Source organism: Oxyura jamaicensis, assembly GCF_011077185.1.
Source record: "Oxyura jamaicensis isolate SHBP4307 breed ruddy duck chromosome 9 unlocalized genomic scaffold, BPBGC_Ojam_1.0 oxy9_random_OJ106417, whole genome shotgun sequence".
Taxonomy (NCBI): Eukaryota; Metazoa; Chordata; class Aves; order Anseriformes; family Anatidae; genus Oxyura; species Oxyura jamaicensis.
Genome location: NW_023304180.1, coordinates 2,042 through 69,890, shown reverse-complemented (window position 1 = coordinate 69,890; position 67,849 = coordinate 2,042). Strand labels below are relative to the sequence as shown.

General features: G+C 55.2%; 5 protein-coding genes across 7 annotated transcripts in view; 1 reads left to right on the top strand and 4 right to left on the bottom strand.

The window, feature by feature from the left end:
- The window catches only part of LOC118157665 (transient receptor potential cation channel subfamily M member 2-like), a 20,551-nt gene extending 12,912 nt beyond the window's left edge, over positions 1 to 7,639 (top strand). For all 3 annotated transcript variants that reach the window (XM_035312080.1, XM_035312078.1, XM_035312081.1), the window contains 13 exons: positions 975 to 1,158; positions 1,446 to 1,627; positions 1,750 to 1,882; positions 2,116 to 2,203; positions 3,150 to 3,237; positions 3,558 to 3,709; positions 4,470 to 4,546; positions 4,647 to 4,748; positions 5,101 to 5,187; positions 5,379 to 5,484; positions 5,742 to 5,843; positions 5,959 to 6,075; positions 6,381 to 7,639. In XM_035312080.1, the coding sequence (XP_035167971.1) occupies positions 975 to 1,158; positions 1,446 to 1,627; positions 1,750 to 1,882; positions 2,116 to 2,203; positions 3,150 to 3,237; positions 3,558 to 3,709; positions 4,470 to 4,546; positions 4,647 to 4,748; positions 5,101 to 5,187; positions 5,379 to 5,484; positions 5,742 to 5,843; positions 5,959 to 6,075; positions 6,381 to 6,506 (1,544 nt within the window). In that variant the 3' untranslated portion in view covers positions 6,507 to 7,639. The remainder of the gene's footprint in view (positions 1 to 974; positions 1,159 to 1,445; positions 1,628 to 1,749; positions 1,883 to 2,115; positions 2,204 to 3,149; positions 3,238 to 3,557; positions 3,710 to 4,469; positions 4,547 to 4,646; positions 4,749 to 5,100; positions 5,188 to 5,378; positions 5,485 to 5,741; positions 5,844 to 5,958; positions 6,076 to 6,380) is intronic.
- Positions 7,640 to 8,877: 1,238 nt separating this feature from the next.
- Positions 8,878 to 19,336, bottom strand: LOC118157666 (thrombospondin-type laminin G domain and EAR repeat-containing protein-like). Its single transcript, XM_035312082.1, is given in 13 exon segments — positions 8,878 to 9,817; positions 10,191 to 10,292; positions 10,985 to 11,172; positions 11,464 to 11,693; positions 12,981 to 13,167; positions 14,339 to 14,571; positions 15,544 to 15,598; positions 15,600 to 15,676; positions 16,163 to 16,319; positions 16,806 to 16,896; positions 17,015 to 17,253; positions 17,348 to 17,568; positions 18,952 to 19,336. Coding segments are annotated over 13 exon segments (2,028 nt in total). The 5' UTR covers positions 19,046 to 19,336; the 3' UTR covers positions 8,878 to 9,663.
- A 7,722-nt stretch (positions 19,337 to 27,058) lies between these two features.
- Positions 27,059 to 44,506, bottom strand: LOC118157663 (ubiquitin-conjugating enzyme E2 G2). Its single transcript, XM_035312076.1, has 6 exons — positions 44,388 to 44,506; positions 39,667 to 39,702; positions 39,532 to 39,577; positions 34,153 to 34,271; positions 30,937 to 31,077; positions 27,059 to 29,087 (listed from the first exon to the last, which is right to left on the bottom strand). The coding sequence occupies exons 1-6, from the start codon at positions 44,428 to 44,430 to the stop codon at positions 28,975 to 28,977; spliced, it is 498 nt and encodes a 165-aa protein (XP_035167967.1). The 5' UTR covers positions 44,431 to 44,506; the 3' UTR covers positions 27,059 to 28,974.
- On the bottom strand, positions 31,087 to 53,921 carry LOC118157661 (pituitary tumor-transforming gene 1 protein-interacting protein-like). Its single transcript, XM_035312075.1, has 8 exons — positions 53,733 to 53,921; positions 52,616 to 52,668; positions 51,525 to 51,633; positions 49,820 to 49,922; positions 49,653 to 49,718; positions 49,308 to 49,354; positions 49,030 to 49,075; positions 31,087 to 32,791 (listed from the first exon to the last, which is right to left on the bottom strand). The coding sequence occupies exons 1-7, from the start codon at positions 53,821 to 53,823 to the stop codon at positions 49,032 to 49,034; spliced, it is 513 nt and encodes a 170-aa protein (XP_035167966.1). The 5' UTR covers positions 53,824 to 53,921; the 3' UTR covers positions 31,087 to 32,791; positions 49,030 to 49,031.
- LOC118157664 (small ubiquitin-related modifier 3-like) lies at positions 45,119 to 48,433 on the bottom strand (the record flags this gene model as incomplete). The annotated part of the gene is made up of 4 exons (XM_035312077.1): positions 45,119 to 45,830; positions 46,572 to 46,643; positions 47,933 to 48,061; positions 48,248 to 48,433. Coding segments are annotated over 4 exons (450 nt in total), but the record flags the coding sequence as incomplete, so codon positions are not given.
- Positions 53,922 to 67,849: the final 13,928 nt, after the last annotated feature.

The window sequence follows — 67,849 nt, the reverse complement described above, 5'->3', positions numbered from 1 at the left end:
CAGGATGGCTTTGCTACAAGGCTGAGGTGTGCCAAGCTCATGCAACAGTCTGCTAGCCCATGGAAGCCTTGCACAGGACTCCTCTTCAAGCCACAGTGTAAGGCCAGGAGGCAGCAATGACAGTGTGTGGGGATGGAGCCCTGCTCTGGCATGTTCAAAGTGTTGCTACCATGACAAACCCAGGGATTGACCAAGATAACACTAGCAAATGGCAGGGTCCCAGCTGCCAGGAGTAGATCCAGCCCTGTGTCACAGCTGCAAAGTTGGTGGCAATAAGCAGTGCAATGGGGACAGAGAGGATGATCAAACGGGTCCAGAGGGTGGCTATGAAGTTGATCGGAGGTCTGGAGCACCTCTTCTATGAAGAAAGGATGAGAGAGCTGGGGCTGTTGAGACTGAAGAAGAGAAGGCCCCAGGGTAACCTCATTGCAGCTTTTCAATACTTGATGTAGAACAACTTTTTGCTCAGTCAGGTAATAACAGGACAAGGCGGAATGGTTTTAAACTAAAAAAGGTGAGATTTAGATTAGAGACTATGAGGAAATTCTATGAAATAATAATCTGTGAAATTAAATAATTAAATAATCTCTGAAATTCTTCATTCAGAGGGTGGTGAACTCAGGAGGTGGCACTGGAACAGGTTGCCCAAAGAAGCTGTGGATGCCCCATCCCTGGAGGTGTCCAAGATCAGGTTGGACAAGGTCCTGGGCAACCTGATCTAGTGGGTGACATCCCTGCCCATGGTAGGGGGGGTTGGAACTAGATAATCTTTAAGGTCCTCTGCAACCCAAGCCATTCTGTGATATGATTCTATGATGCAGAATGAGCTTGGAAACACTCAGTATGCACCAGTTGCTCAAATCTCTGCTATATTCTAAGCCACCTTGATGCTGGCAGCTGTCAGGGAGCACAACATGCTCCTTGAGACAGTGCGAGGTTTGGCTGCGGTAGAGTATTGTTGTGCTCTCTTGCAGGGGTGAACTTCAACATTGATCAGTGCAGCCCCAATGGGACTGACCCCTACAAGCCCAAGTGCCCAGAGACCAATGAGGACAACAAGAAACCCATCTTCCCAGAGTGGCTGACCGTCATCTTACTGTGCCTGTACCTGCTCTTCACCAACATCCTCCTCCTTAACCTTCTCATCGCCATGTTCAAGTGAGTCTGACCTGGATCCGTGGTCCTGACAGTGAATTAAGCTGGCTTTATTGCAGGCTTGGCCAGGGCCAGGGCACCACATGCTAAGAAAGTGTGAGGAGAAGCCTTGTGTGAACATGGACCAGACCTCAGAGGTGGTTTTGTGGGGAAGGGGAGGGCTATAGACATGGTGGAAGCAGAGGTTGCAGACCAGGTCTGTTCAGGGAGATGGGTAGAAGCCAGGGCACCACACAGCTGAGGCGTGCCTCCTTGCCCTCATTTCACAGCCAAATGTGTTCTGTCCCCAGCTACACGTTCCAGCAGGTCCAGGCACACACAGACCAGATCTGGAAGTTCCAGAGGCACGACCTGATCGAGGAATACCATGGCCGCCCACCCGCACCTCCGCCGTTCATCCTCCTCAACCACTTGCAGCTCCTGCTCCAGCGAGGCCTGCTGTGCAGGCCAGCCACGCGCCACAAACAGCTCAGTGAGGAACAGCTCCTTTCCCTTCCTTTGCTCCCTTACCGGGGCACGAGGTTTGGCGTCTGTGTTGTGGCATCGGAGCTTGGATGCCTTGGGATATGAGACCATTGCCATTTTCCCTAGCAGAAGAGAAGCTGGAGAAGAATGAAGAAGCTGCCCTTCTCTCCTGGGAGATGTACCTGAAGGAGAACTACCTGCAGCACCAGCAGTGCCAGGAGATGCAGAACACAGAGCAGAAAATCAGAGATATTGCACAGAGGTACTGACACTCCTGAGACAGGGACACCCCATCCTCGACTGTCCTGGGCAGGAAGGAATTGGGATTGGTGCTCTGGGACCTCAAGGAGCTGTTGCTACACTCCTTGCCATGTATACAGGCAATGGGAGAGTGCTCATAGGAATCTGTCCCGTGGAGGTGGCTGCACCAACATGGAGTGGGCTGCTGAGCCTGCACTACTCCTAAGGGTGTTCTTCTTTGCACTGTCCCTCCAGAGTTGATGTACTGGCAGAGCTGCTGGACTTGGATCAGGTGAAGAGGACAGGTCTGGTGGAGCAGAGATTGATCACTCTAGAAGACCAGGTGAGGCAAAAACTGAAAAACTGCCTTGCAAAGGTGGGATTTTCCAAGGGGGTGAGTCAACTGAACCACAGCATAAGAGAAAGTTCCTCTGAATCAATCCCCCTTTGAAACAACTTGAGTTTTCTTGCCAAAACAATAGCTTCAAAGAGGAACAGGCATATAGGAAACATATGCCTTTCTGTTCTGTTTGTCTCCAGAATGAAAAGGATGAAAACGGGCTGATGGGAGGTTGTGGGATGAGCCCCTGCACTGGTCATCCAGCCTCCTCCTTGGCTTGAGAGGGCCCTCCAGGCAATGGGGGGGTCTCAGCCTCCTCCCTGTGAAGCTGTTCCACACCATGCATGTGCACTGCCAGCCCAGGGGCTGGGCTGCAGACCAGCGCCCCTCCAACACAGCTCATGCAAGGACTGAAGCCCAGGGCTGAGCTTAAGTGGGCTCTTTAGCCCAGGGGTTTGGGTGCAGAGCTCCAGAGGAGGCTAGTCAGGGCCTCTGAGGCCTCTTAGGGCCCTGGCAGAAGCATCTTCTTTTTCCACTGACCCAAAATCAGGAATAATTTTGCAACTCTTTTTTTTTTTTTTTTTTTTTTTTTTTATATCTCCATTTAGTTTGCAGAGAGGGAAACAATATGGTGTATTGGGGACTGGGGGACTCTGCTTAGGTGCTGCGTGTCCATCCCCAGGCACATCGGTCCTGGGCAACCTGAGGAAGTTGTGCCAAGAGTATGGGGACCGTTGTGCCAAGAGTATGGGGACCATGTGCCATGAGACTACAACTAGACAACACAGAGACTCCTATGTCATTTGGGGGAGAAATAATATAAGTGCAGCACAGTCCCACCACTCTCCTGGATGGTTTCTAAAAGAAAGTGGAGTGGGTGGCACTGGGAGGGCAATGCCCACACACTGCGGCCATGCCGAAGGGGCTGACCCTCTCCTGTCCCATGCAGGTTCATCAGAGTGCCAAAGCCTTGAGGTGGATTATGCAGGCCCTGCAGGGTAATGGCTTCACTTCAGAGGAGGACATGCCGCCCTTGGGTAAATACAGCTGGCTGCACCGCAGTGGCTCTGGGGGAAGTCCAGGGCCTGCCCTGGGGCCAGTCCCAGCCTCCAGGCTGGAGCCCTCCCTGGAGCCCATGGCTGAGGCTTTTCACTGCAGCATGGCACAGAGGAGGCTCCTGTCCTTCCTCCTCTTGCCTGAAGGGATGCCAGGGGGGCAGACCCACTGGGGGCATCAGCAGATCTTGTCCTGTACAGACTCAGCAAGCCTCCCGGCTGAGCCACAGTCCTCAGCACCAGTCCTGCTGAGGCTCAGCACCCTGCTCTGCAGGGTCTCACTGTCTCTGTCTACCTTGCAGTCTCCAGCAGAACCTCAGAGATGAAGGAGTTGGACCTGGAGGAGAAACCTGAAGAGAAGCAACCCCCATACCATGTGCTTAGTCGAAACCTCATCTACCCAGGGTCTCACACCATCCGCTTCCCTGTACCAGATGAGAAGGTGCCCTGGGAGGTAAGTGCTCTGGCCCAGGCAGCAGTGCTGCAGGAGGGGACCGTGGGCTGCTCCCATGGGTGGAGGAGGACAGGAGGTGGGAAGGGGAACAGAGCTATCGTTTCAACCCAGAGAGAGAAGAATTAAGCTTGGGAGCTGCTATTCTCTGTCGGGCTCAGCACCCCAGTGCTGGGTGTCTACTTGGCATAGGGTCTAACCATGGCTGGAGATGCCCCCCTGGGAAAATGCTGTGACTGTGCTCAGTTAAACAAGACCAGGTCTCACTTGGGGATGTCTGGAGGTTTTCGAGATGGAAAGGCCCATCTGGACTTCCCCCTCTCCAGGGTCCCACAGGGCAGCCATACTGGGCATAACAGCTCCAGTGAGATTCTGTGTCTGAGTGAACAGCTCCTCTAAGGCCCTCTGAGGGACAAGAAGAGGGAAGCAAACATTGTTCCTGCTGGGATCTGCAGTGGTAGGGTTTCCTGGGGTACTTGGATGGAAGACAGAAGGAGCAGACACCTGCCTCCTCACTTTCTGAATCAGGCATGTAGGTTGGGGACAGGATCTAGTGCTGGCTTCCATGAGGGTACAAGTGAGGTCCCAAGCCTCCAACCAAGACACAAAGCTCAGCCCCAGAACCCTTCCTGCCTCGGGGTGTGATACCATGAGCTGGGTGGAGGAAAGAACTGTGAGAGAAAATGTTCTCAGGGCTCCCAGTCCTTGCCGGCCACCAGAGCAGGGATGCAAGTGGGGTCTGACATGGCTACATGCTCTGCAGGTGGACTTCCAGCTGTATGACCCTCCTGCCTACTCAGCCGACCACAAGGACACAGCTGTGCAAGACCCGTTCAACCTGTGAGTGTCCCCCAGGGGCTCCCTTCCCATCCAGCCCTTCGTCTCTGCCCTGTCTCCCCCACGTGGCAGCCCTCACTGTCGAACTGCTTCCTGCCCCCAGCTCCTTAGAGTCTCTCCTGAAGATAAACTACAATGCCATGGATGGGCTGACTGACCGGCAGAGCTTCCATGGCCTCTACGCTGTGCAGGATGGACTGCCGCTGTGAGTGCACCCACCGTGGAGTCGATGGGTGAGGTGGGAGCAGTGGGGCTAGGCACCTCTGAAAAGCACCACCCACACCAGAAGCTGCTGTCACAGCTGTGTGAGCCAGGAGGGCTGCAATCCTTTTGGCAGCTAAGAGTGGGGCATGGAAATGGCACGCATAGCCCTTGGGTTGTGTCTTCCTCAGGGCTATGCTCCCTCCCCCCCCCAAAACAAAACAAAACAAAACAAACAAAAAAAATAGCACCCCAGAACACACAAAATGCAATGGTGGGGAATTTGGGAATATGGTCTAGGGCTTTGGCCAGCTTCGTGGTGTAAGCCTCCATGCCTGCTTGCTCTTTCCTGCCAGGAATCCCATGGGCAGGACAGGTCTGCGAGGCCGCGGGAGGCTGCACTGCTTTGGGCCCAACCATGCCCTGCACCCAGTTGTGACCCGGTGAGTGTGGGGTGGCAGCAGTGCCTGCTGACAGTGGTGCCAGGGACACAAATGGGGAAGGGGGCACAAAACCATTTCAGAGAGGCCAGGATGTCTGGCAAAACCCATTCAGAGCAGGAACCTTCTCCTGCCTGCTGGGAAGGGGGGAGCTGGGTATGGCTTACAGAGTAACATGGACCTGTCTCTCACAGCTGGAGGAGGAACTTGGATGGGTCCATTATCAGGAAGAGCCTGAAGAAGATGCTGGAAGTGCTGGTGGCCCAGTACCCCCTGTCAGATGTCTGGGCTCTGCCTGGGGTAAGTGGAGGTGGCCTAGGAGGCTCTGAGGCAACCTGGTCCAGCCAAGACCCAGGAGCTCTGCAGGCCCTGAAATGCCCTGTGCAAAAGAGAGAAACACAGATGGGTTTAGGAGGAAGAGGAGGGAGGCACTGCCGCTGGTTGCCCCACTCCAGCAGAGCTTGTGGCAACTTCTGCGGTGGTGGCAACCATGAGATGTGCTGAGCTGGTGGTGGCAAGGGAGGCTGGGCTGGGCTATGAAATCTGTTTTGGTGCAGGGGTCGTTGGAGCCCGGCGAGACACTGCCGCTGAAACTCAAGTGGATCCTGCGCCGGGAGTTCTGGCCCCAGTTCCAGAACTTGCTGAAGCATGGCAGCGAGGTATGAAGCACACGGAGGAGATATGTTGCAATGCCCCACAGCCTTTGGGGCCTCTCAGCGCCCTGTGAGCAATGCTTATGGCTCTGCTAATACAGAAATCCTTCACTGTGCACAGATACACAAAGGGTACCTTGATGACCCTCGCAACACAGACAATGCCTGGGTTGAGACTGTTGCTGTCAGCATACACTTTGACAGTCAGAACGATGTGCAGATGAAGCGGCTGAATTCGGTAAGAGCCTCTTGCCTCCGTGGCTCCCTGACCTGGCTCTCAGAAGGCATGGGGCAGGTGAGACCCCAGGCAAGACAGACATCCCTCTGAATCCCTTTGGCTCCAGACCCAGATCTCACCATCATCAGGAGCAGGTTTCTCCAGCTGCAGGCAGTGGAGGAGGATCATGGGGCTGCAGATGGGATGGCAGCACAACAGGGGCCCCAAAAACAGGGGGTGGGAGTCTGGGGGTGTGTTGCTGCTGAGCACAGCTGATGCTGCTCCTTACCCCCAGCTTGCACGTGATGTCTCTGCTCCCCTTCCAGTTCCTCCAGGGCTGTGACCCAGAGCTGTGCATCCGCTGGCAAGTGCTGGACAGGAGGATGCCCCTGCACGCCAACCACAAGTTGCTCCTGTACAAGGTCTCAAACCTCCTTGGTGCCTACTACTGAATCCTCAAGCATAGGCCAACTCCTGCAGCCCAAGGCTGGGCCCTGCTGCTATGCCCCAGCTCATCTGTGAGGCCGTGGGAAGCTGCTGGAGATGGGGCAGCTGCTGCAGCATCCACAGTCACCACTGTGGTTGAAGTCCCACAGCTGCCAGCTCATCCTTCCCTGTCCTTCAAAGAGGCTGAGTTTAGCCCCAGCTTGTCACTCAGCGCTTCCACATCAGCCTCAGAGCTAGCCCAGGGCTTGGACCAGGCAGAACCACGGGGCCATCCCTGCAGGGTCTTCCTTCTCTCAGCCCCTACCTGCTGTCTGCTTTGCTGTGGGTGCTGGGGACTTGCCTGCCTCCCTTCCTCTCCACATCCATCGGGCAGTCCTGCTCCCTGCTCACCCTCTGAGCTCCAGCAGCCCCATCAGCACTGCTCCTGGAGAACTGCTGCAGGGAAGGGTTGGGGTCTTTTGCATCTGACTGTCCTGCAAGCTGCTACCATGATACACGTCCCCCTGTCTCCAGTTAGACATCGTCTTGAGCTGTGATCCAGCACTTCAGGAGGTGTCAGCAGCTCTTCGCTTATATACCCGTGGCTTTATACTCCTGCACAGGTCCACCCCTCCAACTCTTATGTGATCCTGTGTGTGTATGCTGAGCAACACATTGCAGCTGATCTTCTTCCCTCTGCGGGAGCCAAGGCAGCAGCTAAATGACACCTGCCTCCCCTCATGCACATGGGCAGACAGGGCAGCTCGCTGCTCCGTGCTCTGTGGCCACGTGGGCAGGTAGGGAAGTGAGTGAGGACACTGGTATCCATCACACACAGCTCTGTTCTTGAGAAGTCCTTCAGTCACTTCTGCTGTTGCCTGCCATAGGAAGGACGAGCCACAGCAGAGATGTTTCCCAGGGTCTCTTGATAGTCTGTAACAGCCCACGGAGGGTGGGGTACAGCAGGCACTGCTTATGGAAGGATTCCAGCTGCCCTCCCCTCTCCCAGTGGATCAGACACTGGCCAGCCAGAGCTGTCCTTCCCCACTGGTGGCCATCACAGCACAAGGGCAGTCTCACCAGTAGATGCACCAGGGCTTGGACAGGGGGTTGGAGTGGCAATTTAGTCAACCCTCAATAAACCATGTATTAAAGGCTGGTGGTTTGTCATGGCTGTTTAAACACGGGCTCTTCCTGGGGACCATGCTCAGGAACACATTTCCAGGATGAGCCCGGTTTGAGCGTTCCCACCCCAAGTCTTACTGCACAAATCCAATTCACGCACAGGCTCACCCACAATGCTGGCCACACGGATGTCTCGTCACATTTGGAATAAAAAAGAGGAGCTGTTGGGAAGCAAGCTGTGTGCCGAGGCTGCAACACAGCCTGCTCAGTATCCGCTCGTGGTCTCCCCCAGCCACCAAGAGCGGGATAAGAGAGCCTGAGAGGGAGAGGAGATCATGCATTCCCCGCTCTACCCAGCCCAGCCAAGGCAGCAGGAGAAGTTTGAGTAGCACCAAATAGTGGAGGGAAGAAGGTCCACCTGCCTCACCCCCAGCAGGACTGGGGGCACCTTTGGGCTTCCTGGATCCCCCCGCTGCTTCTGCCCCTTACGGGGATATTCAGTGGCTCCTCCCTAAGCTCCAGCTCCCACAGCCAGGCTGTTAAAGCAAACTCTTTGCTTCCCTTAAAACACAAAGTCATCTCTAAATCCCTGCTTTGGCAAAACCCTTGGAAATGTGACTTGTGCCAGCTCATGGACCAGATGGTAAAAGAACTCCAGGTCTTGTTATTTAAAAGCCTGGTGATGATTAAGCCAGCCTGATGATCTAGGGAGTCTTGACTCACCACTTTTCTAACGCCTGGCGTTGCCGAGATGGGAACTCACAGCAGCAAAGCACCGCATCCCACGTTGAAGCTGGAAGCGGGCTGTGGCAGAGGTTCCCAGGCTGCGCCCGTCTCGACACCCCCGTCCTGAAGCACCCTTTGTGTGTGTCTGGGTGGGGTGTGCAGGGCTGTGGGTGGGAGGGAGGCATTTTGTAATCACTGCAGCTCTATGTCTGTCTGCAATTAACCTTAAATCAAAATGAGGCTGTCCTGGAAGAAATGGTAGTCAGTATCATTATGCCCTTGTTGGGAAGGCCAACAAGGAGACCCAAACAAGGAGGCCAAGCAGGAGACCTGGGGCTGGGGAGGACGGGGGATGCTCAGGCGGAAGCAGGAGAAGGCATGAGCTGGGTCCCATCCTCACATCTTCCCTGCAGCTGGCATGAGGCCCTGTGAGTCCCTAGGGGTCCTGCAGAGCCCAGGAGAGACCGAGGATACCTGGAGGGGTTGTGTGGACCAAAGGAGGAGCCCCCGTTGTGGGCAGAGCAGCTCGACTTCCTGCAGCTTTCATGGGTGGGTGCACGCAGTTTATTGGAGCACTGGTTAAGCAATAGATCACCCCAAATAAAGGCAAGGAAAAGCATCCCTAACCCCGCACACAGGGGTGTAAGGACCAGACAAGGCAGTGGAGGCCAGCAACAAGCTGACACACATCCACAAAACCCTTGGGATGAGTGCCCAGGAGCGTGCCTGCCCTGCCACCTAGGCAATGCCGGCCGTGACAAATGCCTCTCTGCCAGCTGCAGCTGTACAACAGGTCCATGGGTTTGTACAATACACACACGTCTCTCAGCGAGGACAACAGAAAGCAGCCACGGTGGAGGGGAGGGTCAGCAGGTGCCATGCAGCAGTGCGGTGGTGTGGAGACAGACCCCCGGAGACAGCCCAGGCACGGTGTGCCGTGTGGGGCCAGGGGGGTCCTCGCCAGCTTTGGGGCCCCTGGTGTCGGGCAGCCAGAGCCAAGCTGAAGCCAGATTTTCCCCACCTTCTCTCACGTCGTTTCCTCCCCGCTGCCACATGTCCAACTCAAGAGCACACACTCTGCTCAGGCTTTTTCTTCCCTGGCTTTGCACGAGCTCTGGCCGTGACAGCAGGGCTCTGGGACCCTCCTGGCTGGAGGCTGCTGAGCCCGGCAGCTCCTGTCCTCCTCTCTGCCCTGTGGCACGCACAGCAAGCCGTCCCCGGGTGGATGCTGCAGTTGTCCCTGGGCTTCATCTGTCCCAGGCTGGGGTCTTCCCACTTCCACGCTTTTGCTCATTCCAGTCCCGGCAAGGAGCTGAGTACGCCTCGGCCACCTCATGTGGTTTTCAGCTTCAGCACCTTGGAAAGTGGCTCCTTGGCACTGGAGTAGATGAGGTAGGAGCCCTCGGTGGTGTTAAACGCCTCCCAGTCTCTACAGCCAACGGTGGGAAGGTGGTGAACTGCTACGAAGCCTTCATAGCCTTGCCACCTGCACGGGGAGGGCAGTTAGCTCCAGGGGCACTAAAAGCGGGCAGGAAAGCCGAACCTGGAGCCTGGCACCTTCCACCTCCATGCAGTGCTTCAGGGTGAGGGCTTCCCTTCCTGCCTGGAAGCCTGTGCAGAGACAGGAGCAGGCCTATCCGTCTCCCCTTGCACCCTCCCTGTGCTCCCTCCAGGAGAGCAAAGAGCCACCCGCCCGTCCCCATGGCTGTGCCTTCCCCGTGGGGTGTCCTCCACCCAGCCGGCCAGTGCAGGCACGAGGCTGGGATCCAGCCCCTCAGGCAGGGACAGGAGTGCCTGTGTCCTCCTGCTGCCCCCAGGTCTGGCAGAGAGCTCGCCTTGCCCCAGCCATGCAGCAGTACCTGTAGATAATACTGTTAACAGAGAAGGTGAGGCCATCGAAGGAGTTTGCTACCACCAGAAAGGAGTCGTCCCCCATCGAGAAGAACTCCCAGTCCAGGGCGCTGGGGAATGAAGCAGGCAGAGGTGGGTGAGATGCACCGACTCCACACCGAGCCCTGCCACCCTGCTCTGACCCCACTCCCAGGCACCTGGCCAGCCCCAGCCCCAGCCTCGCTGCTTCTCCCCAGGCATCCAGATCCAGCAGGTCCCCCGGGAGGGCTGGACGGGAAGGTCTGGCCCCAGCCAGGGGCAGAGGGCTCCCCCTGCACTGCCCTTAGCCAAGGCACCCAAGTTGGGTGCTCTCCTTTGTCGCGCCTGATGCGGGCAGGTTGGTACCAGCCTCTGTGCAAGGCCACCACTGCCCTGGCCATGTCACCCACCACCACGACCCCTCTGCCACAGCCCAGGGGCTGAGGACGCTCAGGCAATGACCCAGCACCATGTCCCTGTAAGCAGGATGGGTCCTTCCCACAGGGTGCTGTCAGACTGCTGCTGATGCACAGAAAACCCCAGTCTTCCCAGGCTGCTCCTGAAAGGAAATCCACACTTGTTCTCAAATGCAGGGTCTTCCCTGAATTCCCACTGGGATTCAGTGCCCAGGCCTCGTCACCCATTGCCCTCCGCATCAGTTTCATGCTCTAGCAGCATGCAAGCCCCTGTGAACTCTCTGGGCCCTCCAGGAGACCCCTATGCAGTTTGAGGTGCTCATAATAATACCACGGGCTGAGGAGCACCCTGGCTCTTTCACAGGTACCTGTAGGTGAGGAGATCCTGGAATTTGACAAACATCTGGGCCGTGACGTTCAGCTCATAGATGGAGGAGTTGATGGCATAGAAATTAGAGGGCACCGGCATCCCACTGTCGTAGCTGTGGCTGTTGGCGACAGCCAGGAAGACTCTGTCCCCGATATGAAAGACCTCCCAGTCGGCAGCACCAAAGGTCTGAGGGAAAGAAGCCGCCCAAGAAGCATCACATGGACAAGCCTTTTGCAAGCCAAGCACATTAGGAAGTGTGGGGAACATGATAGGGGTGCAGTGGGGATGTTACCCGGTCTTAAGACCTTCCAAGGGAAAAGACAACCTTCCCTTGGTCAATTCCTAGGGGAGAACCAGTGGGAAACTCTTGCTACCTTTTCAGAGGACTAAAGAGCACCAGCCATCAAAATTATTCCCTGGCTTGTCTCAACCCAGAGGGGAACTGAGAAGCAGTGTGTGACCAGTGGGTAACCTTACCAGAATAGACTGGAAGAGCTGGAAAGAGCCACGGAGCCAGATGTAGATGTGAGAGTAGATCTTTGTGGATGTGCCATTAAACGTGTTGGCCACGGCCAGGAAGGAATATGGCCCAATGGTGAAAAATTCCCAGTCGTAGGCACCAGAGGTAGGGATGGTCTGGTTGGTTTCAAAGAGCCCAGTCCGGGGGTTCCACCTGTATATCACACTGTCTATGTTGTGGTTATTCCCTGGGGGAGACAAGGACATGCAGAGTGAGGAAAGAATAGAATAAAGACCCAGAAACAGGTCAGATGAGGCAATATTTGCCAGCCTTGCCATGTGGGAGCCCTTCACCTCCTGAGGAGAGGACCCCGGGGGCATCTCCGCTTGCCCCTGGTGTGGTGGCGAGAAGCGGAGCCAGGCCTCCCCTGGTCCCCAAGGGGCAAACGTCCGGGGCTGCCAGCAGCCTTCAGGTGCCAGCTCACACAGCTGGGAGGGTGCCATGGCTGGGACAACACTAACACGGGGGGGGGGGGACACACACGACACACACGACACTTCTTTGTGAAGTCCCTGGGGACCTCTGCATGCTGATTTACGTAGACGGCACCAGCCCCAGACAGAGCCAAGCAAGACCAAAAGGCAGGCTCCACCCGGCGCCAATGTCCTAACGTCGTGCCCATGTGAGGTTCAGCAGGCTTTAAAGCTAAAAATCTCCCTCTGTCTTCTGCCTGGAAACTTCCTGAAGCTCCAGCCAGAGCCTAATCATTACCTATTTATTTTTTATTATTCTAACAAAAAGCTGGCCCCATCCCAGGAGGAGGGGTGGACCCACTGGTCCCTTTTCACCCCATGCTTGCTCAGCACCGCTGCCCTTGGCTAGGCCCCGCTGGTGTGTCTGGGAGCGAGCAGCAGCAGGACCACAAGTTTATAGGGTTTATGGGCGATCCTCATTGCAACAGAAGAGAATGGGGCACAAAGGGCTCCGGGGGAAATGGGGTTTGCAGGAAATGGCTGCATGGATGAAAGGCAGCTCTGCAGAGGCTGAACTCCAGCTCCTGAAGGGAACATCTCCAGGCTGGCTCAGCGATGATGGTCCTAACCCCTACATGATGTGCGTGGCTCCCCATGGGGCCTTGCTGTGCCAGCAGGTCTCATCCTAAATGCTGGGGTCCAACACTGGGGGTGCCACCAGCCCAGGACCCAAACAAGGCCGGCACCGTTGTGCAGAGCCAGGGCCCCGGCACCGACCCATTTACCCCCCGCAGCGTGGGATGCCTGCCCCAGCCCAGAGCACCTCACGGCCCTGAGAGGGAAGCAGCAAAAGGACGGATTGCCCCGTGCATCCACAAGGCAAACCCTCCAAGGTGCTGGGCTGCCTGAGGGGCACCACAGCTCTGGCTGCACGTGCTGCAGCAATGGGAGGATGCTCTCCAGCATGGTTCCCCTTGGGGGGGGAGCGGGTGGGCCACGGCCCCCAGTGTCACCCCGAGCAGGTGGCTGAGCTGGGCTGGTAGGGAATAAGGGCTGGGTACCTTTTCTGTGGTTGACCACTGCGAGGAAAGCCTCTCCCTCAATGACAAATGCCTCCCAGTCCCTAGCGCTGTGCGTGGTGATCCTCTGGTGGGTGATGAATTTCTCTTTCCTGTGGCTCCACTTGTATATTACAGAGAACTCCTGACCCCTGTCATTCTGCTCAAAATTAGCCACTGCTAGGAAGATCTGAAAAATAACAAGCCAGGACATCTCGTTTTTCTCCTCTCACAGGGGCACGTACAGGCACAGGCAGGGTGAGGATGGGCTGGGAGGCTTCCCACGGGGAAAGGTTGTTCAGAAGAAAAAATCACAGGTAAAATGACAAGAGGAAGGATGATGATGGTGCCCTGAAGTAAAACATTTTCCAGGCCAAAGAACCCCCCCCCCCCGGGTTTTTTTTTTTTGCTTCTGGCGGTTGGCACTTCTTCCATAGAAAGGACAAAACCACAGCCAGAAGCATTTGAAGAAAAAAAGAAGTAACACGGCTTTCTCCTAAGTTTGATCTCTGGAGGTAAACACAGACCCCTTCCTCTTCCCCTGAGCGAGGACATGGGATCCCGTCAGGCGCCTCTGCTTCCCACAGGCCCATGGGTCCCTTGTTTTCCGTCTCACCCACGTTCCCCATTGCTGCTGTGGGTTCCCAGCCTCTGGGACACAGCTGGAGCCTCGGGAGGAGCAGGTTCCTGTGGGCACTGGGGGTTGTGATCGGACGGGACGGGAGGGAAGGCAGGCTGCCCTGGAGAGATGGAGGTGCAAGGGAAAAGGAGGTGACAATTCACTGCCTGTTGGTCCTCTCTCGTGCCTTGGATTAAGCAGGACCCCTGCCAGCCCCAGGGGCTTCATCTGGCTGGGGCTGAGGCCCCCCAGGGATGGGGTGTGGCCACTCTGACTCCAACTGGCTGCCAGACATCCCAGCCCTGCTACAGAGCTCCAGATCCTTGCAGGGCATCTCCAGGAAGGTCCCTTTCTGGTGCTACCATGCCCAGAGGCAGGACTCGTAGCAATCCGAACTCCCCTGGGAGCCCTGCAGCTCTTGGCAGATGTTTTTTTTGGCTGGCCTGGAGCTCCTTGCAAGGGGATGACCTTGCAGGAAATGGAAGATCCTGCCAGCACTGGGTGCTGACAGTGGCCTGGGTGGGTGCAGCTGTGCCTCAGAAAATAGGGGACAGTCCCTAGGATGGACCCTAGCCTGGTGAATATGTGCATCAGCGTGACTCTGTCAAAGACATGAGAGATGAGGATTTACCCCCTGCATCATGCCTGAGATGCAGGTCTGCCCTGGGCTAGGTGAAGGGAAGCCAGTGTGGGCCACCTGCAGCTTGACACAGCCCTGAAATAACCTTCCAGGCAGACTCACCTTTTTCCCTATGGTAAAATACTTCCAGGACTGAGCTTGGTAGGTGGGGATGTTCTGGTAGGGCACAAACTTCCCATCAGTCCACTTGTAGACGGCTGACCCAGGGGGGGTGTACCGATTGGCAGTGGCCGCAAAGAGTCCCACCTTCGGGATGGTGAAGACCTCGATGCCCATTGTCTCAGAGTTGGTCACCAGGCTCTGGTGCTCCTCCACATAGTCCAGCCGCTGTTTGGCTAGAAAACCAACAGAAAGGAGAACTCAGAATTGGATGGCCCTGCTTTGAGATGCGTGGTACAAGTCCTGATGGTTTCCAGAGGTAGGCAAGGATGGGGAACTGCTGCCAGCTCCTGGAGAAGACAAAAAACTCGTCCAAACCCAGCACATGGCAGCTGTCATAAGAAAAGCCCCAGAAGAGGAGCAAAGGATGGCTCAGTTGTTCTGTGCCTCCTGCTTCATGCTCTCACACCAGAGCCTGGGCAGGCTGATGCCCAGGGAGGTGGTCACGGCACCCAGGCTGCTGCAGTGTAAGCAGCGACACTGGCCTCACATACACCTTCATTTTTAGGTAGTCCTTTGTGATGATCCTTGTGAATCCCTTCCAATTCGGGATACTCTACGACTGTCTGGAGACAGATTTTGGTAATTTTGAGCATGCGGGTGAAATCTGAGTTTCATTTTCAAAGTCCATCCCCGTCCCTGCAAGGCCTGTGTGCTCCAGTGTTGCCTCACTATTTTCTGCATGAAGGCCACTAGGGCTGGAAGGACACGGGGACCTGCCACTGTCACCTTCCCACTGCTCGCCCTGGTATCTCGAGGGGCTGAGGAGTCCTTCTGCTCCTTCCCCTCTACCCGCGAGCACCTTGGCACCAGGAGCACTCATGCACCGGGGACCCACAGCAGGGAGCAGCCCAGCACCCCAGACATCTGCAGCACAGGACCTGGTGGCCAGAGCTGTCCTGCTCGGGCAGACTGACCGGGAGGGACAGACAGCACAGACACTATGCAATTGAATCCAAAGCTGCACTGAAAGTACTGATGTAGGCACAGACAGGAGAGGCATGCAGGGACGATCCCACTGTATCACCCTGCTGGTTGTCGATGTCCTTAGTTCCTGCCCCCAGTGCCACCGACAGTGAATCTCTGCTCCTCTTGTGCTGGAAGAGTTTCCCCCCTCCCGGCAAACATCGGGCATGGCATACCAGTACCTTCCAGCATGGAAATCCAGGTGCTGCCGTCACAGAGGTACAGCCCTCTCCGGGGGGGCGTTGAACCAGAACTGCGCCTTCTCCTGCTTGGTGCAGGGTGGACGGGACCCAAGGGTCACCTTCATGTCCGTCTCTGGGCACAAACAGGAGCAAGGCAGGTGCCCTTAATACATGTGATGGAGGAAGGATGAGGCTCACCCCAAGACACACGGCAGACTGAACATCCCGGTGGGCACCGGGGGACACAGCATCCCAGCCCCAAGCCAGATGGCTGGCTGCTGGCACCCAGGGGGCTGCTGGCCCCCGCAGCATGAGCCCATGGCCACCGTGTTACCGGGGGGGGCTCAAGTCTCACCTCTCCTGTTCAGGCTGGATTCACCTGGACCCCAGTCCCCTTCGCCCTGTCATGGTGCCCACCTGCCCCCCCGAGCTACCTGGCTTCTCCTCCTCCTCCTCCCGAGTTCAAGCCACCCCGATCTCTCTCTGTTATCCCCAGGGGAGACTTCCAGGGACACAGGGTTCTTAGGCAATGCTCCTGCTCCATGCCCTGCTGCATGTGACAAGCCCCCCGCAACACAAGCAGGACAGAGCCAAGCACCCGCTGCTGGTGAGCACTGACCGTACGGGTACTTCAGCACCTCGTTGCTCACTGACTTCACTGGCACGTCCTGGAGAACAGCGGGGATGGAGAGCGTGGCTGCTTCAAAATTCACAGCCGGGCATACCCGAGGGGTGGCATCGGCTCCTGGCAGCAGGACGAGCTGCCTGAGCAGACCCTGGGAAAGCGGGAGCAGGGGGATGAGGAGCGAGTCCCGTGAGATTGGAAAATGGAAGCTGCAGGTGGTTCACGACCTGAGCTTCCTCCCCAGACTCCTGTTCGCTTCCCTCCTTCCCAGGCTGCGACTCGGTGTGATTCACGCACGTTTGCCAGATTACTGTTACGTGCCAAATCTCTGGCCTGAGCAGTTTAACAGCTGGCATGGCTGGAGCATTGGCAGGGGCCGTGTTAGCTGCAGAAGGCTTTCACTGCCACCACTTTTCAGAACAAGGCAGGACCAGGTGTGATGTTTATATTATCGAGACCATGCCACCAGCTGTTGCACATTTGTCCGATCAAGTCTGTGCAGCCAGGAGGCCATGGGCTGCCAGCCAAGCAGAGGTCTCCCCGCGACCACGCGCACAGCACCTGCTCCCTGCTCTGCCTGGGAACCCCTGTCCCGCAGCTGGCCCCGCAGCGACCTGGTGACACAAGGGACACCTACCGTGAACAAGCCTTTCCTTCTCCTCCTGTTGCCCAGGTAAAATCTGGCTCTCTTCACGGACAGAGAAGCTGGAAATGGCGTCTCCACCACCCTGCAGCAGGCAGAGGATAACAACATTGTGGTGGCAGCGGGGGGACACAACCACCTCCTGCCCTGTGTGTCCCCCAGCACCTCTCTCCCGAGCCCCCCAGCAGCTGCCCCCGACCTACACATCCTTGGGGCTGCTGCAGTCCACCGTCAGCGAGAAGGACTGGCCGGAGACGGCCAGGACGAGCGTGTGCCAGCGGCTGTCTGCCAGGGAGACGTTGCGGAAGGTGACGCGGGTCTGCCAGCCGCTGGAGCGCTCCTGGCTCCAGAAGAGGAAGTGGAGCTTGCTGGGCGCGTAGCGGAGCCCCACCAGCACGCTGGGGCTCTCCTCGGCCATCAGCGTGAAGATGTACTCGTTCCTCTGCAGGAGGAGGCCGGGGAAGGTCTGCCCGCTCCTCTCCCAGCCTCGCACCCGACCGCAGGGGCCGGTCCCAGCCCCCAGCGGTAGCGCTTACCTTGGCGGGGACGTCGAGGACTCTCAGGGTGACGATAATGGAGAACTCCTCAGGGAAGCGGTCGCAGTGGACGAAGAGGCGCGAGGCGGGGAAGCCCAAGGCCCGGGGCCAGGCGGTGGTGAGCTGGAGGCCGCGCACCCCCTGCACTTGGAACACCCGCAGGCCGCGGGCCAGGCCGCCGGCCGGCACCACCTCCGAGAGGATGTCCAGCGGGCGCAAGTCTACGCAGAGAGACCACAGGACACGGCATGGCTGTGCCAGCTGTCCTGCCCTGCGCTGGGCTCCCCTCCTCGCTCAGGGCAGCAAACCTATGTCCAGCGTTGGCTGCAGTGCTCCGCGGCACCGCAGGAGCCAAGGCCGGCCTCCCCACCCCACAGGCGGGATGCCACACCGGGGTCTCAGTGGTGTGAAGCATCCCACGTGCTAATCCCCACTCTGCGAGCTTCTGAGGGCTCTGCTCCCATCTGTCCAGCTGGCACCAGAGCCCACAACCAGGGCCAGGAGAGCAGGGGAGTGCCCACAAGCATGCTGGCAGAACAGGCTCCTGCTCCCGTCCCCAAGGCAGGGGGCACAGCAGTCCCTGCCCCTGTCCTGGCTGCACACAGGCACTTCCTCAGCGGATGCAAAAAGCTCTCATTAAATAATTATACTTTCCCCAGAGGAGAAAACAACATGCACAGCCCTTGGGAACCACCCAGATGAAAAAAACGGCACTGGGAGACAAACCCCTGCTTGCACGCATCTGGGGAGCAGGCAGCTCCGAGCCCCCATGCGGTGCGCGTTCCTGCCGGGAGCTGGCCCGTGCAGTGTCCCTCTCCTTGTCACACGTCCAGCTCGCAGGCCCTCAGTCCCCGTTTGTACCAAAATCCCCTCTGCTTAAGCACGGAGGGGAGGCCAAGCAGGAGGGAGCCATCAGTAAGGCTGGCTGGGCACGCAGTGGGGCTGAAACAGCCGGGGTGGGGAAGCACTTCGCTTCGGAAAGGACCAGAAAAAAGTGCATGGCTCTCAGGAAACAACCGGTTTCTGCTCTTTTGTTGTTGTTGTTGTTTTTCCCCAGCAAATAGCTCAAGCTGAATTCAGGCCCAGGTTTGCAGAGGGCTTTAGCATCCCTGGGGCTGCCCCAAGGGCTGAAGGGGTTAGCCCAAAGGCTGGAAGGTGTGCCTGGAGAAGGCAGGCAGGGCCATACCCTCACCGAGGCAGTTTCCAGCTAAAACCAAAGACGTGAATCCCAATTTGCCTCCCACATCAGCTGCTGCTAACGATCAGCAGCCCCCAGGACCATACTCTGCAGCTGGAGCACAGACACAGGGGACATGGGACGCTGCTGGCTGAGGGCGCGGGAGGTGCAGTGGGAGCAGCAGCTCCATAGCTGGAGGAACAGGACAGGAACCTCCTGGGGGAGTTTTGCCACCAGGAGGGCTGAGGATGCATCCGTCACCCCGAGACAGCCTGCAGGGGTATCCAAACGTGCCTGGCATGGGGCACCCTGCAGCACAGCACACTTCCTGGGGGCTGCTTCAGCAGCACGGAGGGCTGAAAGCCCCCCGGTATTTCCCACTAACGCCTCCGAGCTGCCCTCCCACGCCGTCGGTCCCAGATCCTACCTGTGCAGTGCTGCCACGTCCTGCCGCCCCGGGCAAGGCCCCCACCGGAGGCCCAGTGGAGGAGGACGGCCCAGAGCAGCAGCGAGGCCGACATGGGGGGCTGGCCACAGGGGGTCCATCCACCGCGATGGACGGATGGATGCTCACAGCCCCCGGTGCTCTCGCATGGTCCTCCCGCGGGGCTGCTGCGAGCACTCCTCAGGGCCGAGCCGCTGCGGGCCAGGGGCTAACGCCCGTCTCCTGCGTCCCCCTGCGTGGGCATCACGCCGGGTGCTGGGGCTGCCGAGGAGGCTGCAGGGCAGTGTGGGCTCAGCCTGCGCGCAGACATTTAAATGGCAAGGCGCGGGGGGGAGAGGAGGAGCCCCGTTTCCTTGCGGAGCTTTTATCTTTTGCCCAACCCTCTGGAAGGCAGCTTTGGGGAGGGATTTTTTTATTTTTTTTTTCTTTGCTTCCTTTTGGTTTTGGTGATTCATTTTTCTGGGGTCACGTGGGGAGAGGTGGGAGAGCCACCCCTGCCTGTGGAGACTGAGGTGGGCACCTTGCTGTACCCAAAAGCCCCCAGCTTTCTGAGCAAGATCCCAGGCTGTACAGGGGAGATCCACCATCCCCTCTAGTCCAACCCACCCTGCCCAAAAAAATGCCAGACCCTACCAGATGGATTTTTCCCCCAGTGCAGGTGATGCATGGCCACTCTGCCCATGCCCAGCACAAAGTTCCCAGCCCACGGCCAGGTACCAGGAGCATATCTGCTGCAAGGAAGGCAGAAACGCGCCACGCACCACTTTGGAAACCCTCGAGGTTATAATATTCAAATGAGAGACAGCAGTGGAAAAACTCCCTGCGCACAGCAAGCTCTGCTCGGTTTCTCTAGCCACAAAACAAGTTACTTCCATCCTCTGAACAATTGAAATTAGCTCCCCCCCCCCCAAAGTCTTCCTGCGAGGCAAACGGCAGAATAGAAAGCTGACAGCCAGGGCAAAATGACAAAGAGCTGCGCTGCAAAACCCGGGCTTTTGTTGGGGAGGAACAGCCAGAGCCATACCCACCAACACGCACCTCAGCCCCAAGCCTTGCGACAAACTGCCCTGTGCCTGGAGCTGCCCAAAACTCCTGGGCGCCTCTGTCTGCGTGCCACCAGAGGTGCTCCCCTCCCCGATTTAGGGCATCCTGCCTGTGCAGCTCCATCCAGAGGAGAGGCACCGCTGGCTGCCAGCCCCAGCCTCCCGACAGGTTGGCACAAAGACGGCTCAGCGCCGCTGCACGCCGCACACATGTGTCCAGTTAAGCACGGCTCTAGGAGCTGGCAGTGCAGCCCCGCCACCCTTGGCGGGGGACTTGCATAAGCAGTAGGACTTGCGCGAGCTGCCCGAGGACCACAGCCCCCGCTGGTGCTGACTAACATGGCCCCAGCACTGCAGGAACGGCAGGGTTTTGTCTCCCAAGGGGATGCAGCCACCCTTAAGAACACCTCTGGGCAAAAAGCAGTTGCTGGGGACAGCTCCAGACGTGAGGTTGTGCCCTCCAGCAGTGGAGGAACCCAGGAACTTCCTAGGGAAGAAAAATTCCTGGGATTTTTTTTTCTATCTGGGAAAGAAAAATTTCCTGGGAAAGAAAAATGGCTGTTTGTCAGTGTGAAGGAGAAGCAAGGCAGCACTGAGCCCGGCAGCGTGGGCTTGCTTTTCAACCACGCGCTGCTAACAAATAGGGCTGGCCCCAAAGCATGGGGCTGAAGGCAACAAGGAGAGGGACACTGGTGGTCCTAAAGGGTTTCACCCTCCTTGGCCTTGGGAACCTGGCACAGCAGAGGACAGCGGGTGAAGTGCCACAGGCTGGCCCACAGAAACAAAACTGTGATGTTAAACATGGACACGGGGCCACCTCTAGAAGCTCATGGCCACGCTTGGACCCACTCCTTGTCCCAGCAGCGCTAGGAAGCAGTCTGCAGAATTGTCTCTAAGTGTGCACACATTCCTGCGCGCACAAGCAACCAAGGGAGGATGGAAGAAAGGGGAAAAAACAGCAAGATGTTTGCCTAGTTCTTATGGGCGGTAAATAAAACCATGTGGCAGCTCTGAACAAAATGATCCTTGGACTTCTCCCAAAAAGGTTTGGCCGTCCCTGGATTAGGAAAGGTTGAGAAACATGGCTGGAGACAACACGCAGCAAGCAGAGTTTACATGCAGAGGACGGGGCTAGGAGGGCACCTCGATCACTGCCGGGCCCCGCACACAGGGTGATGCTTCAGTGTTTCTACAACCATAGCTCGTTTGTTATTTGCAGACACCAGCCACGTTTTGGGGATTACTATTACATTTCAGTCTTTAATCCCGACATGTGGCAAGAGCTCCTTCTCCCTAAAATGCAGCACGTGTAGGGGCACTGCCACGGCAGAACCCGCAGGGACCCCTGAGCATCACGCCTCAGTGGCATGGCCAAATCCAGCCAGAGCTCGTGGTGGTGACACTGAATAAAGGGACAGGGTCCCACTCCTGGGATGGAAAGCCCTGCTGCAGCACACCCCTCGGAGACCCCTCACGCTGCTTCAGCGGCTCCCGTTTACTTCCTCACACCACAGTTCCCCGGTGCTGGAAGGAGCTTTAAGCACCGCCACGGGCACCACTTGGCTGCTCCGTGCCTGCTTTGCTCCTGGCTGACTGTGGCTGTGCCAAGGCCGGGCAGCACGAGGTGCTCCACAAACCGCGGGGGGCACGAAGCAAATGGGAGAAGCAGCAGCAAACAGGAGCAAGCAGATAGGGGAGGAAACCCAGGGCAGGCGTCCTCCCTCATGAGCTCTGCTGCTTCTGAACTGAGTCCCCACAAGAAATCCCCGCACCAGTAAAGTTGTCAGTGTTGTGCAGCGCCCGTAACTGTTGTTAACCTGACCCCTTTGTGAAAAACTCAATTCCCAGAAATTTTGGAGAGGTTTTCCCAGGAAAGTTTGGGCAAAGGACCAGGCAGACTGTGAAAGGCTCCGCTTTTAGGAACGGCATCAAAAAAGCCCACAGCAGCTCCAGCGCTGCGTGTCTCGCTGGCAGTTTCCCAGCACAGAGCACTCGTCCCTTGCTTCTCCTCTACACTGGACAAACAGCCTGATCCCTTGTTGGCCCCTCACTGACCGTGGCTTTTCTCTTTTCCTGCCCCTTTTCACTCTTCCCAGCAGACCCAGGCCCCTTGCCAGGGGCTGAGCCACCTCCAGGACAACAAGCATTTCTGGCCCATCACTGCTACTTGAACGCAGGTCACCAAAGATGAGTGACTAAGAGCATTTAAGTTACGGAAACGGTTCTCCGTGTGTTTTCTGTAGGTCTTGGCTCCACGTGGAGGCAGAATAACCATTGGGGACCGACAGGCAATGACAGGGTGTGACGGGGACAGGGCGTGACGGGGACAGGGCTGTTCTGCCTGCAATATAACAGCCTTCCTGGCTTCTAACCTTGGCGAGGGTCTCTCTGAGAAGGGAATAACCAGAGGCTGTGAGGAAGGAGGTGAAGCTTTCCCATCACACATTTGCGGCTCCCCAGTCCTAGCTCTGCACCTCTTTGGCAACAGCACCAGCCCTGAGACCCCTGGGGTTTGCGGAGCACACACCTGCAAGCTGTGAGGTGAGGCAGAGAAGGGTTTTACAAACGTGCCAGCCTTCCCCACCAGGAGCAGCAGCTAACCTAAATGCTCTGTGTGGGGAAATGCAAGCAGGAGGGGTTGGCTGAGCAACCCACGAGCTGCATCTCCCCACAGGCTGCCTGGGGTAACGCCTGCGCCCCGGGGCTGCTCCCCACGCACAGAGGGATCCCCCGCGGCCAGCACTGGGCGCTCGCCTCCCCGCAGCCCTTTGACGCGGGCAGCGAGCAGCTGACCACACGCTCCAGCTTGCAGCACGCAGACGGCGGCCAACAGCAGAAGCCAAGCCAGGGAAGCCCCGGGACTTGTCCCCAGGTGCCTGGGATCACCGAGGACCCGCAAGGACAGAAAAAGGGACATGGGGCTCTGCTCAGAGCTCAGGGCAGCAAGTGCTGGGCACAGCATCTCCGTGTCCCCTGAAGCCCACCTTGGGTTGCCCCCAGAGGTAGGAAAAGGCGGAGGTGCCACCAGCCCCAGCACCGCCAGAGCTTTCCCAGCCCAGGCACCAGATCTTGGGCCTGGGGCTAGGACCACGGCGCCTGCACCGCTGCTCCGCACCGCTTGGCTCTGTAGTTGCGAGGAAACATCTCACTCACCCTGTGACAAACAGAATCGTGGCCCGATGCCATCGCTCGCCCCTGTGTACAGCTTTCATTATTCTAACAGCGATGATTCAGGCTTTGGAAATAGTGGTGCCATGTTTACCGTCTGGTGCCGAGGCCCCGCACATTTTAACAAGCCCATTTCTTGGAAGAAGGAAAAAGGCTGCTCGTTACAAGGACGCCTCTGGGCTGCAGCTTGCAGGGGCTGCCGGGTCAGCGTGCCACTGGGGCAGGGGCAGCAGCAGCTGCGCTCGCTCTGCCCACCCGCAAGGCGCCGAGCGCGGCTCCTTCTGCCGCAACATCCGGGGAGGGAAGGGAACAAAGACAGAGAACAATTGCTATTGTTTTTCCAGACTTTCTCAGGGCCGATTCCTCCGGTGCGTTGCTGCTACCCAGAGACGCCGGCCGCCACACAGAGGCCCTGCTATGCTTGGAGCTGTTTGGACACAGCCCGTCCCAGGGCGTTTGCCACCCGACCCGGGGAGCCCTGCTCCTGGCAGCATGGACAGCTTCCTCGGCTAGGCCACCCGACACACCGAGGGCAGCCCCTGTCCCCATCTGCTCTCTGGAGCCCTGAGCATGGTCAGGTACCTCTAGGATGCTCCAGCACAGAGGCAGGAGCCCAGCCAGCACCCCAGCCGTGGGGATCCATCCTGCCGCCATCTGTCTGCTTTGCTGCGAGGCACTGGAAGGAGCAGAGCAGGTTGTCTTGGGGGGTCCAGCTCTTCCTCCTCTTCTCCAGATCACTGCCAGTCCACACCACGAGGAGAGCAGCCTCGGCTGCCAGCGGGGCCGCACAGCCATGAGCACTGGAATCACGCGGGGCAGCAGGAGGAAACAGGCAGGGCTGTGTATGAGCAGGGGAAGGACAAGCGAGCCCTTGACTGCACCTTGATGGCAGCTCTAATTACAGCCCTTCCTCCCCAGTGCAGCGCTGCTGCCCCTGCCTTTGAAGCCTTCCCTCGGAGAGACGACCACGAGGCTGCCGCGAGCTGCTTGCTCCTGGGGGTACTCAGTGAGAGCCAGGGGGTGCTGGAGCCTGCGGGGGCAAGGAGGGGCACAGCAGAGCCAAAATGCTGAGCCAAGGGCAGAACTCAGCCCCTGATGGCCTCTCTCACCAAAGCAGATTTGAAGACGTCTGCCCTTCGGTCTGTCCGTCTGGCACCCCTCGCTCAGCACCAGTCATCAAACCAGCAGAAAGGGCGGCGACGCCTGCTGAAGCAGCAGAGCAGGGGAGACGCCTGCACAAACCCATCTCACGCAGGTTCAGCAGACAAACCGGCCACCAAAAAGTTTGCTCCTGAGCCTGCCAAACTCCTGTCTGTGGCCCAACAGGACCCACGTACACGAGAGACCTTACCGGGTCCTCTCCTAGCAGCCAAACAAGCCTCTGATTAGCCTAGGGTGGTCTTGCAAGGTCTCCCGCCTCCCAGGGCTCAACTATAACCGAGGGTCAGGAGCTTCTTGCAAGAAATGCCTGGTCCTGGAGAGCCGGAGAGCCTGAGGTACCCCTGGCATGAGATTTGGCTCGCCTGAAGCTGTTGTCATGTCAGTACAAATTTGGGTCTCAATTTGCCAGATCCCTTTGACATGGGAAAAACCATTTTGGGGCAAGACTCCTAACCCAGCTGTGGGCGGGGAGACCTCCCTGTGCCAGGCCTGGTATATCCAAGAGCGTGGGTGCCCCCCGCCCCCTGGCGTGTCGCGTCCTGCATCTCTGCAGCTTTGAACCCACCTCCCGCATCCTCCCCCAGCCCCGCGCCCCCCAGGCAGGGCAGCTCAGCTGTCTCCAGCCCCCGAGCAGCAGCGCAATGCCGCGGCCCCGCAGCCCCCCGTCCCAGCACCAGGAAGCACTGAGAGCTGCTCACACACGCTCTGCTAGCACGGGCAGCTGCCCTGTAATAAATAACCCCCCGTCCGTATCATTAGCGGTAATTATACAGGAACACACCCCGTCACCTGCACTGCTGCTACAGCCGTGTCTCGGGGGACACGAGCTGCTTTCGAAAGCCACCTGCTTGGTTTTCTGCTGGCTCTTACGCTGCTCGTCCGTCCAGGCAGGACTGGGATGCTGCAGGTTTGGTGCCATGGCCAGAGCAGCCGGGGAAGGGGCAGAAGCACACCAGGACCGCTGGGTGCCAGCTTCCTGAGCGCTTCCCTCGCTGCACCAGCCTTCCGGGCAGGATCGATGCCCGCTGCAGGCCTGGGCTAACACAAACCGCAACTGGATTCAGCCAGTGGTGGCGGACAGCACTGAGCATCCGCATCCCGACGGTCCATTACAGTACTTTGGTACCCAAAATAACACGGTGCAACGCCCCAGTGCAAGGTGAGGTGCAACGCATGGTGCAAGGTGAGGAGCCCCAGGAAGAAATAGGGCAGTACTGCACTGTCCTGCTGCTCACCTGGGTTAAACTGCTCTAAGCAGGTAAGAAGGGCCTAGAACTTAGACACTTGACTCATTAAAAACTTAGGAACTGGTCTCGTTACACAGTTCATATCTTAAAGAACCCGATTTGCATAAAAATACTTACAAATCCTGGGTTTGTACTTAATAACAGTTGCTAACTACCCATCAACAGATAACAAACACGTGCTAAATCCAATAGCTCAGTTGTGTTCCTGCGTGCTCCAGCTGAGAGGCCCCACGGCTCGTAGCACAAGGCACGCAGCATCCTTACCAAGAGGTAACTTCAGGAGGGAAGCAAGAATCTTCCAGAGAACAGAGATTTCCCCACTGCATCCCGAAGGCAGCGCACCACCTTCCATTCATGAGACAGCTCAAGCCAAAAAAAAAGCTGGAGAGAACCCTCCTGACGGCTCTGCCCCGAAGCTGCAGCCCTTTCATGTGGTTCCAACGCCTCTCACACAGCAGTTTGCACTTTCAAAGAACCACTTGCATGCACACACACCAAACACAATGAACGTCTCGCATCCCGCTGTGTGTGTTCTGACATCGCTCCTTTTGCCAAGAAAAAAGTGCATGTGCATAGATGTATGTATACACAAAGGCTTTACAAAGGACGTTGCTTGCATTTTTATAGTTTTGTTGGGAAAAAAAGCTTTGTTGAAGCTTTTTTTTATTATTATTATTATTATTGCTATAGAGGCCTAAGGCAAATATAATCCAGGTAAGTTTTGTTTTTTTTTTTTTTTAAGAAAAAGTCTTGAATACTTTACTTGCGTGTAACACCTGTGGAGTTGTGACACTCCCCAAGGAATGTTTTACAGTAACTATTTCAGCTGGAAAAAAGGCAATTGCTCAGAAAATTATTGCTACTGGCTAGTCTTCCACACCTTGCTAACATGAGTCCTCCTTCCAGGAGGGAGAGGATTACGCCTCGCAGGGATGTTACAGCATCGAAATGGCAGCTTTACAAGCCGGACACCAAGGTGTCCCCCAGCTGTAAGGAGCTGTCCCTGCACGGAAACCTTTGTGGGGCAAACCAGGCACAGGAGAGCCCTCCATTTCTGGGGACATTGTCCAGTTCCAACCGAGATTTCTATCTCGGTGTCCTTCTCAAATCGGAGAGCTAATCTCAGCACGTTTTGAGCGGCACACACGGTCATGATTCACCTGTTGCCATAACAAGACTCACAGACATCTAAGGCCAGACACAGAGATCGTAACAAAACCTCTGCGAGAAGCGACCACATCAGCGACCACCAGATTTTTATAGTTTTCTTTGAAATATCAACTGATTGCCATCATTAGAGACAAGGCCTGGAAAGCCCAAGCCACTGCGTCAAGTCTTACACATCTCTAAGCAACCCTGGGGGGTTTACTTGCGTGACAATAAACCCTTCCCCTCCACTGACCCACATCAGAACTGGACTCTTTTGACCGTTGTTTGCCCATAAAAAACACTTACTGAAATACACCGGCATACATTTATAAAAGGAAGAAATACAATCACTTTATTTTCAGTATACAGACTAAATCCCACTGTAAAATAAAGGTAACGAGTGAACACACGTAAGTAAAATACTCCGCGCTTAAAAAGAGCCCGGTCTGGCCACGTCTGCTGAACACATCGTTTGCTGCGCGGCGCAGAGCTCTCCAGCATTGCTTCCAAAAGCGTTTGAGGCACTCCCAGGAGCTACACTTCAACTATCACAATCCAAAGAACCCCTCTCTCTTGCATACAAATGCTACATTTCCCTGTATGCCCTGAAATACTAGTTAGGTACAATATTATCCCTTCCTCTCTGCTCCCAGGTGATGGTGGGTCCTCCTCGCACCCTTACACCAAGGGGAGAAGAAATACTTCTAAAGGGAGGTAAGCTCAGCAAGTTACAGCAATACAAACTCTTCAAAGGTGCAGAAAGATGGCATACTGTGATCTGCAGCACATGAATAGGCGGCACGGACAGCGAGGCGTAAATACAAGTTCTACCCACACGCATGCAAGCAATCGCCTCCGTGAAGCTTTCTGCACAGCGTAACTATGTCCACAGCACACGCTTCTCCTGGAAAAAAAAAAGCCCTTCTTGAATTTAGCCCATTTAAAGCAGCCAACAAAATCTGATTCCACGTGTTATCGATGGCCGTGTTATTGCTTGCAGTAAGTTGAAGGAGATTTGGACTTAAGAGATCCGGTTGCGAAGCACAAAGGTCACCAGCAGCCCCTCATCAGTTTCCCAGCTCATCGCAGCATCTATTTCCCACAACCCGCACACCAGACTTCGGCTACAATACTCTGCAGTTTTAAACAAGCATCTTACCATCCTCTAGAAAACACAACTGAGGTTTTCTCTGACTCCTATTTAAATACATAAGAGCAGTCAGCATCAAGTGTTACAGTTAATTGTACAAAATTCACCACATTGGTTAGCGAAGGCTCATTCACCTGAAAAGCAGGTGACCTGGGCTATCATGGCAAAGGCAAGTCATGCCTAATTTTCTGAGCAGGTATTTCATGTTCCCAGTGGAGCAGGCACGTTCCCACTGAATTGTCAGGCTGCAGATGACCCACCTAGCCACGGTGAACCTGGCCAAAGGTGTTTAAGAATCCAGTCTTTGTATCTCGCGCCTCTAATTGAACGTAAAGTTTACATTGAATGTCTTCAAGAAGCAATAAAGTAGTTTTGGGATTTCTTCGAAGAAAACACTGACTCAAAGGCTTGATACAAATTCACAGTGTAATGTAGGAACACCAGCCTATTCCAGACCACTAGCCAGTCGCTGGTAACGGCCACCAAGACCTTTTAAAAGTCACACGGTGCAAAGCCACTTTCTACATTAAACCACTCTGACTACAACCTTGTTTTACAGCCTCTCTGGCGAACCACACTCTTCAAATCAATTTGAAATGCTGCCTTTAGCTTAGCAAGTATCATAAAATTGACAGATTATTTTCTGCCTACTGCCGCTCCAGGTGCAATACTGCCTGTGTGACTGTAAAACTAATTCTCCTGGCAGGTGACCTAAAACAGCGCCGTTCTCAGACAGCGGATTGGCAGAAGTGGGCTGCAGATTGCAAATCCTCCGAGCTTTCCATACCATGAAGTGAGGTAGCAACAAATAGCCTTTGAAACAGCACTGCCCCAGTATTTCTCCCTAGCAAGAAATCCCTTTCCCCCACAATTTAGTGAGTAAACTAACTCCCACTCTAGTGAGTAAACTCTAAGCCTCTAGGCTTCTCTGGAGCAGCAAAAGCAGAAGAGAAATGGGAAATAAATAATGAAGGATAAGAAGTAGTAGCCCAATAATTTTGCAAAGATTTCCTTTTTGGTACCAGCACTGAGCACTGCTCTTTTTCAGGTGGGGAGAAATACAAAACACTGCAGTCTTTCTGTGAGCTTAAAGTCCAAGTGACTTCTGCACAATCTGCTTGGCAATTTTGTTAAATTGTTCTCTGTCTTCCCGCCACATCTTGGAGGCATCTACGTTGGCTCCACTTTCATCGTTTGGCTCTGAAATGAGAAAGAGGGAAAGGTGGTGGGCAGGCAGGCAACTGAGCAAGACCCTCTTGCTCCTTCAACATCGCCTCTGCGCTGCCGCTTTGCTGCGGCTCGGGCACGCTTCCCCTGCTTGGGATTGCTGAAACACCATTAAAGGAAATCCAGCTGTGGGATTCCCAACCAGTTCTCATTTAAACGATCACAAGAGTGTCAACAGCAAGGTAAGAACTTGTTTTTTTAGGCGAGAAACAAGTGGCAGAGAAAAAAGACAGTTCTATTTTGCTTATGGTCTCAGCCCCTGAGCCCCAGCACGCACATGGACTAACGTGTCGCCAGTAGCGCTGTGAATGGTTCTTAAGACTGCACAGCGCTCCCTGCAAAATATTTTTTCTGGTTCTGCGGCTTCACAGACACAAAGCCCTCACGGAGCGGAGCAGGCCACCCAAACAGGCTCTGTTACTTTTTTGGATGGTTTGTTCTATTTAAAAAAAAAAAAAAAAAAAATCTCCACCATAAAATACTTTCATTTCTGCAACATCTTTCATCCGAGGATTTCAGAGTGCTTTACGAAGTACATTAAGACCCTGTGACTCAAACACTTCTTTTGTGCAGAGGTAAGCTGAGGCACGGGCTCTGTCCAGTTCACGATCAGCACAGAGCAGGACAGCTGTCACAGGATTACACGGGTCACGCAGAACATACTCTGCCCATTTTGCTTCATACACTAGTCCAAATCCAGCACACCCCAGTTCATGGCAGCCACCTTGGGCTCCTGTTTTTCTCAACACAATGCTGATGGTCCACCCTGGAGCTCCAGCCGTCAGGACAGAAGATGCACAAGTCACCCGGTTCGGTAAGATGGGGCTTGCGCTGTCGGCAGAGCCACAGCTGAGAACTTGCCAGCAGCCTGGAAGAAGCTGACAGGTGATGTTTTTGGCTAAATCCTCCGAAAGACACAGGGAAAACAGGATGCCCCATCAGAGATCAAGAGACTAGATGATTCTCCAGCAAAGCAGTCCGGGTAAGGCTGGACCACAAGCCATGCTGCTCCTGGAGGCCCCAGGGAGCCCAGCGAGGTCCCCACCGGGCAGCTTCCCAGCAGCAGGTTACTATCCTGAAGCGCATCTAGTACACGTAAGAGCCCTTTGTGCTTGCTCTTTGTTCAGCTTTGCTGCTTCTAAAACAGTGTCATCATTCAAAACTGACTCTCAGGGACATGCTTTTTTCCTTTTCAGGCAGTTCAGTGGCTCTCTGTGGAAAAAGATCCATCTTTTGGGGAGATGTACATGAGAGATCTGATCCACAGCCCTTGCGGGACTGAGGGGAAGCCACTTAAGAGGCTACAAAAAAACGCTTACCACACCCCTCTTCTCAAGAAGGCTTCCTTTATATCTGGGGTGGCAGAATGGGGTATGTTTCCCATGCTGGCAAGCTAACAAACAGAAATGGAGGGAGCTGGCTGGTGAATCACAGCAGCCATGGACTCCTATTTACCAGACTGATTTGATCTGGCTGGTAACCCTTCAGCTGCTAAAACCAAATCCATGAAGGCTTTGCACAGGAGCAGCTTGAGCCTCAGGACCCACTGCCTGACCATCAACCACCCTGTGCTTGGCTGCTGCTGACCCAGAAGGAACGCTGTGCCGTCACTACAAAGCTGGAAACACTTGTTTACTAATTCAGTCTGATTTTTTTTTCTTTTATTTTAAGAGAATAAAAAAATATGAGGGCTTTAAGAACTCCGGTTCCTGCTGAGCAGTTTAAATGTCTTTTATCAGCTTAACATCAAAAAGCAAGGAGAAGCTCTAGCTCTGCAGCAAGAAGCCATCCGAGCTACTGCTAATAAAACAACAGTCCTTACCTGCCAGCATGCTAACGACTGACAATAGGATCTTTTCCACGCTCTGCACAGGACTCCATCGCTCAGCACTGCTCTCATATCCCATGGGATCATCCCCAGGAGCATGAAGAATAGAGATGCAAACTCTCCCGTCCGGGTAAACTGCCCAAGAAGTACAGAGGATTGATTGTTACTTGGAGGAAACACTTAGCCTCTCCAGCTCTTTAGCACAGATCAGTATTTGGACTTTGCCTTCATATGACTGAAGCTAAAACTTCCCTTTACAAAGGCAAGATGACACAAAAGTTGGAAGACAAAAATCTAGCAAAAACTTCCTTAAACGAGTTTACAAACTTGGGTCGTCTTCACCAGGAGAAGCTCTCTGGGAGCGCTCAGATCACTTAATAACCAATGAGAGGCTCCTTTGAAAAAAATAAGAGCTGCAGCCTGGCGGAACAAGCCAAGTACTGAGGCACACACAGCTCCAGGTCAGTAACCAGTCTTAAAACAAAGGGTAACAGCCTTACAGCACTGAATGTGTGCTGGAGTCCTCCGCTGGACCATGACTGTAAAAAAAAAGTTAAGCCAACATGCTCTGCTGCAGCAGGGAGACAAAAGCGGTAAGGTACAAAGGAAATAATTACTCTTATTTGAGCATTACCCAGCTGCAACCACATGGATTTGCGCCGCTTTTTTGCACTTTTTGCTTAAAGCTCAGCTGCATGAAAGCTCACGGAGGAAAAGTAACCTCAGCTCAGGACGTGGGCATCTTCCCCTCCCAGTTTTAACCTAAGCAACGCGTCCACCTCATACAAGTCCTCCTTTTAGACACTGGACTCCACTGACTTGATCATTAGGACAAAGCAAAGTTGATCAGGCAGCACAGAGAAAATGGGAGTTTGAAATGCTGCTTTAGAAACTTGGTAGAATCCTACGGCATCCCAATGAATTACAGCTTCACCCTGGTACTTTCGGTGCTTCTGCTGCTCTGGTGACCGAACCCATGCCACTGCCAGGAAAAAACAAGTGAGTGACCACTGGAAGCAGTTGTGCTAGTTTCCAGTTCCTTTCACTCAACCAGCTAATGTCTGTACAAGCCTGGGACATGTAAGCACTTTGGAAGGCTTATTGTATTTACACCCCCTCCTGCAGCCCCGGGCTGAGGGCTGGAGCTGGTCTAACCATAGCTGGAAGAGATGAAAACAGCATGTGCTGAATCAGCACTTCTCCCTGCAAGTTAGGAACACATCAGGAGAAGTTAGTAAGTAAGTTAGTTAGTTTCATGTTTTTTTGTGGCATCTCTTTTAAAACAGTTGGATGTCAGCAGCATAAACAAGGCAGAAAAGGCTGATTCCAGTAAGACGTCCACATCTCCCACTTTGTCACTAAACGGTAAAGCAAGATTTTCAATTAATTGCTCCTTTGAAGTTATCTTTGCCAAAGCATCCATGAACATTATTTTAAGCAACAGTAGCTCTGTGATGTCTCTTGTTCCCTCTGCGTATAACTCAAAACTGCAAGGATAATGGAACAGACTTTTCGAACACTTTTCTTCCAATTTCCCAAAGGACAAGGAGCTGTCTATCATTTAACAGAAACAGAACGGAAGCCTGGCTACCAATTTCTACAGGCTTACTGGGTATAACCAGCCCACCACAAACCCACCTGGGAAGATTCAAACGACTGCCTCTGGAGACCTTACATTTCCATTCACATGACCCAGTCACGGAGCTTTAAGAGCTGAGGACTGTACATCGTCTGTGCGCACCAACCCCAAAAGGCAGTGCTCACGCGTGGCACGGCCGCTCTGTAACAGCTCAGGGTCAGGCTGCTTGGGCTTCTCTGCACCCCACTCCTGGCTGTGCTGCAGGCTGGGCACACAAAGCAGCTCCAAGCAGAGATCCTCAAGCCAAGCCCAGAGCTGGACCTGGACCCAGAGCATTGCCCGGACACAGCCCAGCCCCACCAGGCAGTTTGGGTGAATTAGCCCGGCAGGAGCAACATGCTGACGTGACCGTGCTGCTTCCACGTGCCAGGAGCTGCTGCAGACATCAGAGCTACAGAGGTGATGCCAAACTGCCTCAAACACTTTCGCACAGGTCCGCACTGGGATGTGTAGATAGAGGTCTTCCACAGGAGAACAAAAAGATGGGTTTGTTTGTGGACTGAACGGGCAAGAATCTGCGTCAGTAGTGTTTTGAGAGGGGGAGAGCAGAGGAACTTCAAGAAATTGCAAAATTCCTTGGAATGGTATGAAGTAAATGGATGCCCAGCTGAGATCAAGACTGGTGTTACAAGTGCAGGAATATCAGCTGAGAAGGAAACACCAGGCAGGAGGGCAGTGCTTGCCTTTTATTGCTCTCAGGTGGCACAGACCTAATAGCCAAGAGCACAGATCCAGCCCATCACATCTGGGTGATGACAAACAATCTTTACACAAGCCACGTTGATTTAACAGACGTACTAAGTAACAATTTTACCACAAACACCAAGGCTGACTCCAGAAAAGAATGCTCTGTGCTGTGAGAAAGACCTTTATGCTTTTACCTGTCCAAGGAAAAGAGCTGTTAGTTGTAGTCATTGCTACTTTGATTCCTTCTTCTGAAGTCTTAAGAGAAATACAGCTGAGATATTGTCAGTGCTAGAACTGCAGCAAAAGGGACAGCAAAAAAATCTTTAATATTAAAAGCTTGCAAATGTGCCAGCTGCTTGGACAGAGCACTGCCAATGTCAGAACGATCACATCGGAAGTGTTACAAAATCCTCAACTTCAGGTGAAAAAAGCCATGCTGCCAACTAAAGCTGCTTCCAAACTTTGGTCAATATGAGCAGGTTTTCACTTGTTAAAATAACACAGAACTACTTAAATACAAGCTATAGTGCAATACTGGAAAGAGTCGGTATTATTTTACTAAATCCCACATTGTGTGCAAAGCATTCATCTTCAGGCTATTTATTTATTTTACTCAGTTATGAGGATGCCTGGAATGACCTTCACGGCAGTGAAATTGTTGGAAACTTTACTGGACTGTTTATTACCAACAGGTATCTAAGGATTAACGCGGTAAAGGGAGAGCGACCCCAAGAAAGCGCAGCATTGCTGTACAGCTGAACGCTCCTACGGCACAGCTGGGAGTGCCGCTGCTGGTAACAACACCAGCTCTCCCGCTGCCAAAGCCGTTTCTTTAAGGTGCAAAAGCAACCCGTGCCCCTTATGTCCTGCTGCATCACACTCACTGTTTGGATGGAACATCTCGCACGTGAACCTCATCTTCGGAGGACTCAACGGATAGTCGAGTGGGAAGCTCAGAATAGCAGGGAAAACCCCGTACTCGAAACAGGTATCTTCAGGACCCCTAGAAACAGACAAAAAGCTATTCACCCAAGTTTTATATATTTCTTTCACCCAAATTCTTGTCTAGTGAGATGCCTTAGCTTTGGATTATATCATCTGCTCCAGAACACAGAGAGTTAAAACACTCTCACCTCGCACTTAAATCCAAATACAGGGTTTGGGAGGGAAGGGGAAAAAAAAATAAATCAAAGCTTGCACACTAAATTACTAGGAAGGTCACAACATGGCTTAATTAGCAGGGTGTGTCTGGCTATAATTGGAGTATCTGGCTCCAAGGCATGTTCCAGGATTTGAGTGTCTGCATGTCAAGAGAAAGCAGAGGCAGGTGTGGGACTCCTGTGCCTTTGAAGATACTGCTGTGCTGCACAGAGAGAGATGTCAAACGCTGCAGCTTGAAAATAATTGAGAAAACCCAGGAGGATTCAAACTGCCAGTATCGAGCGTAACCACACACAAACACTTCACGCCATCTGATGCAAAAAACACAGCAGTGGTTTGTAACAATAAACACTCAGCCCAGGGACTGTGAATGCTAGGTGCAGGACAACCATGGTTTTTTTACAGACCTATGGTATTTAGTTTTCACTCTCTCAAACGTACACTGAGAAGAACTTCATCAAGGCTCCTGCATGAAACATTCCACCATGAACACAATAAGGAAATCAGAGTACAAATTCAAAGGGCAATCAAGAGAGAATATGAAGACAACTATTTTGCCTTCTCTGCACAAAGCATCTTCGGAAGGTAAGCAAAAGAGTGTATTTAACATGATTGATTCAAACTCGGTGAACCATCTGGAAGTTATAAAGCAAACATGATCTCCCCTGACTGGGAAGATCATGGAATGAGCTTCATCACTTAAAACCTTAGCCAGGGAAACACATGCACTGCACAAAAAGCTTTTCAAACAAGGATTATATTGTCTGGGAAACAAAGTTTATGAACGTATTTATGCCTCCACCTCCCAGCCTGCAAACATATTCTCCATGCCAGAAGGAAAAAAAAATTCTAAGCCAAATGGTCAAAGAGTCCTTACAGCTAAGGCTGCACTGGTAACCTGCAGGAAAAAAGCAAACAAACAAAAACAAAACCAAAAAAAAACACTGAGACTAGCAAAACCTAAAGCCCGAAGAAGTTAAACTTTGGGATTCAACTCAGTTTGGGTTTGACTCAGTTAAACTTTGGGATTCAAAAGACTTGGCTAGTCAATAAATACAAGACTAAAATGTTTTAAACCTGTACACTTACAGCAGCAGGCAAGATTAGAGACACGCACCGACGCAGAACGAAAGCTAACCCATCTCAACCACTGCCGTTCCCTCTCTCGTCTTTTCCATAAATTTAGCCAGGATCCAATATTCACATCTGAGGATAAACCGAATGCATTTTTTTCATGAGCATTTTAATTCCAGCTGCATTTTGAAGGCTCATTGTTGAACTTCTGAGGGTATGTACATACACGCATTGAAAGCTGGTGGGTGTCTTATGTTCTGTTTTGAGAGCAAACACACAGCCTCGAGGGCTCTTCTGTCAAATATGTTAACCCAACAGGCTCCGTTGCAGGCCCTGTAATAAGTGAGCAAACTGCTTTTGTTTTTAATCATTCAGCGCTGCCGGGATCAACTTCAAAGAAATTATTCGAGTTAATCCAAGGCAGCATTTGCAACTATGGAACACCCAGGACAGCGCCACTTTCAACTCACAAAGGACATCACCATGGCCAACAAGGCACAAAGTACAGCATCTTCTGTAGCACTGCCACCTGCTCTGTGAAGATTTCAAAGCACACCACACTTGCAAAGCCTCCATGACTTATGGTATGATTTCCTCTGAGCTGCTACGCCAGCCGGAGGCCAGACTACCGGGTACCCGATCAGGGTTCCCCCAAGAACAGCTCCAGTGGCATCCTTCCCTCTCAGCAGAGAGCCAATAGTCCAGCCCATTAAACAAGCAGTGCCTTAAGCAGTTCTTCTGCTTTCTCAGAAAAAAACTGCTTGAGGCACTGCTTAAGGCACTCATTCTGCACAGCTCGGGACATAAATCTCTAAGAAATACCTCATCCTAAACCTGGTTAAACAAAATCCTGTGAGGTCTGCGAGGCAGGCGGTCTGCATCCTTCCCCCCACACAATGCTACTCTGCGGACTTCACTGAAGGGCTGGGGCACCACTTCTCCTCCAGCACAGTGTCCAGCATCCTCCCAGCCACCACAGCACTTCACCTCCATCACACAAGCCATGTAAACTTACTGGGAACTGACAGAAACGGTTAGGTTGGAGGAAACTCCGAGGGCCATCAGTGCCCACATGGGTTCAACCCTGACTCGGTCACTGAGCACGGTGATGGCAGCAGCCTTTTCTGTCCTGATCACGCTTTTGGTGCTCTCACAGTGCGGCTGCTCCCAAGCAACTGCAGCAAAGAGATCTAAGCAAATTCAAGAAACTAACAAAAAGTTGCATTATTCCTGCAGCATCGGTGCTACGGATGCTGAATCCAACACCAAAAAAAACATTATTAACAACTCTGTCAGCATAACATGAAAATGAGAAACTCTGAGCTCTGTGAGTTCGATGGTACTTGGGCAAGGGGAAAAACACAGCGGTAGCGTCTGCCAAAACAGGAGGGAAAAGCGCATTGACAAGGACAATTAATTCTATAGCCATGGTTTCAAGTACATTTGTGAAGGGCTTCTTATTTGTAAAAAGAAGCTGGAAAAATACCAAAGCCCAGTCGTCAGATGCTGAAAAGGGGAATTCCACACTAAACAAGAGGCATAAGCCTAATTACAGATCTAATTACCTTCCTAGAGAGGGTTTTTATAAGTTTGCTTCAATCTATATAATTTCTTTTTCAAGCGATCTTTAGGCTAACAAAGTTCTTTACAATTATACATTTTTGTGTCTTTGGGGATAAACTTTAATACCAAGGCAAGCTTTCCTATGCCAACCAAAGAGGACCAAACTTCGCCTTGAAACATGAAATTCATGAGCTTGCACAACACAACGCAGCCTGTCGGACCTCACGCAGTGCTAAGGTATTGAGCAGCATTATGATAAACCCTCTCGACATGCTGGGGCTATTTATCATCATGAATAAGTCATCCTGCTGCAAAGACTTTGTTTTCATAAATATTCTAATCCAGCTCCTGTTTGATGTCTTATCATGAAGGTGCATTTCACACCAGGTTCTGAACCTTCACTACTGGGAAAAATTATCACATTGTGTTTGCAATTCTGGATTTAATACATAAGCTTAAAAACTATTCTGTCATTCCGTCATGTCAGTACAGCCTTAACATTTACATTTAACATTTATTCAGCACTGCTGCTGCAGGCAAGAACACCGGAAATACAAATTATTATTACCATTATTTTAAAAAGACATTACATTTTTATTTCATTTTATCTCTGAGCCAAGCTCTTACATCAATCCATTAATCTCTGTAACGTTACCCGACCCACCTCTGGATTGATAAATGGGTGATGTCTTTTTCCCACTTAAGTCTCTGTTTTTTTTCCCCTGTATTTATTTGTGATGATGTACTCTAACTTTATAGAAACTGGGTGGAGAGAAGAAAAAAAAAAATCTCTTTTTCATTACTATGCTACTTACCTACCTTTTGTATTCCATCTGTCTCAAATTTAAAGTCAACCTTACTTTAATTACCTCATCTGCACTTCTTTCAATCCCACAGTCTAACGCAGCACATTTGAGATTACAAAACATTCAAGAAGATTATCACAAAAATGTAAACAAGTCATTTAGCTTGCTTTCCAGATGTACTCAAATATTTTTACTAATAGAGTTTTGTAAAGAGATGAAAGTAACCCAACATGTTTAGAGTAAACATGCTTCTATTGTACCACAGCTTCAGAATTTAGCAGATCTTAAAATATAATTCTATTATGACACACACACAATACAGAAACCAAAAGCTCCTCCGCCTCTCATTTTACGCTGACAAAGACCTGAAGCTCTACACTCAGCACTTTAAAGGGCTTTCAAGTTTGCAGGCAGCTCCTCTGTTGTTTAAGAATTTGTTATGGGAAACATCAGAAAAAAAAATATTTTCTAGGTAATGAATCAAATACAAAAGTACTTCTGCGTGTCCCCCAGGAAAGCTCTCATCAACCACAAAGTCTCTGCTGCTAGAAGGTATGGATGGACAAGAATTTCCTTCCACATGCCAAGAAGCACATTAAATTCTCTGGGATTTCTGAACTCCAAGCTACGCACAACTTTCTGAACTGAAAGTAGGTACTAGAAAATACGTGTTTTAGAAGAGCGCTAACTACCTGACAGAGAAACAAGAGAAAGCTTCGGCGGTTGCCTAATGTGAGAGGTGTGGGCTGCCATAAGCTACCTATTTCCCCAAAAGGTGTGCATCTTCAGGGGACCGAGCCAGCAGAATCATGACCTGTTTGTCCCAGGATGTATTATTGCTGTGATAAGCAGAGGCATTCACCAGCTCCTCATGTGGATCTGCCAACAAGCAGCGTTCATTCAAATCTCCACTTACCAAGGCCTGAAATAATCAGGAGTCTCAAATTCACAAGTGAGTAGGATCACCCATGCAGCCAGCTTTTGCGGGATAGGTGACACACTACAGCTCGACAGCCTTTTGCACTGCTTGCAGAATCCACAGCGACCAGAGCTACTCACCAGCAGAAGAGCTTATACACAAAACCGCTGCGCGCAAGAGCAGCTGATTCGGGACATTCACAGAATTTTAAAAGATTATTTAAGTTTGTGGGTTTTTTGTTTGGTTGTTTTTTACTTCAACTGCTTTATCAGACCGATTACCTTTCACTTCTCCTACAATAAATTTTAGTACTAAGTAATTTTAGACACTCACCTTTTTCTCCTATCGCCGATAATCTGCCTGTTTCACTCCACTTCATGAGAAAACCTGTCCCGTATTTGCAGTTGAGCAATGCTCCCAACGGGTCTGTGTGATCTACAAGCAATTTATGGTTTCCTACAGTGTTTGTGTATACACCGTATATCCAGTGGAGCCCAAACAATGATTCCTTTAGCATTTGCAAGTTATACATGCAAAGGGTTTCTTATTATGACACCTGCACAACGAATCATCACTTGAGCGCAACACTGCCTCTGCCCAACTGTTTAAATTCCCAATATAATTCTCAGCTTGGATCTGACAAAAAGTTCCCAGCCAAAAATAGGACATGGCTGATGTTAGGCAAAACTAGTAAGATTATTATTTTTTTATTTTTTTAAAACATTCTTCTATTAACTCACATAATCAGAGCTTCCCACTCAAAGAAGTTCTCTTCATTCATAGGACCTGTCAAGAAACAAAACAGAATGGTGCTCAGAGCTACCAGAAGGTGAGGCTCCAACTTGGCAGCGCACAGACTCCGCTCAGCTCCTCACCTGCTACAATCCCTTCTGGTGGGTTCAGGGTCAGCTCTGTGAAAAGAACAAACAGCAGGAGGTTAACACGACCAGCAAGCATGAGCGTTTCAGCGAGTGTTGGGGTCACCATGGCTCAGCACGGAGGCTCCACAGCAAAAACCCTCTGGGAAAAACCTCGAGGAGGAGACCATGGGACGAATCGTCTGGACGTGCTGTACTGGGCAAGACTCCACATCCAGCAGGCCCCAGGATCTCACTGGTGACAATTTAACTTTGCCATGCAAGACGATTTTCTAAACAAAACGATCACAGAATCATAGAAAGGTTTGGGTTGGAAGGGGCCTTAAAGCCTCTAGGTTAACCCCCTGCCCTGGGCAGGGCCCCCTGCCCCCAGCCCAGGCTGCCCCCAGCCCCATCCAGCCTGGCCTTGGGCACTGCCAGGGATGGGGCAGCCACAGCAGCCCTGAGCAGCGCCCCACCGCCCTCTGAGTGTAGAATTTCTTCCTAATATCTAACCTAACATCTACCTTTTTTCAGTATAAAGCCATTCAGGAACACACTCAACCAACGTGAAGAGAACACAGGCTGTCTTCTCACAGCCCCTTGGCACCGACTCAGGGTAACAAACCCCAACACACACACAGCTCATCGAGAGCATCACTTCCCAAGCAGTGGCCCATGGGCTACCAGCACTCACAAAATAACCACAGAAAACTCCCCACGCTTTCTCAGGCACAAAAGAAGAAGTACACAGCCAGGGAAGACAAAAAGTCCCGAACCAATAACCAAGAGGCTTACCCTAATTACTGCTAGGCTATGAACAAAAGCTGCAGGTGATGCTGCACAGAACAGCATACGGATCTTTGCCTGTCAAGGAAAACTTACTGCCAAGGAAAGATGGCAAAATCTGAGCTCACCCAGCTTGCAGTTTGGCACAAACCTTTGGCACAAACCTCCCTGATTTAAGTTCAAAGAGCAGGAAATTGGAGGTCGGTGTCAGGGTGACACACACCCTGAGCACCAGGACAGGGGCATTGCAGAGCTGGTTTTCCACCCTGAGAGCGGGTCTCCAGCGCCCTGCCTGCAGATGTTTTTCGGCACACAGAGAGAGATGTCAAGCCGGGGAGCTCCTGAACTGTGTCTATCTATTGTGGGGCACTCTCTTTAAGGAAAATAATAATAATAATAATGGATATTTCCCGATTTCCTTTGAAAACCTGGGGAGCTTCGCTGTTTCAGCCCCTGTGCTACTGGAGGCAGCATCTGGCAGCAAAGCCAGGGGGCTCTTTACGGTGCTCTCCCTCCGAGAACAACCAGGGCAATGGGAAGCAGGAGGCAAATACCAGTGAGCAAAGCCTCCGCAGTGCTGGAAGTTCAATTCTCCACTCCTTCTCATCCCTCCCCTTGGGGACAGGTGAAGGAGGTTTCCATCCGGGAGGACCGGAGGCAAAGCACCGGCAGTGAGCGGGCACAGGAGCTCTGCCTGGGAAGAGCTGCTGGTCAGTTAGGAAGGAAAAGGCCCTTCTACATGTGCACGGTCACACCCTCCCGGGTGATTTGTTAAAAGCTCTCTCTCTAAAGGAGATCGGGAGCACTGCTTTCAAGAACTACAAAGCATGACCTGCTCCAGCCCTGCCACTGCTTCTAAAACAGAAGCCAAACAAGGGCAATCCTAGAGGAATGCTGGGGGGGATTTTTTCTGATTATGGCAGCACGCAGCAAAATGACCGCAGTCGGTGGTTGTTTAACCTTTCCCTGCAGAAAGCCTCCTGAGGAGTTGGAAATGGAAGTGGCCAAACACTGGAACAGGCTTCCTAGAGAGGTGGTCGGTGCCCTGCGCCTGGCAGCGGTCAGGAGGCACCTGGACAGTGCCCTCAGCGATGTGCTTTACCTGCTGGTTACGGTGGGGCGGCTGGAAAAAAGGATAAAGATGGGAAACCAGAAGAGGAATCCTAAAAACAAACAAACAAAATAACTTTGAAGGGCCAAAGGGGAAGACGGAGAAAAGTGTCTGTGGAGAACAAAGGGGCAGCAGAGGCACGAGGAGAAGCAGAGGCTGGCAGGTTAAGACGCTGGCCATTTACACATCAGCAGAGCCACTTTGGGGTGTCACAGGGAGTCTGGGTGGCTGGAGAGCCTTCTGTTCACACACATGTGGTGGGTGCATGCTGGAGGAGCCCGTGGCAGCGCAGCCCACCAACCGATGCAGAACAATGTCTCTCTTCAGCGCTGGGAGCACTTGGAGCCGTTTCCAGCTTCGCATCCTCCACAAGGCATCCCGTTTGGTTCGCGTGGCGGTTTTGCTGCACACAGTCAGGGGGTTCGCGTCCAAACCCAGACACAATGAAGTCCCAGCTTGCAGCAGAAGAGCGAAGCCTTACTTGAAAGCTTTGCTTTTAAGTCGAGTCTGAATGAAAGGCAGAAGCTGGCACAACCGGAGCGCAGTGCTTCTGCTAGGGACTGGGGGCAGATCTGGGTGCTCACACCACTGATAGCTCCCTTCTCATTCTGGTGCTCGCTGGGGAGTACAGGCTGACACCTCAAACAACAGGAGAGCTGAGAACAGCTCTACCTTCTTGTCGGTGGGGTTAAACAGAAGGACTGACTGTATCACTAAGAGAGAAGTCCAGCAGCATGCCTGCTGCAAGCTGTATCCATTTAGCATGTCCCCAGGGTGACTGAGCACACAAAGTTCAGCAAATAGTACAGGCACGTTCCCTCAGCACCTGAGGTGCCTGAACCCAGAGCCCTGCTTTGCAAGAAGCCCCGTTTCCTTCTCTCCTTTCGACTCACCACCCGACCACACACGGCAGCCCTGTGCCTGCCACCTCCCTCGCACCCAGCCAGGCGCTGGTTGGGGGGCTCAGGCGCGAGACCCCAGGAAGGGCTCTGGCTGCAGGGGGCAGCTTGGTGCCCATCCACCCAGCCAAGGTCACGTCTGGAAGCAAGCTCTCGGACTCCAGCTCGAGCCTGTAACCCATTTTAGATTGAAAGCATCCAGATGGTGATAAGTTATCTTCATGATCTTGTAGCAAGGAAATGATAAAGGCAGAAGCAGCAGGTTCCCACCTCTTAAGTCTTACAAGCTCCTACTGAGACTGTATTTTTTTCAGGCTGTGATACTATTAAATATTCTAAATTTAGAATTAATAACAAAGGGATTATGGCCTTTCTTATACCTGGTTTCTGAAAGCTTTATCTCAATTAGTTTTATGATGCATAAAAATGCTTGAATAAATAAGAGACAGCAAAAAGTCAGACTCTAAACACGTAAACAACGTTCTAAACAAGGACAAAAAATAAATCTCATCGGTGCTCAGAGCCACCTTCCTTCCATCTCTGCACAGAAGGGAAAACAATGAGGTTTCAGAGCATCTCCCAGATGCAAGTAAGGCTTTTGGGTTCCAACGGGCTGAAACTTCTCCCTGCACCAAACATTTTTCACCCATGGTAAAAATAAACAGATTCAGAGATGCACGCAGGGAAAATTAAAGGCCAAAGCTTAAAGTGTGTATGCACACACAGAGAAGCAAAGGGGCCAATCCTCAAAGCCTTCCCCTCTCCAGCACTGTGCCGGCAGGGCAGAAACCAAAATTTCTCGTTTGCTTCTGTACCGCAGGTGTCCAGAAGCAGAAGCACCGTCTCCTCAGCCACCACGGCTGGCATTCACTTCTCACAGCACTGTGTTTTATTACTGTTGGGAAAGGGTTTGGAAAGGAAGATCACAAACAAGATGTTATCTCAGTTCATGATAAGCGCTACGTTGGGAAACTATGCAGAGAAGCCTCACGTGACGTCTGCCTGTAGCATTCATTAAAACTGGTTTCGATGCTGTTTATTTAGCATCACTCTCCCCTTAATAATTCATTCATACAGGACATTCAAGTTAGATCTCGGAGCCTCTCAGAAACAAAGGATCAAAAACGCTGCAGGGACTTACATAAGAGAAAAGACAAAAGCAAAGTCAAGTCTTTTGGCAGCTGGCTTCCAGGCCGGCGGCTGTGGACCACAGCAGAAATCTGCGGGTTCCTCGGGCGCGACGTAAGCACGCGTCTCACCTGCAAGGCGGCCCCAGGCCAGCTCAGAACGGGCCGTGCAAAGCTTTGGGTTGGAGTCCAGCTCTTACAGCCCGATGCCAACCTCCACCTACCAAATGAGCCTTTTTTCCCCGTTCTACCTCCTCTCCTTATGTAAAAGGCCAGAATCTGAAAGACCAAAACCAACTGGGCAAACGAAAAAGGAAGCTGTGTATCTTTTCGAAGAAACTCACCTTTGGACACCTCGCAAGCACACTAGGAAGCGGACCGCTCGCGCTAGCAGGAGCGCCCCAAGAGGGCCCCATCCCCGGGGCGCCCCGCAGCAGCAGCGGGCTCCCGGCTCCCTCTGGCGGGGCGCTGCGAGCACCGCTGGCTGACACGCCGCATTTCTCCAGCCGCCGCTGCCTGCGAGCGACAGCCCGTGCGATTTTTACACCAACAAGGCCACGCCAGCCCTCGCCGAGGCCTGGTTTAAACGCTTTCGCCAGCCGCTGCTCTGTGTTTGGGGTAACAAAGCCGTGTGACGGAGGCCTCCTTGGCCTCTGAAACGTAACCGGGCAAAAAACAAGAACTGTCCCCCTCGTCCGGGGCTTCCTGAGCGGGGCCGGTGGGGAGAGCCCCGGAACCCCCCGGGCCCCCCCGAGTTGCCGCTGCTCCGCGGCCCCGGCCGCCCCCACCTTCCCCCCCCGCCCCCCCACTCACGCTTGTACTCGGCCATCAGCCGCTTCAGCGCCGTCCCCGCCATGACTCCGCCTCTGTGGTGCGGGCAGGGCCCTCCCAGCCGCGCGGAGCAGGCGCAGAGCGAGCGGGGCTCCGGCTGAGGCCAGGCCGCTGTGGAGGCCGAGGGCCGGGGACGGGACCCGGGGGGTGGCGGGGACACGGGCACAGGGCTGCGGGGCGGCCCGGCCCGGCCCAGCACGGCCCCCGTGAGAAGTCGCTTGGCACGGACGTCCCACTTCGCCGGGGCTCAAACTCGCACGGACCCGTTTAAAGTTTAAGTTTTGGCAACGCAGTGGGAATTCAAAGCCTGGCTTGGTGTTTCGTTGGGTTTTTAAAAACCAAAACAAGCGTGTGTCCTCGCCTACCAGGTTCTCGGCAGCTCCACACACACAGCGTGGTGGCGTTACAGGCTTCCCTCCCCACTTACAGACCAAGTTTCTCTACCAAAAAGCAGCGTTAGAGAGACCTGCACCCACGTCTCTCCAGTACCCGCTGAGACACGAAGACACTGCTTCTGGAGACGTACAAACAGGAGCAGAAGAGTAGTTACGAATTCTGTCGGTCGTTTAGCAGACGGACGAGGTTGCAGTGAGAGGCTTCTCTTCATAAACCTGCACAACAAAACACCCCGCAGCTCTGTCACGAGCATTAGTTTGGGCCCAGCTGCTCTGATAACTCCACTTCTGACAATAATTCACGACGATTCTCATGACTGCATTAAAAAAAAAAGTATATTTCAGGCGACTTTTATCAAATCATGGTCACGCGCATGTAAATCTGGAATATTTCAAACTGACTCTATACTAAGCATCGGATCTGCACATACAGACCTCGTGTCATAGGCTTAACATCTCTGAAGGAACTGTTTGCAACACACTAAAAACTTGAAATCAGCATCTTTTTCCTTCTCTTAGGCATATTATAAAAGGAAACTTTTAAGCTCTTGATTAGCAAGAAAATATACTGAATTATTTACAAGATTAGAATTAAACAAAGGGGCAAGACCGACAACAGCCAGGAATGAACAGTCCATGTCTTAAAACATGGATGAATATTTAGGCCACAGGTTTAAAGAAAAAAAAAAAGTTAACAGCAGATAGACAACGTATATTACTTAATATGAACTTAAATCAAATTGGCCCAATTGAAAATATAGATTAATCCCTGCAGATACTGTTTTGACTTGCACACGCAGTACGTCAAAGACAACAAGCAATTTTGGTAAATGTCCTCTAAAGTTTAGAAGTATCCTCTGTGATTGGCATGTTCATTTGTTTACTATTTAATAGCAAATCCAAAACCAGATGAGAGTGAGGTGCGATGAGGATCCTTAAACTCCTCTTCTCAAAAGGATGGCACGTCTTAACACACTCCACCTGTCTGCTGTTGGAACACATCGATAGTGTCTTCATCTTCCATCTCCAGCTGTTAATTAACCAGAAAACACAGGACTTTAAATTCACAACCACACAGGTACAAAAGCGCTCGGATCTCTACCCCGACCAGTACCAAGAATTGAGCATTTAAGGTGTGACCTTAACGCTATGTCGAACCCCTTCCAGCAGTCTCTCCAGGCAGCATCGCCCCTGCAGGACTGCCCAATGTGTCTCAGACAGCTGCAGGCAGAGCCCGCTTCAGGAACCTTGGCCACCTTCAGGAACCTTGGCCACCTGCAGCACCCCCAACGCCAGAACAGGCTCTGGAGCTATGCCTGTCTCTCAGGCCATGCTCAGACGTTTACTGTCTTCTACAAGAAATCACCTCAGCCAAGTGTTTCTTCTATTCCTCACCTCAGGCTTTCTCAATACAAGAAGCTCCCCAAATTCTCAGCATTACCAGAGCTGACAGCAGCGGGGCATTTAGCTTCAGTCCTGGCTCTCATCAGGCCAAAGCAGAAGCGGGACAGAGCTGAAAACTCCAGCACCTCCCTGGGTTGCTGCCCACAGCAGCACTCGGCACCAGTTTGCTCAGCACCAGCGCTCAGACATCTTCTGCCCCCAACACCCATCGGTGACAGAACTCAAAGGGACAGGACGCTTTAGACAAATTATTTTGAATGAGCCAAACATGAATTATTTGAGAATCATCCTGATTCCAAAACCCTTTGACCTGCATGCAGCCAGCAAAGTATTTTATAGCAATTTCCAGTACACGTGTTTTTCGTACCTGTGCAGGTGTGTCTGCTTCATTGATCGGTTGTCCATCAAATCTGAATCTAATCTGCCTCATTGACAAACCCTGCAAGTTCAGAGCAGTTAGCGTGAGAAACCTCACTTCAGCTTTGGAATCCAAATAAAGCATTTAGTGATTTACTATCAGGAGAGATGTTAACAAAGGTAAGGCTGAAATGAATAGGAAACTTAATGCATCTACTGTGCTGCATGAACTGAGGAAGCAGAACTGTCAGGCAGCTGCTGTCACAGCGAGGACTCGATACGGAGCCACAGGTCTGGCACCCGGTTCTGACCCAGCATGCAATCCTGCTCTGCAAGGAACAAATACCAGAAGGCAACGGAGAACAAGTAACGTTTAACTTCAAGAAGGGCTGAAAGAATAAAGTGGAAAGCCAAGGAAGGAAGTATCATCCAGACGTGATGTTAAATTTGAAAAGAGATCAACCAGCGAACGGTTCTAGATAGCCTCGTAGGACATGGCAATGAGGAGGGCCAATTGTTTTTCGTGCAGGGAAGTACGAGTATGTGCAGTTCACTCAAAAGAAAACACTTCCAAAAAACCTAGAAAGGCTACCTCTTGGTGCAACTGCCTGCCAGCACCGACTGCCCATACCTGAGGCAAGTTTTTGACTCACGCCAGGCATTCACTCCCAGTTCTAGTCCTTTATCTTCTGACGAAAAGAGGAACCGTGAAGCATTTAAGGAAAAAAGAACTCCCAGACCACCATGCAGATTTTTACTTGCATGCTTTGTTAGAAACATGCTAGAGTTCCTAATGCGAGACGTTTACAGTTAAGTCTCGCTTTTAAAGCCTAAGCTGAGTTCACAACTGAATGCAGTTTCTAATCATGTGGTGCAGCCTTCGTTCCCTGCCTCAGTGAGCTAGGTCTTTGCTTTGCCCTCTAAAACTCTTGGAAACCCCTCTGCTGTCCAGCCTGCTCGTCCTTACCAACAGCCACACAAGCACAGAAGCTCTCCGTGCATCTCTGAGGACCCCTTGCATTTAGCTCATTCCCAGCCTGAGCAGACATACGCTGCAGCAGGCACAGGACAGGGTGCAACGTACGCCTTGAGGAACCAAAGAACACCACGTGTGACAGCAAAGGAGAGATGCCTGCAAACTGAAACTCGCTCCACACGCTCAGAGCCTGGATAAAGCACTCCCAGTGCGCTACAGGCAGCCCCGAGGGACTGCCAGCCTCCTGCCCGGGGCAGCCTGCAGCCACCTGCAGCACTGCCCAGTCGAAGCCGCGCAGCGGGCAGCAAAAGGGATGTGCGAGGAGGAGGAGGAGAAAAAGATCGCGAAAGAAGCGGTGCCAGGGGACAACCCGTCCGCGCGCACGCCGCCCGTACCTGCCTCTCGCAGTACGCCTTCATCAGCTTGCTCAGCGGCGTGTGCCTCTTGATCTTGAACTGCACCACGGAGCCGTCCTGCCCGGCCACCTTCAGGTTGATGTGGTCGTTCTCCGTTTTCACCCCTTCCTGCGGGGAGACAACGCCGTGAGAACACCGCGCGGGGACAGCGCGGGGCCCGCAGCCGGTTTCCCCCCCCCCAACCCCCAGGAGCCCCCCGGGGCCGGGCGGGGCGGCAGCTCCCGCCGAGAGGGCCCGGCCCCCGGTGCCCGGCGGAGGGGCCCCAGCCCCGCGCCCGGCCCGGCCCCGCCCCACCCCGGGCTTCTCCACCCCGACTGGGGGGGGGGGAGGGGGGGGGCCGGGAGGGGAGGGGGGCAGGCGGGCACGCGCTGAGGGGAGCGGCCCGCGCTCGGGACCCGCCGCCGCCGCCGCCAACCGCCCGCGAGAGCGCGCCCGCGCCTCGCCCCTCCCCTCCCCCCCCCCCGCGCCATTGGCCGCCCGGCCGCGTCACGTGGGAGGCGGCTGGCACGGGCGCGCGCACGGCCACGCGGGGGCGCGCACGGCGGAGGGGCTAAGGCGCTGCGCGCCCAGGCGGCTATGGAAAGTGCGTCACGGGAGGCGTGGTCATCGCCACGAGGGCGTGGCCTATCCCCAGCCCCGCCCCCTCCCTTGTCACGGCCCCGCCCCCGTCCCCGCCCCGCGCCCCCCGGCCGGGCTCGCAGCAGGCAGGCGGCGCTGGGGGCTGGTGAGCAGCGGGGCTTTAATGCGCTTCTCCGGCTCGCAGCCGCCTCCCCCGGCACTGCCGGGACAGGCCCGGAAAGGCACCGCGGGGGGCACGGCCCAGGGACGGCCGCGAGGGGAGCCCGGCACCGGCCCGCCTCGGCCCCAGCCCCCAGGGACGCGGCGGGGAGCGGGCCGGGCAGGGACACGGGGAGGCTTCGGCCCTCCCCGCGGGCAGGGCTGCGGCTGGGCCGCCACCGCAGCGGAGAGCGGAGCCGGGGGAGCGTCGGAGGGGGAGCGGCGTCAGCCAGCCCCGGGACCGGCACCCTGGCGCTGTCCTCCTGGCGGCTGGCAGCCGAGTCCCGCGGCTCTGCAGAGGCTAGTTGTCAAACTTGGCGTAGGGGTTCTCTTCTTTGAACAGGCCTAGGAGAGAAGGGAGACCCACTGAGACCCCCAGGAGCAGCTCACCCTCCAGCCCCCGCCACCCAGAGCTCCAGGGGACAGCTCTTTGTCACTCGCACGCCCCTGGCCTGCTCCCCTGGGGCTGCAGGTCCTGGTGTCTCTTCCCGGCAGACCGGCTCTGTCACCCTCCCATCACGGCACACCGTTACCGGATCTAGAGCTTAGCAGAAGACACCAGCACGAGCCACCGTACCGTATTTCCTTCGGATTTCATCGTGCCGCGACTTCATCTCTGCTCTCCTGCAGACAGGAAAGGAGCCACGGGTCAGCAAACAGCACAACAAAGCAGGAGGAGCTCCTGCCTCCCTCCCAGGCTGGGGAGCTCCAGAATCACAGCTTTGCCCAGGGCCAGTGCCACAGGCTCGCAGCCTCCCCTCCACAGACATGAGTGGGCCTCTGGGATTTTCGGGTGGATGCACACCCCCACCACGATGGTGCACCCCCAGGTCCCAGCAGGGGCCCTGCTCACGGTGCACACCCCCACACCAAGCACACCACACGGCACAGTGCGGCACTTGGTGCGGCAGCGTGGCCTCACCTCTCTTCCTGGCGCACCCGCCTCCGCTCCCGCTCCCGGGCTGCTCGCTCGTCCTCCTTGTCCGGCCTGGCAGAACGAACAGCCCGTCAACAACAGCCCACAGCAGCACCTTAGCTGCTCTTCAGGAAAACTGGGAGCAGCCCCCTTACTCCCCCCCTGATACTTGCTTTTTGCTCTTTTTCTTGCAACAGCAGCAGCAGCAGACACCCAGCATGATAAGGATCATTCCTCCCACCACAGACATTGCAATGATCAGGGCTTCAAAGTTCACTGCAGGATGCAAGGAAAGACATTTAGCACACAAATACACAGCTGCCGGGAAGTCGCAGTGTTTGGGCCACGCAGGAGCTCCAGTTACTGGACTCGAGGCATGCAGGAGTGCCTGGGGGAAAGCAAGACAGGCGTTATTTCTAGGTGCAATAGACCCAGACCCCAGACCCAAAGCGCTTTGGGCTTTCTTCTTGGTGTGGCTCTGGCAGCCAGCCCCACATCACATGCCCAGGCAGGGCATTTCACCAGGGATCTGGGAGAGCAGCTGGCAGCCAGAGCATCACCTCTGTCCCCAGGTCCCAAGTTGTCCCTCACCAGTCACCCAGGAACAGTCAGGTCCACAGGCTGATGTCCAGGTAGGGCTTTGAAAGAGCCAGCGTTTGAGAGCTGACTCAGCAGCATTGCCTTCCTGATGTGCAAGGTCAAGTTTTTATCTGGCCAGCTGCTCTGCAGCAAAACCAAAAGCCAAACACTGGAAATCAGCAGTGGCAGGCAAGACAAAGCTAACGAGACTGCTCACTCCAGAAGGGAGGTTTCTCCACCGGCACGGGTCTGCAGCAGCGCCTCTGGAACACGTGGCTCTGTGGGGTGAGCCCAGCCTTCGTGTCACCCCTGCCCTGCTCACTCCTCTGCCTGATAACAAAGGCTGGAGTCCCACACCATAAATGCAGGCACATTTGAGAGCTAATCTCCTGCAGGACTAATCTTCTCTAAAGCTAGTTCTGCTAGCTAAGGAATGTGTTCTTCCACAATGAGGCCTTTTATTGAGGCTACTCGCATACAAACTCGTATTTCAAGGTCTTACACAAGTCTCAGAAACTGATGTTCACAAAGCAGACATTCTCTCTGCGTGAGGTGTGGGAGCAGTTTTCCCTCTGCAGGTGAGGAACCCAGCCTCCGGAACAATAGCTCACTGTGACCACAATGCAACTTCCCATGCATCACAGGTACAGGTGAGAGAAACCAAGCCACATCTTGTTTCCTGATGCTTCACCACCCAACACCTGGGACTTGTCCCAGCACAAGCACACAACCTTGGTCTGAACAAGTCCTTTCTCCAGAGAGCCACCAAGCAGGAAACATTGCCAATTAAGCATCAGCCAGAAAAGCCCCTGGAGATGACTTGGCTCCAGGTGGTTCATGTGGTGCTAGTTCTGGAAGAGAATACTTTCTCAGGTGGGTGAACTCGAGGAGAAGCCACCTCACTGTGCTTCCTGTAGCCCCCACAGACCTGAGAGCCTGCCGGGGACAGCAGGCACAGCACCGAGGGACAGAAGCAGTGCAGGGAGCCACGTGCTGGGCTCAGGGCAGAGCGGCTGTTGCAGAGCTCAGGTGCGGGTGTGCTCACTGTGCACTGCGGAGCCGCTGCCCACAGAGTGCCCTTGGTCCTCACCACATCCTGAAGCCCAAGGACCACACCAGGAGCAGTGCAGGGGTTGCTCCCGCCAGAAGACGGGGCACTGCTCCCACTCACCTTTCTCACCTGATGCCCGAGGAGCCCCCAGTGACTTTGGTGGGTCACTGCCACACCGGCAGCAGCAGCCCTGGGCTGCTCAGCACCAACTGCTGAGGCCCAGCGCTGCTCAAGCCCCAGGCACTCACCCCAGCAGACTCCCCAGCGCGCAGAGCGGAGCTCGCACAGGTCGGCCGGTGGCAGGATCCGCCGCACAGGGTATGGCATGCACCGCTTGCTGCTGACACACCACAGGCACTGCAACACACAACAGCATGGTGTCACATTGGGCAGCAGCACTGCCAGGTAGCCAGGCTTCAGTCTGCTAGCCACCGCTGACTCCTGAGTGCTGGGGCTGCCCGGCCCAGCAAACATATCAGGTGTTCTGGGCCAGCGCAGCGCACAGCGGGTCCTTGCACCAGGAGAGGCAGGTGCAAGGAGTATGGAGTTCCAGAGCAAGTTAAGATGCTGAGAACATTTCTCCTGGCTTGCAGGAAAGCACTAATCAGTAAGCTCTGCAGTTCTGGGGGGACAGGAAAGCCTTTGAAACAAGGCATTTGATGCAGAACTGCTGGAACAGAAGATGTCCGTGTGCCCTCGCTCGCCAGCCCCAGCCACTTGGCTGCCCACAGCCCCCAGACTTCGCTGCAAGCTCTGCCCTGAGTCCAAGCCTGCTGACACCAAAGATGAGCAGCAGACAAGGCCCGCAAGACGGGCACACAGCTCTCGTCCATCCAGTGCCACTGACCCCACAGCCTGCTGGCCCACCCAACCCCACCACGTGTCCAGGACAGGGGCTGCATACAGCCATGTGATAAAAGCCAAAGGGAAACCAACTGTTTACTGGAAAGCCTCAGTGGGAAGAGACTCTGGGAAGAGCCTGACTTCCTGCTACATGCGAGGCAACCAACAGAGCTGGGTCCAAGCTGCTCCATCAGCAAGCACAGCCCAGCAGGCAGCCGGGTCCTCCTGCGCCCAGGAGACACACCTGCCTGCAAGCAGCGTCCTGCATTCCTCGGAGGAGCTCAGCAGTTCAGAGATGACTCAAGAAGCAGACAAGGAAGCTAGCAGTTCCTAGTGACCTCGCCCCAGAACGCTGAGGGGCATTTGTCTTCACTGCAATGGGCAGGGACGATGGAGCCCCTTCACCCCGAGGGGGAAGCAGCTCCTCCGAGCCACCTAAAACGTGTGCTGTGCTTGCAGCTCTTTGGGAGAAATTATGGTTACTTCTGCTACTCACCGTGACGTTCTTCAGGCACTCTTCACAGCTCCTGTTCGTGTACTGGTGGCAATCTGCAGAAAAGGAAAGGACACCTCAGGACCATGAAGAGCTTCTCAGCACACCCCAGAGCCTGCTCCGGTCCCTGGCTCTGCAGGGGCCCAAGCCCCATGGCACCGGCCACAGTGCATTTTAGCGCTCCTGTCAGAGCTGCCAGCCACCAGACTCAAAAGGATGTGACATCCTCGGTGTCTGACACCCTCAGTGTCCCCACCTACGACACCACACACCTGTCCAAGCCCCCACAGAGCCGCAGCTTGAGAGCACAGACATGGGGAAGAGGCTTGAGGCTGCGGATCATGGACCCGGGCCCCCTCGCACAGCCACCCAGCAGGCAGGGACAGCTTGTGGGAGCATCCCACCCGCTGCCAGCCAAGGCACAGCACCCCCAGCACCACCCCGACCCGGGGCTGCTGCAGGTCCCCGTGCTGAGCCCCAGGGGAGCTCCAGCTCCCCACAGGCAAGCGTCGGAGCAGGGTTGTGTTTTCCCTTCCCAGCTGGGAGGAAGCCCCAGCTGTGACCCGCCGCCCGTCACATGCTCCGCACGGAGCCCTCCAAACAACCAGGCAATTTATTAACGCGGCTCCTCAGATAAGGGCGTTTGTGCGCCACGGAGAGGCTGAGATTGCAGGCCCTGTGCCGCATCCGAGATGAGCTGGGGCACCATTTCTCCAGCCGAGGCTGGGCCACCTCCGACTTGTTGTTTACGGAGAGTTTCTGAACAGCCCTCTCACACCGCGGGACGCCATCAGAAAGCGAGAAGAGCGCCTTCACTTTCCATTGCAGCTTCATTAGCTCCGCTCTCCCAGGACCCCCAGCTCTGCTACCCCTGAACCCTGCTCTTACAGCCCCGGGGGAGCAGCCCGGGATCCAAACCCCGGGACTTGGCCGTGCCCTTTGCCACCACCGCGGCTGCAGCCCCCAAGGGACGGGGACGGTCCCGCGGGACCCCCGCAGCTCCCCAGCACGGGCTGCGGCTTCTACCGGTGCCGGAGCACGGGAAGGGGCGCCGGGCGAGGCCGGCACCGGGACGGACACGCGTGGGACCCCCCCCACGGCCCCGCGGGACCCCGCTCACCTCCCGCCGCCTCCTCCTCGCCCCGCGCGGCCGCGGGGAGCAGCGCCAGGGCCAGGGCGGCGCAGAACCGGAGCGCCCGGAGCGGGGCCATGGCGGCAGCGGGACAGGGACCGGGGGAAGAGGAAGAGGAGGAGGAGGAAGAAAGGGCCGGGGACCGCCGCCTTTGTAGGGCCGGCAGCGGGGCGGGGGCAGGCCGGGGGCGGCCCCTCGCTGCCCGGCCCCGGGGAGCGGCCCCCCCCGGGTGGGTGTCGTCGGCGGTGCTGGCCGGGCATTTGGGGTGGCAGCGGCTTCCCCAGGTTCTTTTATTGATTGCCCAGAGGACAACAGAGGGAAAACAAAACAAAAACACACACACACAAAACCACCCAAGCCTGTAGCTTGAACTGCCTGCATCGTGGCGCTCATCGTCTGCCCTCTCTGACGGCCCCACGCTCCCTCACACGCTCCCTTGGGAGCTGGACGGGCTGGAAGATGGTGACGGTCCCCCCGCAGGCTTGGACAGCAAAGGCACGACAGCGTTAGGCCAGCCAAAGCACGCAGGAGGTGGGCACGCAGGACATTTTGGCAGCTCCTCTGGAGAAACGGGCGGCCCCGCGAACATAGCGGGGTGTCGGGACCTGGGTGCCCCACCAAGATGTGGTGCTTGAGGCCGGACGGCAGCAGGCAGGGCCACCCGAGCAGCCCCAGGGGCCTCGGCCGGGACCAGAGGTGCTGCAGGTATGGCAGGCATGGTGCTGGGGACGTGCCCTGATGCGCTTCCCAGCTTTTTCCCTTCCAGAGCAATGCCCCGCAGCCCGAGCCAGCTCTGGGTTCGAGCTGGCTTTAGGGTTTGCCAAACACCTCGCTTGGCCGGCCTCTTCTTCTTGCCCACCAGATGACGTGGTGGCCATGCAGCGTGGTGGCCGTCCAGCGTCCCGCAGCACCGGCAGGGACTCAGTGGGGACATGCGGGGAGTGTGGGTGCAGGAGCCCCATGCCCACGCAGCAGCAGCGGGCAGGGGCCGGCGGGCCGGGGGGGCACGGAGAAGCCACCGCGAGGGGCCAGGCAGTGCATGAGCCTTATTTGTCTGCAAAGGGTATTTTCAACCCGCTCGAGATGGCCTCAAGTGGTTTCCAAGGCAACAGTGCTAAAGTCATCACTGCCATGGAAACCCTCTCTTTGGCATAATATAAATATTTTCCTTGAAGAGGGAGGCTGCGTGAGTGGGCGATGTGCTATTTTCTAGCACTCGCTGGCTGCAACAGGACAATCTCCAGGAGATGGGGGGGCCTGGGAGGATAAAATTAGCTCGGCATGCCAGCCGCGGATGGAAGAGGGAGATTGGCGGGGTTTCGCTGCGAAACCCGGAGGTTTCTTATGTCAGCGGGGACTCACCCCAAAAAGATTCCCTCTGTAGGGAGAAAAAGAAAAAAATAAAAATGTCTGTAGGTTGGAAACAGCCGCTTTTTCTTGTCTTTCTTCAAAGTTTGGTGTGTTGTTTTTTTTTTTTCTTTGAAGTTTTTGAAGACCATCCCAAAGAGTGAAAGAGCCCCGGTCAGGCTCGGAAAGCAGGGTGTGGGGGTGTGGGGGTGGCTCTGGGGCTGCCCTTGTGCCCTGGGGGCCAGCAGGGCCAGTCCCCACACCTGCAAAAAGTCCAAAAAGACAAAAAAGAAACAGCAAACCACTAAGGCATTGCAGCTGCTCGCTGGGAGCAACAATACGAGATAAAACCCCAAGGATCCACGGGCTAAATATAGCCCGAGCCCCATAAATTAAACAAAAGCTTTTCTCCGGGCTCTCAGAAAGCCCATTCCAGCAGCGGTTTTATCTATGTAAGGTATAACTCCGCTGGTATTTGCTATTCCCAGCTGTGCCTCCCCCGTGTCCCCGACCTCCCCAGGGCGCTTGTTTGGGAGCGTTAATTTTGCAGATCCAGACTTTCCCTCCTGGCAGCTCCCGTTCTGTCGAGGCTTTCGCACCTCGGGCTGCTCTCCTGTCTCTCTTTAAGGATTTACAACCACGCTTTCCCCTGCTTGGACACCGGAGCTAAAAGTTTTCCTTCTTGCAGACAGCTTGCGTTTTTTTGATGCTGCCCAGTCTCAGATGCCCCGTGTTTTGTAGGGCAGACTGTCTCGGGCTTCAGTTTAATTTGAACTTCTAGCATCTGTGATAGGAACAGCGAGGCCTTACAAATAAAATACCGCCCGTGTCACCGAGGTGTTAGACAGCTTCTGTGGGTCCTCTACAAGCCAACGTGGGGAGCTTGTCTCACCTCTTTTTGGAGTTTATTGATGACACCTTGGGTTTTGACACCACTTTCTCTTTGCTGGGAGTTCCCCCTGCCGTTTAAGGCAGCTTTAGCACCCTCCTGCCCCCAGCACGAGCGGCCAGCACCACCCTGTGCCTGTCTCCCACGATGAGTTCCCTCGGCTTTATCCCGAGCGCGTCCTCCTGGCGTGCCGTCCTCAGCACGAGGCGTGCAGCTGACAGATGCTTTCCTCTCCCGGATATTTATGCTTTGTTTCTTTTTCTTGGGGCTTTCGCAGAATTATTTCACTTCCTGAGAGTGGAGCAGTGCTGAAGGCTGGGTTTGCTGCTGCTGCTCTGTGCAAGGCACCACGCCGACCTCTGCATCCCCACGCGTTTTGTGGCATCCATCCCGGGGCCGGGATTTGGTTTTAGCTCCTGGGTCTCAGGCTGAGGGCAGCAGCCCACAGCTCAGAAATGTGTCACCAGGGCTGCAGCCCAGAAAATCCCAAATTTCCCTTTCTGCGTGGAAGCACCATCTCCCAGCTGGGCTTTTTCCAGCCTCCCTGCTGTCGTTTCTAACCCCAGCTCTCAGCAACCCCAGGACATGGCAAGCTATGCCGAAACCTGGTAGAAAAGCTTCAACTTTTTCAAGCCCCCAAGTGCCAATTCCCCATCCTTGTGTCCCTGAGCACCAGCAGCTCGGCAGGGTCAGGGCCCTGTTTGCAAACACGCTGCTACCTGCAGGCAGCCCCTGCTGCTCGGGCTATTTTAAGTGAACTTGAGAGAAGAAAGTCAGCTCCAAGACTGCCATGGCTATATTTAGTTGGGACTTTTCCGTCCAGGATTCAGACTCTATTTGGAAACCTTTTACCTTGGAGCCCGGCCAAGCATCTCGTTTTTATACAGTAATCCCTCAACATATGGCAAATGTTTCTTGTCTCCCGGTGGCTGCTCCATGGCCCCGGCGGCCCAACGGCAGAGATTTCTGAGCTGAACTCGAGATGAGCTGGCTGGCTGTGGTCGTGGCTTGACATCCTCAACCCAGAAGGTTTTTTAAATAGAAATGTTTTCTTTATGCAGCTTTAAAAACCCTCTGCCAGCATCGGAGCTGCCCCGGTCCTGGCTGCCAGCGACCCCGCAAGAGGTGCCCCCTGAAGCTGCTCGGCTACAAAGAAAAAGAAAGCCAACATGTTTCCAGAGCTCCTCGGGGATGCTGGGCTCTTCCCAAGACATTGCAATGTCCACAAACTTCTTCCTGCGACATTTTGGGTGAATCAAGGCTGAATGCAGCCCTGCGAGGCTTAGTGCAAGCCTCCCATTACCACCTGTTTGTGGGGAACTCCCTCTGCAGCTTTGCAACGCTGCTCCCCTGGTGCTAAAAGCAACCCTCGAAGCCAGCCCGTGGGGATGCAGTCTCGAATACCCCTGAAAATCCTCAACCCAAGTTAGGCTTTAAAATCCACCAGGGGGAATGCTGAGGGTGGGCAGGAACCACCGAAGCAAGGGGGGTGTTTGTCCCGGAGAGCTTCAGCCTCCCGAATGTGAAACGCAGCAAAGGCTCCGAGTCGGTGCATAACTTTGTGTGTGCGTCAGCGTGTGTGACAGCATCCCTCTTGGAAACGCTGTCAAGTACACAGCTGTTTAGGACTGCCAAAAGTAAAAACAAAGGTTCCCAAGTGGTACGTGCATTTCCCTTCTGTGCAGCAGTCGTGAAACAGGGAGGAGGGAGCCAACCCAAAAAAAGGGGATCAAATGGTAATTTACACAGCCCTTCCAAATATTTTAGCATTGTGACACAAATGGTGATGTATAACAAAAATATCTGCTTCAAAGCCTTCAGATTAAATCCCACATCCTTTATTTTAATTCAGAGACTTCTCAAAGTACACACTTCAGGCGATTCTGCTTGGCGCTTGCACCGGAGGGCATCCCAGCCCCTGGCAGCAGTGTGCAGGTAGAGGGCAGCCCACGGGTGGAAAGGGGCAGTGCTGTGGGGAGAGGCTTGCAATGAGACTTGAAAACAACTCAATTCCTATTTCCTATGGACCTGTAGGCCAATTCCTACAGGTGCCCCCAGGCAGCGCCGCAGGAGCAGCCCCGCACCCATGGGTGCACGCGGGGCCGTGTCTGGGAGGTGCCTGGGTCCCAGCCCCGTGCCCCTGCTGCCTGTTGCTCTGGTCGCTTGGCACCGCAGGGTTTCTCATGGGGCTAATTTAATCCTGCTTGCTTCAGAGAGGTCCAAGCACCTGCAGGACCATCCTGGCAAAGCTCAGCGTGCACCGGGCAGCTGGCCCTTTCCTCCTCCCCACTTTTCAGAGGCACCGGGTCCGCGTGGCCTCCCGAGCCCAGTGGCCATGGCAGCAGGAAGAGACAGCAGAGCCCGAAGGATAGAGTTGAAGCTTCTACAATGCCCAAACGTCTGCTGGAACTTATCCAGGCTTTACGGATTAGTTTAAACACCCATTAGTATGTTCCCTAAAGCGCTGTGATTCATCCACGGTGATTCGATTCAGCTACAGCCTTTCATCTCCCTTGAATGTGGCATTTGCCTAAACCACGTGGGCTTTTTGTGCTGCTATGTTACACCTACGGGTCCAGCTGTTCCCTCCTGGCCACCTCCTAAATAGTGCCGTCCTGCCTGAAGAGCACCGGGTGCCTGCACGGCACCTGCTCCCTTTGGACAAGGTGCAATTCCACCACACCGTGCCCGTTGCCCGCAGCCTGCCAGCAACCCCCTCTCTGGGAGCCTGTGGCTTTCCCATCCCGATTATCGCCTCGTGCAGCACCAACACCAGGCGAGGAAGGGCAGGATCCGTGCACTCACCTCCAGAGGGACAGGGTGTCCGTGGGAGCAGCCACACCGAAAGCAGGGGGTCGCAGTTGGTGGGCTTTTCCCAAGCTGTGTGGCCCCCTCGTGTCCCAGAGGGGGAAATTGTTTCACCTCAGTGCTTTGCAGCAAGTTTTTTTTTTTTTTTTTTTTTTAATTCTGGATTTTCTCTGCCTCAGCTATCCCAGCCTGGGAAGTTGCCGCTTGTGGTGCCAAACGCCGCCCCGTTGGGTTTATTAGTGCTGAGTGTAAAACCTTGGCAAAGGCGTTCGCCATCAGGTCTGCAGAAACCCTGCCGGATCTGGTGCCTTCCAGGCAGATGGGCCTTATTAAGAGCTGTCACGCCGCTAACAGCACCTGACAGCTCTCGGACCTGCTTCCCAGGGCTCACTGGTGTGCAAGGCAGCAACCTGAGCGAGACCAGAGAGACAGAAGGGTCTGGCTGCCCAGCCCGAGGGAGATGCCTCCCTTCTCTCTTCAGGCAGGCTGGGATTTCTCCTCCAGCCCACAGGCTGTGTCCATACGGGCACCCCATCACCATTCCTCTGCAGAGCCTCAAACGACAGCTGGGAAGTGCCAGGGGCTCTGCATGGCACCGTCACTGCTCAGCCAGGCGTCGTTTTGGAGTTTCCCCCCACCCTCATCCCATTTGCTCTTTGCCACCTTCTCCAGCCCTCTTCCTCCCCTTCCCACCTCCCGTTTCCTGCCAACGCCCTCCTGGAGGCACCCAAGGTCGTTGGATGAGCCATCTCTGGCAGCACCGCCCGCTGGAGGTTGCACGTGGGACGCTGACAGCCTCCAAGCCTCCAAACAGTCTCCAGGATCACTTTTCTGTGTATTTTAGTGAGCGTGTGATTTTTCCACTATATTGTTTACTCGGGTTAAGATAACTGCCGGGAACACCGACACGGCAGCCCGCAGCACAATTTTCTCAATGTTTCGGTAGCATAATATCACACCAAGATAGGCCCAGCACCTTGCTGTGCTGCAGCATCCCTCTCGTCTTTGGTCAGCCAGCATTCTGGGCAGCCCTGCACCTGGGGTACAGCTGGAAATAGGTGGTGTTACCCCGTGCTGCCCTGCCCCAGGCATTTTGACTGCACATACATCCATGCCTGCGGATCTCTGCTACCAGCTGATGGTAACTCAGTGGTGCCCTGCTCCAAGCCACCACGCTTTCATTGTTGCCACCAGCTCCTGCAGATACCTCAAGGGTGCGGGATGGGAAGGCAGGGCTCTGCTGACACCCCACCAGCAGGCACAGGTGCTCGTGTTCCTCACCCAGGTGGCCCTGTGCCAGCACCTGGAGGGGCTCCGTGGCTCCCAGGCTCTGCACATCCCCGCTGGCCCAGCGTGGGTTCCTCCTCCGCCCCAGCACATCGCACCTCCGGGGAGAGGGAGGCTTCGCGCAGCCCCTGACTCACTCGCACCATCTTTCCCCGACAGCTGGCACCGGTTCTTGGCTCCGTGCAAGGAGCCGGGGCTGGGAGAAGCTGTGCAGCCTGCCTTGGGAAGCTGGCACTGGCACCGCTCAGCCTCTTCCCTGTGACTGCACCGTTGCAGCTCTCGCTTGCCGTATGCCAGAGCTCTAGCATTGGATGTGCCAGGCCCCCAGGTTGCAAAATCAGAAATATTTCACCCTCTGGAATCTCTGATCCTGCCTAAAAATGACATCCTTTGGGCAGGCACGGGAGCAGGGAGCTTTGCAGGAGGACTATGAGCACTGGGAGATGGGGTCAGTGCGGCACCAAACGCCTGCTGACGGGTGCCGCAGAGGGTGCGTGTCACCAGTGGTTCTTGCAGTGGAAGCGCAGCTCCCAGTGCTGCAGGGGACACACGGCGTGACACAGCCACTGCCAAACCTGTCACGAACCACTGGCCAAAGGCATGTGTATGGAGCCCAGCGTGCCAGGACAAAGAACTTAGATGAGGAACTGAGACTAGTGGGAATGGCTGGGGAGGAGCTGCAAGCAGTGAGGCAGGGTCGGGAACAGGGACGGGGACAGGGACAGGGATGGGTGAGCAGTGCAGGAGCCTCCACCAGCTCCTCACCAGGCACTGTGGGCAGCACCAAGCAGCCAGGCTGGGAGAAGACCACTCGGTTTGCACAGAAGTTCTTTGGGAAAGTACAGTTAATTAAAACGGGCACGTTTTAATGGGCTCAGCTGCCTGGGAGCAGAGGAGGAGAGATGCTGGGGGGGGACGAACACAGGTTGTTGGGCTGTTTGGAGGCTTGCTGTCCCAGTGAGCAGGATCCCTCCTCCTGCTCACCCACGGCTCCATCCAGCCATGGGCCCACGGCAGCAGGGAAGGGGACATTTGGGCAGTGCTGGCATCTCCCAGTTCCGCGGCCGAGGGACATCCCTCTGCCTGGCATTTTCTAATTTTGAGCCAAATCTGTCACTCTTCAAGCCTCCCAGCAGGTCTTACTGTGAGTTAATATAATTCCAGAGACCGCCTGTGGGCAGGAGTGAGAGAGCGTCCTCCTCGCCGGCCCGGCCACTGCCAGAGCACAGAGCAAAAGCTGCAAGGAAAACCCAGCCTGGAAGTTTCCTGAGCATTTTGTTTCCCTCTGAAAATTTCCCCTTTCTCCTTAATACCTTGGAGGAGGGTGGGAGGGCAGGCAGACGGCTTCCCAAGCAGCCCACCCGCCTGCAGACCACGAGCTGGGGCTGTGGGGACAGGGATGCCACAATAAGGCTTTCCTTGCTTCTGTGCCAGGGAACCAGACTGATGGGACTGCTCGTTATCCGCCCTAATTGTTTTATCCTGATTACTTGCTGACAAATTGGTGTGCCAGTACAACAGCATGTGAGGAGGGCAGGGTGTTTCCGTCCTTTGTAGGAGCAGCCCTTGGACTCTCAGATGATGGCATGCAGCGCCCTGGGCCATAGCAGGAGGCGGATGGGACACGTCCCCTGGTGGGACATTGCCCTTTTTCCGCCTGGCAGCGCAGCGTGTCAACGGGAGGGACAGCTACACCCAGCTCATGTCCTGTTCTGAGCCCTGCCGTGCTGCAGAGCATGTCAGCTGAGCTCGATGTGGCCAATGCAGCCCAGCCCCAGGTGATGGGCAGCCGAGGGAGTGGTGGTGGGGACCTTCAGGGTGCTGGGGACATCTCAGAGCAGAGGCGGTAGGGACAGCCCGCAGGGCCCCTTCCATCTCTCTGCACACACAGAAATAAATACATGGCTTCGTTCCTGAGGGATCGGTCCCTGCGCTGGCTGCTGCATGGATTTCCAACATCCTCTCCTGTATTTATGTTCTCTGGATGCAAAGCTCTGGGAGCTGCCAGCAAACGCTGACATTTTCCCAGTGCTTCTTAGGGTGAAAAATGCTCAGCGCAAAGCCCTGGCATGCACCGAGCTTCCCAGAGAGGCTGACCCCTGTCTCGTAGCCAAGCTGCCTGCTCCGGGAGCGCCGCTCCTCCCTGCGTGTCACCAGCCCCGCTGCAGGCTCTCAAAATTGTTGAGCATCGTAACGAGGAACCGTAAGTGACTCAGTAGGTTTAAGGACAATTTTTGCCAGGCAAAATGTGATGGCTTTTTTGGCCGGAGCTAGAAAACAGGGCTGCAGCTCCAAGCATCCCAGCTTCCAGCACACCGCCGGTGTTAACCGGGAGAGTGAGGCTCTGCAGGACCCAACCCTGGGGTGCCTGAATCGGGGTGCACTCAGCGTGTGGGGCCCCTCCTGCCCCCTGGGTGCAGGGTGCCGCAGTCCACATTGCCGGTGTCCCGCTGGCACGGGCCCTGAGCCTGGGTGTCCTTCCCCAAAGGGAATCGGGGGGAAGGAGGAGGACAAAGCCACTGCCCCCAGTCCTGGAGCGGAGGTGGGGACATGCCGGGACACAGCACGAGGGGGGGGGGGGGAGGGCTGCAGGAGAGAGATGGTCACCAGGGCTCATCCTGATCATTTTTCATCCTTCTACCCCTTTAATTTCCTAATTAATCCTTGGAAGGAATAGCTACTTGGACGCGGGGAAAGAACGAAACTCGTCCATCTGCGTGTGCTTAGCGTTTCACCAGGAGCCTGGGCAAGGCGTCAGCAGATGCAGTGCGGCGCAGGGAAGGGCGGCATCGCCTGGGGGGCCTGCACAGCCCGCACACGGCCCCTGGGGCCAGTGCTGGGCCCGCTGGATCGGGCAAGGCTTCAGCTGGTGCAGCATTTCGGTCGGTCCTTCGGGGGATAAGGGCTCTATCCTCCAGCCGAGCCTTCGCCCAAGGGTTTCACCTGCTCAGGCAGGTCTGCAAGCCAGCGGGGACGTGACGGGGTGCGGAGCCCAGCTGTCTCAAGCTGTCTCCGCCTGTCTGTCTCAAGAAAGTTTGGGCTCAGCCGTGGGTCCCCTTTCCTATGCTTATTTTTTTTTATTTTTTTTTTCGAAGGAGAGCTGCGTGCATCTTTAATTAGCACAAATTTAGAGAAACACAAATAAGAGACATGCCTGAAATAGTGTCGCCCCTGAGCAGGAGGGCAGCCGCGTCATGGAAAGAAAATAAAACCGCTTTTTATCTCTTCGGGCAATTTTTTTTTGCGTTGTTTGTCTGCTTTCCGCGGCTGGGGAAGGAGCCCCCTTGGCCGCGGGTGGGACGAGCCCGAGGTGCGGGGCACGGCTGCGGGGACCACGAAACCCCCCCAAGGGCCGAGAGCCGGAGCCGGGCTCGCAGCGGGGCAGCGCCGTCGGGGGGCGGCCGGGCCGGGCCGGGCCGAGCGGTGCCGGGGGCGAGGCGGGGGCCGCTCCCCTCCGCCCCCCGCCCGCCGCTCCCCGGTACCGGCGGGCGGAGCGGGGCCGGCCGGGCTCGGTGCCGGCCCTCCTCGCCCATCGGCCGGCCCCGCGGCCAGGCTCCACCTTCCGAGGGGGCCGCCGAGCTGTCAGGCGGCAGCACCGGAGCCGCCGCCGCCGCCACCGGAGCTCCCCCCCCCCCCCCCCCCCGGCGGGCCCCCCCCCCCCCCCCCCGGCCGCTGGCCCCCCCCCCCCCCCCCCGCCCCGCCTCCACGTAAGGCTCCACGGGCGGCTCCGGGGCCGGGGGCTCGGGGGGAGCGGCGGGAGCCCCGCGCCGGGCGTGGGGAGCGGGGTATTCCCCGGGGCAGCCCCCAGCCCCCGCCGTCCCCGAGCCCGTCCCGGGGCTCCCGGCTGGCTTCGAAGGGGGCTGGGTGCGAGGGGACCGAGCCGGGCTGCCCCGGGCATGGGGGAACCGGGGGCACAGGGGGGGCAGGGGAGAGGGGCACCGAAAGGCCGGCAGGGACGGGGCAGCATCCCGTTGTCCCCGGGGGATGAGAAGATGGCTGCCGGCGAGCCTTCGAGGCAGCCCGGTGATGCCCGAGGAGGCTCTGTGCCACCGTGCCTCCACCGGTGTGTGGAGGTGTGTTGGGTCTCAGCGCTGCCACCGAGCCGCACGCCTCGGTGGGGACGCAGCCTGAGTCAGCCCTTCCTCCGCGTCGCCAGGCCAGAAAAGCCCGTCGGTGCCTTCCTCGTCAGGCAAAAACTGCTTGCCGTGGAGGGCAGGAGGACGAGGAGGCGCCCGGCGAGTCTGGCCGAGGGAAGGAGGCCGCCTGCAACTTGTTCTTCAGGTTGTGTTGGGGGATGAAAGGCGAGAAGGAGCAATTTCTGAGCTCCCGGAGAGCCGTGTTTTCCCACGCGAGGTGCGGCGAGCCCATGGGACTCTGTGCTGTGGGGTTCCCTGGGGGAGGCAGCTGGGTTTTCCTGCGCCCACGGTGGGAATTTGGTTTGGGATGGGCGAGCCGATGGAGCCGGGGGTGCTGAGCACCTGCTTCACTGCCTGTCTCTGCAGGAGGCTCCTCTGCGCACAGGCAGCCCGGGACCTGGGAAGTGTCCTGCTCAAAAAGCATCCGAGCTCAGATCCAGGCTGCTCCTAACTCAGCGAGGGAAATTATTCTGGAAAAAAGGCAGAAGTCGGGAAGCGACAGCGGTGGGTGGCTCTCCTCCCCAGCTCTGCCGCTCCTCTGAACGCAGCAGCCGGGGCTGGGGAAGCAGCCCTTAGCGAAACGTCGGCTGCTTTTCGTACAAGCCTCCAGGGACGGATGTGCCGCGGCCGGGAGGCAGGCGTGGAGGCCCGGCCGGGTGCTGCCGGCAGATGTGTAGGGATGGACGAGGGATTTGAGGCTGCACGCCGATGGGTGCCCCTGCCAGAGCGCAAGGGGCAAGGCAGGGCAGGGGGAGCAGTGGGTGGCTGGCACAGTGCACCGAAAGGAGCTGCGTGAGCGGTGCTGGGCACGCCGTGCTGGGTCTAGCCCTTCGTGCTGGGTCTAGCCCTTCGTGATGCCAGCATGTCTCCATACCAGGGCGCTCGGCCCTACATGTGTGTTTTGGTGGCAGCATGGGGCTGGACAGCGGCGGCACTGGCTGCACGTGTGGGAAGGAAAGGGTAACGTCCATCACAAGGGAGTTGTGGAAAGGCAGAAGGAGAAAAGCCCAACCAGCGCGTCCGCCCGGGCTGGTCGTGGCAAGGCTGGCACAACGCGGAGAGTGCGTTCTCGTGTGATCACAGAAAATACTTGGAGCGTGACTTGGTCGGGTTTTGTTTGCTGCAGTGGGACAGGAGCGATTTACGCCCCACCCCCTGCCCCAGGGGCCTCTCCCCAGCGCACCACAAGCAGAGGATGGTCTGTACAAAAAGATGGGTTGAGCAGGCTGCAAAATGCCATCCCTGCGGGAACCCGCGCCGCCCGTGTCTTGGGAGGCAATGCTGCAGGGACTGGCTGCCAGGGCATGCCTGGCTCCAGCCAGCGGGCTCAGCCTCGGGGTTAGCAGGATGAGGCCCCGCTGGCATCTCCGCCAGGGGCTTGAGCACTTGGGGCCCTGTGGGGCCAGGCAGGAGCCCCGCAGGCAGCTGTGGAGGAGGCGAGGCGAGGCGAGACGGCCGCCCCAGCGTAGCATGGAAGGGGTGAGGGAGCGCGTCCCAAGAAGCACTCACAGCAAGGGTAGCCCAGCATTATTTGTAACCCCAGCGAGGCTGCTATTTTTAGGAAGAGGCAGATTTGATTTAATATCGCCTAATTTGCCGCTGACAATTCAGAGGCCGTCCAAATAAGCAGCAGCTGGATTCCTAAGGAGGCTTTTTCCTGCCCTTCCTGAAATCCACGGCTGACATGCCAGAAGTGGCATTTGTTATTCCAGAAATCACTGGGGGAAAGCCCCTGGGGACGGACCAATTAGCTCCTCTTTGCTTCGCTTTTCTTGCATTGCTTCGTGGTGCCCCACAACCTCTCACTAAAAGGAACAAGAGGTATTTTTGCTGCCACCCATCGCAGGAGCGCAGGGCTGTCTGCAGGCTGTGACTGGCAACAGTCCTGGGTTGGCAAGTTTCGGTACTTCCAGAGGCAAGAAAGGGAAGCCATTCAGGTTGAGATGTAAACTGAATTTTTCTGCAAAGCCCCAGACCTCCGGGAAGGGGGCAGTGCCTGTCCCAGGGCCGCAGCCCAGCCAGCAGTGAGCGTCCCCAGGACGGGCAGCCCTAGCTCTGCTCCTCCAGGGAGCTGGAGGCAGCAGGCAGATCTCCCCCACTTTTGCTTTTCCTTCTGTAGACTGAGCTAGCTCGACTCTCTCAGCCTCTCCTTGTATAAATTTGAGATAAAACATAGTTTCTGGTCCAACTAAACAGCTCGTTTGCCTGGAAACAGAAAGCCTGTTTGCACTCGCGGAGGATTTCTGACAGACTGCGTTCTCCTGAGCCAGCCTCGGGGGCACCTCGCAACAGACGCCTCGTCCTGGAGGTGTTCAGACACAACATTGCAGCTTCACCCTGGGGTGGAGATCCCTGGGAAACCGGTGCTTGTGTGGGCAGCTTTCTGTAGCCAGAAGGAAGAAGCCCCATGAGCGTCATGCCCTGCCAAGCCCAGGGGACAAAGAGCAGGGGTTCCTAAACCAGTGCCCCCAGCCCCTGCTGCGGTCCTGTCCGCCTGGTGGCCCTGTGGATAAGAAGATTCCCTGGGGGACAGATGTGTCCCCTCCCTCTGTCTCCGCCTTGGCCCCTTCTTGTAGTGGAGGGGGAAGCAGCAGCAGGGAAAGGGGCTGGGGGAGCGCAGTGCCCCGGGCACAACCCAGTGCCTCCGCAGGCAAGGAGCTGCAGGGGCTTCTCCAGAAATCTGCTCTCTTCTCTGCCACAGTGGCCAGAACCTCGTTTCCTTCCCAAAGCCCAAAGTGCCTTGCTCATACCATTCGAGCGTCCCAAAGTCTTGACACCTGCGCTGTCAGCTGAAGCGAAGGGATGACAATGTGCATGCACTTGGCGTGTTTAATACTCCGTCGCCGTGGCAGTGACTGGTCCCTGCCCTCTGCAGGGCTGCTGGGGAGGTCCAGCAGGAAAGCAGGGCTTGCTCCAAGCTGGAGCTCCCAGCTGCTGGCACCTGCGTCTGTCAGGCTCATTCAGCTCCAGCAAACGTGTGCCACGGGCACGGGTGGGTGCCAGCCACACCAGGCTCTGGTTTGTGTCTCCCAGACGTGCAGGTAGCGCTCGCTCCGGTGTCTGGAAAACTGTTCCTAGGCAGCCCCTGCTCTGCTTTATCCACTTACTCCTGACCCCGCAGCCAGCACTGAGCAGGGAACTGGCCCTAAAGCCGAGATCTAATTGCTCCTGTCTGCTCCTTGAAGAACAACCGTCTCGAGGGCCGTCTGCGTGTTCCTGGGATGCTGACATTTCCCCCCCAGATCTCAGCAGCTGATTCAGTTAAGCAAAGAAGCTAATAAATTTTGAAGCCTGCAAATTGATCGGCTGGAGTCTGTCACTTCATTTGAAGCCCTCTGACATTTCCTCCGTGGCACAGCTTTTCCTAGCACTTTTCTTCTTGCAGGTTCTCCCTCACCCAATTTTTAACCCAGGTTTTCATTAGAAATGATGATCAGCTGCAGGAGCCGGCTAAAGGCCAGCACCAACTCTGTAGATGGAGATGTGATTTGTGAATTTCTACATTCATTCACATCTTCTGCCCTCCAGGCATTGTGAGCTTTGTCTTTTGTAATTAACAATGTTGTTCCTTCTGCTTGTATCGTGTTAAATTTTCTGGAAATTGCTGATGCGAAAACTCCAGCTAGGGGCACCAGGAC

Excerpts from the sequence above, each read along its gene's own strand:
- LOC118157663 (XM_035312076.1), bottom strand. The coding sequence starts at position 44,430 with ATGGCGGGGACGGCGCTGAAGCGGCTGATGGCCGAGTACAAGC. Across the intron at positions 39,578-39,666 it reads ACCAGAAGGGATTGTAGCAG|GTCCTATGAATGAAGAGAAC; the intron begins GTGAGGAGCTGA and ends GTTTCTTGACAG. Across the intron at positions 31,078-34,152 it reads CGAGATGTTCCATCCAAACA|TTTACCCGGACGGGAGAGTT; the intron begins GTGAGTGTGATG and ends CTTCTTGGGCAG.
- LOC118157661 (XM_035312075.1), bottom strand. The coding sequence starts at position 53,823 with ATGGCCCCGCTCCGGGCGCTCCGGTTCTGCGCCGCCCTGGCCCTGGCG. Across the intron at positions 51,634-52,615 it reads AGTGCCTGAAGAACGTCACG|TGCCTGTGGTGTGTCAGCAG; the intron begins GTGAGTAGCAGA and ends TGTGTGTTGCAG. Across the intron at positions 49,076-49,307 it reads TGAAATCCGAAGGAAATACG|GCCTGTTCAAAGAAGAGAAC; the intron begins GTACGGTGGCTC and ends CTTCTCTCCTAG.